The 57,092-nt window shown below is 44.6% G+C and overlaps 1 pseudogene; it reads left to right on the forward strand.

Moving 5' to 3' along the window:
- The first annotated feature begins 6,869 nt into the window (after positions 1–6,869).
- On the forward strand, positions 6,870–11,804 carry LOC124966260 (vomeronasal type-1 receptor 1-like; annotated as a pseudogene).
- Positions 11,805–57,092: the final 45,288 nt, after the last annotated feature.

Here is a 57,092-nt window from a genome sequence, read left to right on the forward strand (position 1 = left end):
ATTTATTCACGTGTCTATTGACACATGTTCAGGATTGATTTTTGCTTCTCTCCATTCTGGGGAAAAATTTAAAGATGTTATCTCTCATTGCTTACAAGTTTTTTCAGCTATGGGCATTCCTAAAATGCTTAAGACAGACAATGGCCCTGCTTATACTTCTTCATCTTTTACTCAGTTTTGTCTTAAGTTTCAAATTACTCATAAAACTGAAATTCCTTATAATCCTCAAGGCCAAGGCATAGCGGAGCGTGCTAATCAAACGCTCAAGCTCATGCTTTTAAAACAAAAAGGGGGGATTGGGTTACCCCCAGAGATAGACTGGCTATAGTTCTTTTTACTTTATATTGTTTAACTATGGATTCAGAGGGTTATTCTGCTGGAGACAGACATTGGAATCCTCATCAGCAACACAAACCGCTAGCCTGCTGGAAAGATGTCCTTATGGGGACATGGAAGGGTCCGGACCCAGTGTTAATATGGGGGCGAGGATCTGTTTGTATCTTTCCACAGGATGCAAACTCTCTGGTGTGGGTGCCGGCAAGACTCATCAGACAAGTTACCAGTCGTTCAGCAGTTGATAAACATCATGAAAACAGTGAACATGAACATGATAATTCTCCTCCTGATGATTCCACTGATTGATGGAAACACTTTACAACTCTGGTCTGTAGTTACAGGATGGCCTTGGCCTCTCCCTTTAACTAACACCTCCTCTGTTTATCCCCCATTTTTTACTACTAATAGTACCCTGGGTTTACCTGCTATACATGTGGATTTGGATATTATGCCTTTTCTTAATTACTTTTTTCAACTATCTTGTAGTTTATGTTTCTCCATTTCTTATAATAATGATTCTACCCATCCCTGTGTCATTCTTGGCAACCAAACTCTTGGTACCCAAATGGGGCCCACGTTGCTGGGAGTCTTCCCCCACGTGGCCTTCTTTGTGGTCTGGATGTCAAGGTTCCTCTAGAGCTGTCTTTGTAGGTGGAGTCAAATCTTTTATCTTTGCTCCTAGGTTTAGTACCTACTCTAATAGTTCCTTTTCTGGATATAATTTTTGTTTTCAAAATCCTTTAATGGTAGATACAGCCAATTCTTTTGATTCCTGGTCATTTTACAGAGAAAGAGCCTGCACAGACATTAGTGCTCTGTGAATGCTTCGAGGAGGTCAATTTATCAATGGGTTATATGATTATAACACCTCTACAGTGTTTGAAACAGGTGCTAATATTTCTAGATCCTCCTCCCTGATTACATTTAAGCCTACCCTTATATGTGTCACATCACCGTTCATCCTTATAGTCTCTAATGCCTCCTCCATTAATCATGCTTTAGAGTGCACTCCCTCCTCATGATTTTTTAACTCAATGTTGGAATAGTATTAGTTTTCCTTTAATGATTGTTGCTCGAGTTCCTAGGTACCTCCCAATGCCAGTTTTAGCCAATGTGGAAGACCTGCCTGTGGTATTGTCTCGACATAAGAGGGATTTTGGAATATCTCTAGCTGTGACTGTGGCTGTCACTGCGTCGGAAGCTGCAGTTACTGCTGCTGGGGGTGCCCTAGCTACAAGTATTCCCACTGAACAGGCATTGAACAACCTCACTGGTAGTGTGGCCATGGCTCTTCAAACACAGGAAACCATAAATCAACATCTTCATTCTGGTATAGTCACATTCAGCCAACGTGTTGATCTTCTCCAAGAGCAAGTGGATATTTTGATGGACCTTGCTGCATCAGGATGTCTTGCACATTATTCAGGACTATGTCTTACAGGGGTTCAATACCATAATTATAGCAGGACTGCCAATTTATCAAGACAACTTAGTGCTATGCTTAATGGATCTTGGAACTATCAGTTTGGTAATCTCACCAGATCACTACAAGCCCAAACAATCTTAGTAACTTCTACTAAAGTCAAGGTGCCCTCTGTTGCTGATGTAATTACATTTTTTAAAGATATTGTACAATGGGGTCAAAAATGGGCAGGCATTATGGGGTTCTGTTTAATACTTCTGTTGTTCATTGTGTTAGCATTTCATTGCATGTGTAGTATGCGCCTAAGCCAACAAAGGGATAAGATCATTGTAAAAAATGCACTTGCCACCTTAGAAGCCGGAACTTCTTCTCAGGTTTTGCTGTCTCCAATGGATGACTGGTAGTCAAAGACGGGAAAGTCTCATGTGACTAACATATCAACTTAAGACAGGAGCCAAGACAATAATATCAAGCTTCTTGGTTATCCGATGACAGGTAAGAATGTCACTGAGACATGTGGATGCCTAACACAGGCACAGTCGATCCAGATGTTGTGATAGGTATCAGGCATCCATTAAAGTTTTCTTCACCTTTTAAATAAAAAATGGGGAGATGTAGAGACATGCTTACAGCTGTTTGCGGAAGAGATTGTGGCGTGGGAGGACACGCCCACCTGCTGGTTCTGGATGCTTCCTCCCCCGGCCTTACGCATGCACATGGTCTCCAGGCTGCACTTATGCCACAACCCCAGCAATCTCGTGCATGAGGTGTCTGATGGAGCACACCGGAACGAAAGGCATCTGGGGGCGCCACTGTATGTGTGCCGCTCTCACCTTGCTTCCACTCCTAACAGTGGTGGCTTGCTGTTTTTCTCTATTTTCACGGTGTCAGGCAGAGCTGGTGTTGGCACCAAGGCATCTACTTGGGGAGAGAGGTAAGCAAGGAAGCAAGCAAGGAAGCACCCCTGAGAAAAATAAAGAAGTTGTTCATTCCCAGTCCGCCTCCGATTCTGTCCTGCAGTCTCATTGCTGCAGGCGGCAACAACATGGCAGAATGCTTCTCCCTGTGATGCACCTGGCAGAATTCTTCTGCCTGTGATGCACTGGCAGAATGCTTCTCCATGATCCAGCACATGGCAGAATGTTCCTCCCTGTGTCCATACTTGGCAGAATGCTCCTCTCTCTGCCCACTCCTGGGCAAATGTTCCTTTATATGCTCACTCCTGGCAGAAGGTTTTCCTGTGCTCACACCTGGGAGAATGCTCCTCCGTATGCCTACACCTGGCAAAATGCTCCTTTCTGTGCCCGCATGTGGCAGAAACCTCCCCCCTCTTCTACACCAGTCAGAATGCTCCTCCCTGGGCTGCACCTGGCAAAATGCTCCTCCCTGTTCCTGGACCTAGCATAAAGACCCGTTCTGTGACCACACCTGGAAGAATGCTCCTCTCTCTACTGCACATGACAGAATAGTCCTCCATGTGCTGCACTTGGAAGATGCCCCTCCTTCTACTGCACATTTCAAGACGCTCATCCCTGTGAACTTAGATGGCAGAATGACACTCCCTTTGCTCCACCTGGCCAATGCTCCTCCCTATACCTGCACAGGGTAGAGGTCTCCTCCCTGTGTTGCACCTGAGTGAATGCTCCTAACTGTGCTGCACCTGGAAGCATGCTCCTCCCTGTGCCCACATCTGCCAGAATGCTCCTCCCTGTGCCCACACCTGCCAGAATGCACCTCCCTGTGCCCGAACATGGCAGAATGCTCTTCCCTGTGCCTGAACATGGCTGAGTGCTCTTCCTTCTGTGACATCTTGCAGAATGATTCTCCTTCATCTGAAACTGCCACAATGTTCCTCCATGTGCCCACATATGGCAGAATACTACTCCCCATGCAGCATCTGGCAAAATTCTCCCTGTACTTACACCTGGAAGAAAGCCCTTCCCCATGCGGGACCTGGCAGAATGCTTCTCCATGTTCCTGAACCTGGCAGAATGCTCCTGCCTGTGCCCACACCTGGCACAATGCTTCCATCTGTTCTGCAACAGGCAGAATGCTCCTCTGTCCCCACTCCTGGCAGAATACTCTTCCCTGTGCTACACCTGGTAGAATGATCCTCCCAGTCCAGCACATTGCAAAATCCTCTTCCCTGTGCCCACACCTGGCAGAATGTTCCTGCCTTGCTCACACCTGGCAGAATGCTCTTCCATGTGCTGCACCTGGCAGAATGCTCCTCCCTATGCTGCACCTAGATGAATGCTCCACCCTGTGCCCCAACATTGCAGAATGGTCCACCGTGGGACCACACCTGTCAGAATGTTTCTCCCTCTCCTGAATCAGGCAGAATTCTCCTCCCTGTGCTGTACCTAATAGAATGCTCCTCCCTGTGCCTCACCTGGCAGAATGCTCCTCCCTTTGCCCACACTTGGAGAATGTTCCTCCTTATGCTACACAAGACAGGATTCTCCTTTCTCTTCTGCACATGTATGCACATTCCTCCCTGTGCTGCACCTGGCAGAATGCTCCTGCCTGTGTTTCACCAGGGTGCATGCTCCTCTCTGTCCCGACACCTGGAGAATGGTGCTCTCTGTGATGCACCTGGTAGAATGTTCTTCCCTATACCTGCTCCTGGCAGAATGCTCCTTCCTGTGCCCCAACCTGGCAGAATGCTCCTCCTTGTGACCACACCTGACAGAATATTGCTCCTCTGCTGAATCTGGTAGAACAATCCTCCCTGCACTGCACAAGGCAAATTGCTCCTTTCTATGCTGCACATGTCACTAAGCTTTTCCCTGTGCCCACACCTGACTGAAAGCTCTTCCCTAAGCTCCGCACCTGGCAGAATGCTTCTCACTGTGCTGCAAATGGCAGAATGCTCCCTGTTCTGCACCTGACAGAATACTCCCCTGGGAGTCCGCACCTGGAAGGATGTTCCTCCCTGTGCTGCACCTGGCAGACTGCTCCTCCCTCTGCTGCACATGGCCAAATTATCCTCCGTGTACCCACACATGGCACAATGCTCCTCCGTGTGCCAGGACCTCACAGAATGCTCCTCCCTGTGCAGCACATGTATGCATGCTCCTCTCTGTCCCCACACCTGGCACAATGATCCTCCCTGCACTGCACCTGGCAGAATGTTCCTGTGCCCAAAACTGGCAAGATGCTCCTCCTGTGTCTGAAACTGGTAGAATGCTCGTCCCTATGCCGCAAATGCCAAAATGCTTCTCCCTGAGACCGCAACTGGCAGAATGCTCCTCCCTCTTCTGCACATGGCAGAATGCTCCTCCCTGTTCCCACACCTGTATGCATGCTCCTCCCTCTGCGCAGATCTGGAAGAATACATCCCGGTTTGTGCACCTGGCTGCATGCTCCTCTGTGTGATGCACGTGGGAGAAAACTTTTCCTTGTGCCTGCTTCTGGCAGAATGCTCCTCCCTGTGCTGCACCTGGCAAAACGCTCCTCCCTGTGCTAAACATGAGAGAATACTCCTCCCTGTGGTGCTACTGCCTTCATGCTCCTCCTTGTCCTGCACCTGGCATAACGCTTCTCCCAGTGACCACAACTGGCAGACAGCTCCTCCCTGTGACTGCACATGGCCAAATGTTCTTCTATGTGTCCATATGTGGGAGAATTCTCCTCCCTGTGCCGCACCTGGCAGAAAGCTGCTCCCTGTGCTGCACCTGGCAGAATGCTCTTCACTTTGCTCTACATGACAGAATGACCCAGCCTGTGGCCACACCAGGCAGAATGCTGCTTTCTGTGTGAACATGGGAGAATGCTCCTCCCTGTGCCTCACTTAGCATAAGGCTCCTCCCTGTGAACACAGCTGGCAGAATGCTGCTTTCTGTGCTGAACATGGCAGAAATCTTCCTCCTGTGCTCCACATGGCAGAATACTACTCCATGTGCCCTCACATTGCCGAATGCTCCTCCCTTTGCCACACCAGGCAGCATGCTCCTCCCTTTGCCCACAACTGGCAGAATGCTGCTCCCTGTGCCTGCACCTAGCAGAATATTCCTCCCTGTGCCCACACCTGGCAGAATGGCTCTGCTTGTGCTTCGACTGGGAGAATTCTCATCCCTGTACCTACACCTGGCATGATGTTCCTCCCTGTACCCACAACTTGCAGAATTTTCCTCCCTGTGCTCCACCTGACAGAATGCTCATCCCTTTGCCCAAACCTGGCAGAATTCTTTCCCTGTGTTGCACCTGGCAGAATGTTCCTCCTTTCACCCGCATCTTTTAGAATGCTCTTTCCTTTCCCTGCACCTGGCAGAATTCCCCTCTCTGTTCTGCACCTAGCTGCATGCTCCTCAATGTGCTGCAACTTGCAGAATTCTCCTCTGTACTCGAACTGGCAAAAGCTCCACACTGTGCTGCACCGGGATGCATGCTCCTCCCTATGCTGCACGTGGCAGAATTCTCCTCCCTGTGCCCTCACATGCAAGAATGCTCCTCCCTGTCGTGCAAATGAGAATGCTCCCCCCTGGCCCACACCTGGCAGAATGCTCGTTCTTAAAACCGCACCTTGCAGAATGCCCCTTCTTCTGTCTTCACCTGACTGTGTGCATGTCCTGCTTGAACAAGATGTGTACCATTTGGTACCTTACTTTTGTATATTTGGTCTGTTTTACTCAACAGGAATCACTTTCCATGGGAAACATTATTGTTATGTCTCCTGAATCCCAGCTGCACAGAAGAGTGCCTCACCTGCTGGGAGAGGGAGGGGACCTTGAAGCACTCTTGGAGCAGTAAAAGGATATGTCCTTGTGTCACTCTGCCCACTTGAACCACTCTGGTTTCTCTTTCCACTAAATTCACATGCTGTCCACTGTTCATTTGGGCATCCTAGAAGTCCCCAGGGATTTCAGCAATCATACTTTGAAGCCCAAGTTTTCCACGAGGCTGAAATCCAGCCAGAGCCTTGTGCTCCATGTCCCCTCTCAGTAGGTAGGTCCCTGTGTGCTCTGATCAGCCTCCCCTGGGACCTCTGCTTATGCCAATGTGAAGCCTGTCCCACCTGCTTCTGCCCTTGAGGGGCTTCTCATGGGGAAGGGCTTGCAGAGACATGCAGAATCCTCGCCTCGTGTTCCTCAGGTGACCTCCAGTCCCGATGCAGGTGCTGTCACTGCACCTGCAGGTGAAAGGACAGACACTTCCCAGCAAAGTGGTGAGGTCATGGAGTCCCTGACCTTTATCACCTTCCCTGGCCACACCTGCACAATGCTGCCTGAGAACACTGACAGACATCATCATTCAGCTAAGTGTCCATGCATTCATATCACTCCCAGATTCTGAGAAGGAGTCTTCCCCAAATGCAGTATCAGACACAGAAGCATGAATCCAGAGGGGATTGGACATGAAACTATGACAGTGCTCTCTCCCTCTCCCTCTCCCTCTCCCCCTTCCTTCTACCGTCCCTCTCACCCTTCCTCTCCCTCTCTCTCTCCTCTCCCAATCTCACTCTCCACCTCACACACACATTCACAGCAGCTCTTTCAGGAAACACTTCTTCTCTCCTTCTTGCTCTGACCTCCCTCTGAGATGTCCTCACTGGTCCATGACTAACACTCTCTGCTCATTCTGCAGCTTTGCTCTGCAGACCCAGGTGAGCTTAAGGAAGGTGAGTCCCCAGTGGGTACTGGTGTCCAGGTGAAGGTGTGGGTATGGGCATGGGCTCTTGCTTTCCTTCCTTCTGATCCCAGGGAGAGGAGGCAGAGCCCAGGGAGATCATAATGCTAAATCTAAAACTACTCTCCTCTCTAGAGGGACAACAAACATTTGGTTAGAGAAAAGTTAAAACAGTTGTTTCCTGTGTCGAGGATGAAAAGGCGATTGGGGAAATGTGTGTGATCTGTGATGGGGACAGAGGAAGGGAGAGACCAGCCAGGGACCCTGAGTGTCTGGGTCTGACTGTAATACCACTTGGCATCCCAGCCTGTAGACAGATTGTGAAGTGCTATGCTGCTTTTCCATCCCAGAATCAATCTTTTATTCTGAATATCCCCACAAACATTTTCTTATGAAACAGGAAAGAACACCCATTTTCACCATGGATGTTTTGGATGGGCAGTTGGGTGTCCTTCCCTGAGGACTCAGGGCACCTATTCTGATCCCGTGTATCCACTTTCCTTTCCCTGTGAATTTCAGCACCTATTTATCAGTCAGAATTTGAAAACACACCACAGCCTCACGGGCCCAGGCTCCTGATAGGGACCTGACTTCATGCCAGCCTGAAGACTCCTGCTGCAGCCTGACCCCCTGCTCCCTCGGATGCACTGCAGGCCTGGTCTCTCAGCCATCCCTATGTTCTCCCTTCTGCTGTGCTTACTCTGCCTCACAGTTTCAGCACTATCATGGGGCTGTAGTTCACTGATGAGTTTAAACTGCCTTCTGTCTTGCAGATGCTGGAAAGAGATCAGTTGTGACACTCTGCACAAACCCCCAAGCCTACGGTGGATGTGAGTGTGCGCTGCGACTGCACCTCCCACCCCAAGGCTCCCAAGGCCAGCGTCTCTAGTGAGGCTCCTTCCAGATAACTTTTCCTCCATCTGGAACCTGGAGAAAGGTGTCTCCTAACTCACCCCTGCCTGACCAAGTAAGCAACATAATTTATTCCCCTCTGCCCTTTTGAAATCAACCAGCTGCCCTTCGAGGAATAGGGCCAGACACAAGGTGGGTCTCCTCTGCCCACCTCCAACTTCTATTCCATACTGAGCAGCCCCTACCCAAGACTCCAATGCATTTGTTCAGTGTTCACATGTGAGTATGAAGAGAAAAACGTTTTCTCAAATATTGTACATTAAATATTCATCAAAGTTTACCATTACACTTAAATGACTACCAAGATAAAAATGGATAAAGCAAGCGTGTTGGATTAGTGGGTTACAATGTCTAGATGTCTCACTGAAGAGAAATAGGAAATACAGATGTGTTCAAAACTTATGCACTGCCTGCATTAACTCCTCCAATGCTATGTGGTTTTGAGTTACTTAAATTTTTATTCACATATTCTTGAATTATACTCAAAGGGTTGGTTGTCAGTTCTGTAAATAGACTTTTATATATTTCAAATGAATAATGATAACACATTTGTAAACATGATTGTGGACCACAGCCTAATCTTCCTCTTCCAGGGCTGTAATTTTCATATATGTTTCTGTGTTTTATTTATCTGAAGCCTGGCATGGTGGTACCAGCCCTTAATTCTGGCTTCTTGAGAAACTGAGGTAGGAGGATCACAAGTTTGAGGCCAACCTGGGAAACTTACCCAGACACTGTCTCGAGTAAAATATTAAATTGGTGATGGATGGGTTCCTGCAGTCACCATGGAACCTGCTGTCCCCAGAAAAAGGAAAAAAATTACTATTTGCACTATTTCAGGTAAGTACAAATAGAACAACGTAGTGATAATCAAGTGATTTCTTCATTTAAACTTGAAAATTGATTTTGACATGGTTGTGTATACTATTTTTAAAGAATCATGGGAAAATACATATGTTTGTACTATTAAATACAGATATGATCACTTTACAAAGTCAACGTTTCTACTCTTCCATCGTGCCCAGTCTCTGCCCTAATATTTCTGTCCTTATATATTTTGAAAAATATATGCTGCACGTGTCTGGGTCTTATCTCTACCTACAGAATATATGCTTGAGAACAACCCACTAAAGCCCACAAGGCTGTGTCTACTCTCCCTGTACACACACCTGCTGGGCACCCTTGAACCTGAAGACACTCATGTCCATGCACAGGGCTCCCCCTCCTCTCCCTGCAGAGACACCTGCTGGACACCCTCCACCCTGAAGGCATCCATGTCCATGCACAGGGCTCCCCCTCCTCTCCCTGCAGAGACACCTGCTGGACACCCTCTACGCTGAAGGCATCCATGTCCCTGCACAGGTATCCCCCTCCTCTCCCTGCAGAGACACCTGCTGGGCACCCTCCACCATGAAGGCACCCATGTCCCTGCACAGGTCTGCCCTCCTCTCCCTACAGAGACACCTGCTGGGCACCCTCCAACCTGAAGGCACACATGTCCCTGCACAGGTCTCACCGTCCTCTCCCTGAGGAGACCCCTGCTGTGCACCATCCACCCTGAAGGTACCCATGTACCTGCATAGGCCTCACCCTCCTCTCCCTACAGAGACACCTGCTGGGCACCCTCCACCCTGAAGGCACCCATGTCCCTGCACAGGTCTCCCCCTACTCTCACTATAGAGACACCTGCTGGGCACCCTCCACACTGAAGGCACCCATGTCCCTGCACAGGTCTCCCTCTCCTCTCCCTGCAGAGACACGTGCTGGGCACCCTCCACCATGAAGGCACCCATGTCCCTGCAGAGTTCTCCTCTCCTCTCCGTGTAGAGACACCTGCTGGGCACCCTCCACCCTGAAGGCACCCATGTCCCTGCACAGGTCTCCCCATACTCTCCCTATAGAGACACCTGCTGGGGACCCTCCACCCTGAAGGCACCCATGTCCCTGCACAGGTCTCCCCCTACTCTCCCTATAGAGACACCTGCTGGGCACCCTCCACACTGAAGGCACCCATGTCCCTGCACAGGTCTCCCCTCCTCTCCCTGCAGAGACACCTGCTGGGCACCCTCCACCCTGAAGGTACCAATGTCCCTGCACAGGTCTCCCCCTACTCTCCCTATAGAGACACCTGCTGGGCACCCTCCACCCTGAAGGCACCCACGTCCCTGCACAGGTCTCCCCTCCTCTCCCTGTAGAGACACCTGCTGGGCACCCTCCACCCTGACGGCATCCATGTCCCTGCACAGGGCTCTCCCTCCTCTCCCTGCAGAGACTCCTGCTGGGCACCCTCCACCCTGAAGGCACCCATGTCTCTACACAGGTCTCCCCCTCCTCTCCCTACAGAGACACCTGCTGGGTACCCTCCACCCTGAGGAGGGACCCATGTCAATGCACAGATTTCTCCATCACTCTCACCATCACCTGGGAGTTGGAGACTGAGTTTTGTGAAGCTCAGGTTTTTATTATGTTTTGCTTGAGCAGGTGGGCAGAAAGTCATCGTCTCTTTCACGTGAGAGTATTTAGTTTAGGTAAGTATTACGTTGTGGCTTGTCCTGATGGTGACACATTTACTCTCATTTGTTTATCTCCTAACTTTAGGAACTACCCACACTCCAGTTGCTGATGTGATCCATTCAGCATGGATATGGGATTTATTTTTCTCACTCACACAGGAGAAGGAATCCTTGGAAATTTCTCCCTCCTTTGCTTCTATAACTTCACCTTGTTCACCAGACATCACTTCAGACCCACAGATTTGATTCTCAATCAGCTGGTGCTGGCCAATTCCATTGTTCTTCTCTCTTAAGGAGTACCTCAGACTCTGGCAAGTTTGGGACGGAAACATTTCCTGGATGATAGGAGATGTAAGCTTGTCTTCTATTCTTACAGAGTAAGCACTGGTGTTTCCTTCAGCACCTTGTGCCTTTTCAATGGCTTCGAGGCCATTAAGCTCAACCCCAGAATCTGTAGATGGATCTCGCTAAAGATCAGATCCCTACAGTGCATCGGCTCCTGCTGTCTCCTCTGTTGGACCCTGCATCTCCTCATAAATTCATTTCTGCCTTTATTAGTGAATGGCCCACAGAATAAGGAAAATCTCAGTGCAGATGGGAGTCATGGCTACTGTTCATGGTCAGCAGAATATAGTCACAGCACCTTACATTTAATCTTATACTTTTCCCCTGACTTGATGAGTCTGGTCCTCATGGCCTGGGCCAGTGGCTCCATGGTCTTCCTCCTGCACAGGCACAAGCAGCGAGTCCAGCACATTCACAGCCATGTACACAGTCCCAGACCTTCCCATGAGGTCAGGGCCACACGCACCATCCTGATCCTGACGAGCTCCTTTGTTTCCTTTTACTCCGTCTACACTGTACTGACCATGTGGATGACCCTAGCTGCAAACAGAGGCCAGTGGGTCGTGAGCAGCTCCGTGCTGGTGGCCTCATGTTTCCCAGCACTCAGCCCCTTTGTGCTCCTCATCAATGACACCCGGGTCTCTTAGTTCCTCTCTCACTGTCGAGTGAGGACAAATTGTGTCTCCTAATCCACTCGCCTGGCAAGGGGTCTGTTCTCCTTGAGGTACTTGAATGTTCATGTCAGAATCTGCTCATATTGAAGATCCCTCAGTTCAGACTGTCTGACCCTATGGCACAGGAGGTGGCAATATCTCCTCTAGCCTCAGCCCTAGGCCAGACTAAGCACAGACATCATGCACATAATTAAACAGGGATCTGACCCTGTTTCCAATTGGGGAAGTTTAGGATATTTTAAAGTGTGTATTAGAAGAAATTGTTGAGATTACAGATAAGGAAATTCTTTCTTTAAAGTCTTATGAAAACTCACTGAAGACTTTTTGCCATTTTGTTGCTAGTGTTTCAGTATCATTTCTTTTTAAATTAATTATTTTCTTTGGCAAATAATTATGTGTATTTCAGAGATACAATGTGATGTTCTGATCTCTGTACACTTTATATAAAGAGTCAGTCACCTACATGCCCAACATCTCAATAGCATCATTCGTTTCTTGTGAGGATATTAAAAATCTTTTGTTTCAAAAATCTTGAAATTTACATTCCATTTTTATTAACTATGGTGATAAATAGTTTTCCAAAGGAGTTTTGAGCAAACATTTTTGGCAGAGGGAAATGAATTGCATGACTGGTGTTAGGAAGTCAAGTGCAGCTCACTGAGTGGGCTGATTCTCATGGGATTGGAATGCAGACAGATGTAGTGAGCAGGGAGTAGGGCCAGCGAAGGTTCTGGGCCTTCACCTAGGATAGCCAAGAAAATCTGAGTGGCTGTTTAAGTGACAGACAGTGCAGGAATCCAATCAGGGTGATGGAAATCCCAGACCTCCTCACTGAGCAGTGCTCACTATGCTGTGTGTGTTGGGGAGGTCTGCAATCCTGGCATCCTGACCAGTCGCCTGAGTGCCAGGTTCAATCCAGGCTGGGCAACTCAGCCACACCCTGTATCCAAATGAAAATTTAAAGAGCTGGGGGAGCAGCTCAGTGGTAGAGCACTCTGGTCATATATATATAATTAAAGTAGTTTCACTTGTTTCACTTGTTTCTGCTAATAACACCGAAAATCTTGAAGGCTGGTTTTATTCAAGTGCATCATGTGTTACTTTGTCCTTAAAAGCATGATCAGTTTCTAATGGATAACATTGAGTCTCTAAACTCTTACAAAATGTCTCTTGCCTATTTTCACCCACATGAGAATTCTCATGCACAAAATTACATAGAATAAAAGCTGCTGTTTAAAGGTCTATCTGAGGAAGAGCAATCTCCTCTCTGCTAAAAAAAAAGAAAAAAGAAGAAAAAAAATCCCCATATTTAATATTTTACATCTTTAAATATATGAACAAGCATCTGTAAATATAGTTATTGAAGTGCCAAGAGTTTTTATTTAGTTAATATCAGAATTATGAACTTTTGTATCTTACATCATTAAACCCATTTTTATGCATCGCTTGTTTTTTATATAAAAACACATATTCTATGACTATCTCTTGTTTACTTTAAAGTAACAGTGTACGAGGGAAATTGTCATTCTTGCTGCCCTATTTTACCAGATTTGAACTCGGTATACAGTTTATTGCTTTGCATCTCACATTTCTGAAGTGCAGACAAGGATCTGCATTGAACAAGGACACACCAGCAAACCTCGCCTGAGAACCTCCAACCCAGGGCCCAAAAACTCCCTTCCATGCTGCCCCCTTGCTGGTATCACTTCCCAGTGTAAACAGCAAGCACCTATGAAACAGTTCTGACACCCCATGTCTGACCAGGGAAACTAAGGGAAAAACCCTGCCTAAGACACCACACCTATCATGGGTATCTAAAACCCTGGAAGGAGCTTTGCCATGCACAATCAGCACTATGGGCAAGTCCAGGGACTTCCATCACCCCTCACTCTGTCTAAGCCCCTCTGCACCAAGCTCACCCACGTGGGGCTCAGGAGCGTCTGGGGAACACCCTGGTCTGCCCACTGCACCCTGCAGCACGTATGCCCAGTACCCTGCTTTCCTGCTTCTCCTCACCTGGTGTCCCTGTCCTGGCACAATGGGACATTGCCCTGTCACCCAGTACCCACAACACTGAGTGTTCATCTGAGGGGAGACTCCTATTGCCTGGTCTGTTTGTGTTGGTCATTTCCTTTCTAATCCAGCATTCCTGAACACTGTGTTGATCCTTCAGAAGGGATTCTATCTGAACTTACAACTAAACCCTTTTCCACCTTCAGTTCTGTGCATACTTCTTGAAAAGCATTTTATAAACTGCTTCAGGAATCCCGCAACCCTCAGGACACTGTTCTTTCCTCTGGGTGGGTTTATGTCCTCCCCGAAAAGCTTCAGGCTTCATGCCCTTCCTTACACAGGTGCCACTACCAACAGGGGGCCAGTGAGCCTGGTAGCCCCATTCGCTCCTCAGCACTTGGTTTTTCCTGTTCCTGCAATATTTTGTTGGCACTCCAAGGGGAGCATTGCAGCCTCACTGTAGTCCCTGACCTCCTGCACCTTCCACACCCTCCACATCTGATGCACCAGGTGGTCAGAGTGGGAAGGGGAAGCCCAGGCCACACCCTTTAGTGGGGATTCCTCAGGAGAGGCAGAGTAAGGGTTGGGATCCAATGGTGTGGTTTCCTCGGCTCTGGGGTTGGAGGCTGTCTCTGGTTATCTGACTCGTGTTCATTCAGAGCAGAACCATATTGGATGTATGGAGTCATGACATGGATCTCCAGTTGGCATCTGAAAGGCAGCTCCTTGGGAACTCACCTGCAGGAGATGAGGAAATCATCAACTGTGATTGTTCCCCATGGTTAATGGGCACTGACAGCAAAATCTAAAAACACCACACAGGAAACTACTGGTGTCATGGTTATTTGGCATCATTTGGGGGAATTTTTGAGGTGATGACTGTGAATATTTTAAACAGCAGGATGTAATTTCCCAAGCAGGAGAGAGAATAGTTTGCTTCTCAGGGGAAGGTAGAAGCACAAAAGAAATAGAAGGAGACCGTGGTATCCATCCTTCAAATAACTTTTGAAATTCTAGAGCATTAGCCAGGAAAATAGAGATGAAAAGCGGGGACCTGCAACAGTGGAGCTTGGCAGAACTACAAAGGTCTAAAGTATGGGTTGAGGTGGCCACGCTGTGATCCCAGCCACTCAGGAGGCTGAGTAGGAGGACCCTTTTCAAGATGTTCATTACACCTTACCATTTAGATTCTGGCTCAAAACTAAAAAATAAAAGTGCTGGGGATGCTGGGAATGTAGCTCATTGGTAGAGCATCCCTAAGTTCTATCCCCAGTACCAAAAAAAAAAAAAAAATAAGAAGAAGAAAAAGAAGAAAGAAAGAGTCTGTAGACAGTTAATATCTACAGATCGAAATAGAAGGGTTGATGAGTTGACCAATGATGGAGACAGAAGTCAATTTTGCAGTGATTGCTGGATTCTTGGGTCAAGGCACAGGTCCACACATGTGTTCTGGAGGTGCACGACCTGCTGATTGGGTCAAGGCTCTACAATGATTCCTGGTATTTATTTGTAACCAAGAGGATGCAGAGGTCCTGGTTAGAGATGCAAGTGAAGAGTTTGTGATGGACACCTGAAAACCACCAGGGAGTGAGTGGTCACTCCCTGGGGACTGAGAGGCTGACACCATGAGCAGGCATCTCTGGAAGCACCGAGTTGTACTACTAATGCACTTGCCTTTCGTCCTGGGAGAGTGGGAGTAAGCCTCGGGCAGGGAGTCCATAAGGATCCTGGGATAAGCAGATGAGACCTAAAACCAATATCTCCTCAGTCTCAAAGGAAGAATGTCAGAGCCTCATTCAGTACATCAGGGACACAGAGGGGTGGGGTGGATTTTACCTGGAGTAGGGTGATCTGCTGTGGGAAAATCCTGCATTGGGGAGCTCTCTTCTGGGTACTGGACTGGGAGCATATCTCCAACATGGACGTACATCCACGTGGTGGACCTGGGGCACTGGGTATGTGGGTCTCAGGACTCATCTGGAAGATGGCTTACCCAGAGGTTTGGACCTCTATTAGAAGCCAATAAAAACTCCCCAGTCAACATGGCAGGACTACTGAAACCAGAATGTGTGCAGCTGAACTTGACCTGTGTGGTGTTTTTAACTTTCTTCTGGAAGTTTAGGCTCAAACCAGTCTTGTGTCAGATGAGTAGATATTTGGTCCACAGGATGTCCACCTTAGTTGATCCCAGGACTCCAGAGTTCCTCCTTCTCCAGTCCTTAGGAGGTAGGGGCATGATATAAAATGTATTAGGTTGAAACCTGTGGAAAGAAGAGACTCATTTAGAGAGGAATTGTCAGGTTAGATATTTGGGGACGAGGTATTGGGGATTGAAACCAGGGGCATCTTACCACTGTGCCACATCCCCTGTCCCATTTTATTTTTTACTTTAGACAGCATTTTGCTGAGTTGCTGAGGCTGAATTTGAATACTGCAATCCTCCTGCCTCAGGCTCCCAAGCCAATGGGACTACAGTTGTGGACCCCCACACCTGGGTCAGATTGGAATTTTGAAAAGACTTGTTCAAGGAGACCATGATATACCTTGGATGCGCAGGCTGTTTGGGACCTTTTGGAAAGTTGAGATGTGTGCTCAATTATCAGAATTGTTGTCCACAACTGTCAAGGATGACAGTCCTGGGGAGTTCTGGTCGTGTACTCTCTGCAGATGTACACACTTCTGTTTCCATGTGTATGTTTGTGTCTGTGAAGAAGAGACTTCCACAGTCGTTTTTCTTTTGGGGGTATTTCAGATGTTGTCCCATCAGTTTATAATAAAGAATATAGGTCTACTTTTTGGCTGGATGCATCCAAACCTAGAATCCCTGCCTGTAATTTGGCAAGTCTGTTGTTGCTTGCGTCCCTTTTGACTAGTGACCTGCTGGCTGGGGGTGGGAAGTAGCACTCTTCTACCAAGCTCTGTCACATATGAGGTTAGCAACCCCAAGTTCTCATTGCTGTTCACCCAGCTAATCTCAGGGGACTTCATAGCTAGACAAGGTGTCTTGGGACAGGTTTGACCTCCCACAAACCATGGCAATGGGCAAGAAACTGAGACCGGGAGGCCAGCCACTCCAGAGGTGTGGGTCTAAAGGTGCTGCTGGAGATGCTGTACTTGTGGGCATCTTGACATGACTTAAAGCCCTGCAGGGAGCTTGGATTCAGGGTCACAGGCTCAGGTTTCATGGGACACTCTGTTCTCCAGAGTTCGGTGTTGTGGCCAGGGATGGCTATTTCCATGGTGTGTAACATGAGGCTAACTGATAAAGAAGAGCACTTCACATTGGTTAAAGGAATCATCCAAAAACAAGACTTAATGATTTTAAATATTTATGCCTCAATCTTTGGTGTAACTATCTACATAAATGAAGATGTTTCCCTCAACAGTGCCCATCACCAGTGGCCAGAGCCTTCAGAAGGAGGGAGGGGATGTTGTCAGAGTCTACAGAGAAGAAGGCTCAGGGGTCACTGACAGGTGCCTCTTGAACTTAGTTAAGGCAGATTTTAGAGTCACATTGGAGGGAACCCTGTGAAACTCGGTTGCTTTGTAGGTAGTGACATCATTGAAGTCATATCTAAACACTTAATGAGGAATATGTTGCCACCAGAACCCAAAAGGAATGGGAAGATGCTGTACCTGTGTGCCTTGAGGAGCATGTGGACACACCTCCTTGGAGGATGGCATGTGGCACTCTTGATGTTCCTCGGTGGAGTCCTAAGGGAGTTGGGCTGCAGGACAGAAACTGTCCAAACAAACCCTGGACAGAGCCCGGGGATCACAGAGCTGGAACATACCTACTGGTGTAAATTGGGCATATCAGTGACCAGGATCAATCCCGAGCTCAGGAAAGCAGTCATCACTGTTCTCTTATGGAATAAGGAGGGCTCCATGGCGCACCTCCACCTGTCCTGCCTTTTTCTCCCTATTTTTCTGGCCTTGAAACCACTTGAAGTAACAGTCTTTCTCTGTTCTTTGAACTTGGTCACCTGCAGTCATGTTTTCCAGTGTCTGCCTACGAGAGGGAGGAAGCCGGGTCAGTAGTTTGTCCCTGGGATGCTCCTTGGGAGAAGCTCCATGGGACAGCACATTTTCTCCTCTGGATATTTTTAGAAGAGATTTATCTCTAGGGAGGTAGGGTTCTGAGACTTCCCCCACCCTGGTCTTTTCAGATAAGCTCCTGGTTGCTCAGTTAACCTCTGCCCCTGGCAGGACCTCCCTTCCTAGGGCTTCTCAACCTTCCTGTTGTGGTTAATTGGCTTACAAGTAAAAACCTTTACTGTCTTGAATTAGGGAGTAGTTTAAGAATACACAAGTGGAGGGGCTGGGGCTGTAGCTCAGTGGCAGAGTGCTTACCTAGCATGTGTGAGTCACTGGGTTTAATCTTCAGCACCACACAAAAATGAGCAACTAGAGAAAAATATTTTAAAAAAAAAGAATAGAGATGTGGAAAGCTTCATCCAGAATCTTTTCCCAGCCATGGCTCTGCATCCTCTTCTGAACAGGTTATGGCTTGACCAGAATGGAGAGAACCCGATGGCCTCACTCTTCATCGCCAATGCAGGCCTGCATTCTCTCTTCCTCCCTTCTTCCCATTTCTGCCATATTTTATGGGCCTATGCTCGGCTGAGCTCTGAGATCTCAACATTGCCCTGGGACATACACCTAGTACACAACTCCCTACTTGCCTCTGTGGCTTTGCACCTACAGGTTCAGCTGCTAAGCAGGGTCCTGTGAGTCTACCCTGCTTCTGTAATGCTGCTTCTTAGAGAGTCCCTGCTTGATCAAGCAGGCCAAGCTCCCCACCCTCCTCTATATTGCATTTTTCCTTGTAAAATCTAATTTTAGTGGAGAAAGAAAGCCTATGAAGTTCATAAGATGACGTTCTGAAATATGTGATCATTCTTGATATCAAAAGGGAACCCTTATCCCAAACCACACCAAGTGTTGTCTGATCACCCTGCAGTGTTGTCCATAAAGAGAAGGGTGCAACAGCTCTGCTTCCTGGTGCCATGTCCTGAGCTGCTTCCCTCTGCCACACCCTTCTACCATGATGCCCTGCCTCACTCGGGCCCAGAACTATGGAGTCAACTGACCATGAACTGAACCTCTGACTCCTAAGAGAGTCTTCCAGGAGCCCCACAGTGGAGTGAACATGGGCATATACAGACCAGTGAGTGCCTGCCAGAGCACACAGGAGACCCAAACACGCGTGTGCATGAACACAAGGAGAAATGCCCTCAGGAAGTCAGAAGGAAACTGTTTCTGTAGGGAGGCAGAAGGGAGGAGCTGGGGCACAGACTTCATGGATCAAAGGCAGATGACCAGAAGAGCAAGGACTGTAAAAATGAGCAAAATGGAAGTAACACAGCTCAAGGCTTCTGGGGCCCATGGTTCTGGCAGTTCATTAGCAGGTGGTTTCCTCTGAAGTTTAGGGAAGAGCAGATGCAGGAGGTTCTCTCCAGGCACTGAGTTGGGGTTGAAAAGCCAGTGCTGCACCTGCCCTGGACCCACAAATTCTCCCGTTTACCAATGAAGAGTTTAACTGGCAGTGGTAGCCAAAGTATTTTAACTGTGGTTGTGGTTTGATTTCATCTGTTTGATGACTTGATGGAGTTGGCCACCTTTGCCTTGGAGTACTGAGGATCTCATGCAGGATCCACCTTAGGAGGTATATCTCACTTCCAGCATGGCCACACACTGCACACTGATGATCTGGCTAACCATGGACCACAGAGGACAGTGGTCTACAATCTATGTCACCTACTGACACCACAGCCCTTATGACCAAATTGTCTGAGGGCACATGTGTTGGACCAAGCTGGTTTTCACGTGAGGCGTGACTGCACACTAACTGAAATATTGATCATGCCACTGAGGATCTCTAAGGTCAGCCTTGGGATGAGTTTGCTTATTTTTTTTATATAGCTGGGAAGGGATGGGGACAGTCCAGGTTGACAGCAGAGAACAAGCATGCTCATTCTGGTACAAGTTCATTTAGAACTCATCAAATTGGATCAGAGGCATGAGGTCACACAGGCGGTGTGTCAAACACTGTCAGAGTGAGCAAGGAGCTCTTCAAACCTGCCACCTCCTGACCTGAATCATGCAGTAGGGGCACCGAAGTTGGTGGCATGTGGTGTCACATACTGACCTGCATCTCAATTCAGCACCTGGTGAGCCTGTCAGGCCAACTACAGGCTCCTGACCCTGTCCCAGGATTAGTTCCACAGGAGCTCGCTGCCTGCTCTGTGCTGGAGAGGAGCAGAGCACCTGCCTTGCAACTGGAGGTCTCGGGCTCAATCCCACACCACACAGTCACCTGACTGCTGTCTCAGTGGTGGACAAGTCCGCTGACCTCATCTGACCCCTGCAGTGCTGCTCGTGCCTCTGAACCTACTCCCATCTTTGCTTCCAGCTCTGCCTTTTGAAACCCTGCAGCCTGGTGGACTCATCCCAGGCCTCCGGTAACCCCCACGTCCCTGTGTGCACATGTGTGTTCATAATCCTCTGCTCACCTTCTGTGAGAGCCTTTCTAAACGTCCCCCACATCCCTGGGCCTTGGCTTCCCCACCTGTCTTCTTACATCTGCTGGCAGCCTTTGCTCTTTGATTTTGACAGAGCTCAGGACTGCACTCCATTCCTCTGCTTTAACAGATGAGCTCTGTCCTCGTGCAGAGTGACACTGCAGTTACAGGTGAAGTGACAGTCACTTCCAGCAAGGGGGATGGCCACAGATCCCATGCTTTATCCTGAGGCTCGCTTCCTGGGAAGACACTGCTGGCCAGCCTCTGCCCGCTGTCCTGCCAGCAAGTGCCCACTGGGTGAGCCGCTCTGCTTTCAAGTTAGTGACCTTCTCACCAGTGAGTTGCACCCAGAAAATCCAGAAGGAACTCTTCTCTGCAAAGCATTCCTGCTTTGGGGGCTGGAGCAACACACACTGTTCATTGGCTGGAGAACCCCTGTCCCCTCCTGCCACTCAGCATCTCCCTCTGTCCTCCAGGTTGCCCTCTGTGTCATCTACCCCTCCTCCCTGACTCCTGCTGAACCAAACACCAGTCACCTCTCCAGGTTAAAGCCACAGCTCATGAATGCACCAGTGAAACTCCACATCAAGTACGACCCATGAATGGGATCCTGATTAGAGCAAGTCATACTCCATGTATGAATTCGTCCAAGTACACGCTACTATCATGTAGGTCTGAAAGAACAAAGGCATCAGTATTCAGTTAAGAAATTCATAAAAAATTCACAATGTTTAATTTTAATTTTCTTACAATGGCAGAATTGATCCTAAAAGAGGAATTATTTTCTATTTTATTGGTACTGGGGACTGAACTGTGGGGTGCTCTCCCACTGAGCTCCCTCCCTAGACATTTTTATTTTTTATTTGAGACAGGGTCTCACTAAGTTGCAGAGGCTGGACTCTAAGTGGTAATCCTCCTTCCTCAGCCTACAGAGTGGGGATCTCAGATGGGCACCACTACTCCCAGCTCCCAGTCTGTTTCTAGGACGCTAGTGCTAGTTTTGTTCCATGGATCTGTATTGTGACATTGGGTATTGCAGTTCCTCCATCATTGCCCTTTTAGTTCAAGAGTGTTTTAGCTATTTAAGTCTTTATGCTTCATTTGACTGTTAGGATTTTCTTTTCAGTTCTCTGAAGAATTTCCTTGGTATTTTGATGGAGATTGCATTGAATCCGTGTACTGTTTTGGGCGCATGATCATTTTAACCATACTGATTCTGTCTATGACCATGCATGGTCTTTCTGTCCTTTACTAAAGAATGGCAGAAACTTTTATTCAGCTCTTCCTCCAACACAGGATAATATACTGAATACATAAAGAACTAAAAACACATCACCAATAAAATTTAAATCAACCAATGGGCAAACAACATGAAAGCATTTCTCAAAAGACATATCAAAGGCAATAATCACATGGGAAATATTCAATATATTTAGCCAACAGGAAAATGGAAATTAAAACTATATTGAGATTCCATCCCACCCCAGTCGGAATGGCAGGTATCAAGATTACAGAGAACAATGATTGTTGTTGAGATGAGGAGTTTGTGGAAATGTAAATGAATGCACCCATATTGAAATCAGTGTGGAGGTTCCTCAAATACTAAGCAAAACATCCATATGATCAGCTAAGCACTGCTGGGCATGTACCCAAAGGACTAGAGTCAGCATGCCATGGAGACACGGGCACACCTGTGCCCAGTGTGTCAGAATTCACAGTAGCTGAGTCATGGACTCAGTCAAAGGTCCCATCAGCACATGAGTGGATTAAGACATTTTGGAACAAATTCACAATGGAGTATTATTCTGTCATAAAGAATAACAAAATCATGTTATTTTCAGCACAATGGTGGAATTGAAGATCATCACATTAAGTAAAACAAGTGAGACTCACAAAGACATGTTTCCCAACTTTTCCCTCATGGGGAGTCTAGAAAGGGGGAAACGTAACAGGGAGAATATTAGAGAAGGGGAAGGGGATCCGATGCTGGGAAGGGAAAATTCATGGAGGGTAAGGGGGGTGGATATGGTCCACATATGCACCAGTGTGTGGCATGAAACCTGTTATTCTCTGTGATTAAAGTGTATTAATAAGAAACAAATGTGTGCTTTTCATCACAGACATTTAAAAACTGCCACTACTCAGCAAAAGGCACAGTAAGTTCCAACCCTCATCCTGGGGTCATTTTGTAACTCAATATTTTTGTGGATAGCTGAGGACCCGGAGGGCAGTAGAACCAGGTGCAAAGTCCTGACCATGGGAAAGGAGGGGACATGAGACTGACTCAGCAAGGAAGGAGAGCAGGGCTCTTGCACAGATCCAGGTGCTCCAAACGGGTCATGTCTCTCTGAAACCAGTGTCTGGGCACCATGGACTGGCACAGCATGGTGGCCAACTACCTGAACACCTTTGTTCATCCAAGGGAGTCTGGGATGTGCCAGGTCACCTGGTAGGCAGGCTAGGTGGCAGTGGTGACCAGGTGATCAGTAGGGCAAGAGGGCCCCAGCGCTAGGGCAGTTAGTGCTGCTTCTCATAAGTGGTGACCACATGACTCCTCAGCTGGGCGGCCTTGAGAAGAGCTGGTACTGGTCTCTCTGTGTGTCTGGAAGAACCCAGGGTGGCAGTGCCAATCCTGGGCTCGCATTCTTCTTCCCTGCAGATCCAATCCCTTTCCTGGCACAGATATCCAGATCCACTGCATCTGTTCGAGTCAATCTCCAAGGTTCTGCTGCTTCAGGCCTTTGAGTCTCTCACCTGGGCTGCCCGATCTCTATCCTGTGACCGTCAGGATTGTGTTTGCATTTCTCTGCATCCTTAGTGACCTTCCTGCTCCCATCTGATCTTAGTAACTCGAGTCTTGTTTTTCCATTGATGAGTTTAGAGTTTTGTGCATTTTCTGGATCCTTCCAAACATCTGACATTCCCTTCTGCTGATGATCTCTGTTGATTTTCCTTCCACATTTCCTGTGTCTTTTCAGTTTACTTCCTAAGTCAGCCTTGGGTTCAGTTAGCTCTTCTTTTTCTAGCTCCCTAAGGTGGACTGACAGCAGGTTAACTTGACTTCTGTACTCATTTTTACTTGGGCTGCTGCAGACTCAAACTTCCTTCTGATCACTACCTTCAAGTTGCCCCCACACTTGAATGTGTTGCATTTCTGTCTTTGTCTCAAAAGACAATCATCTCACGCTGCTGCCAACTATCGCATCCTAATTGGAAAAACACTCATGAGAGCAGCTGACAGGGTCACAGCTCTGAGCCTGCCAAAGGTCATCAGATGCGGTGTGGGTTCTATGACACCAGAGTGCTGTGTCCTTTCCAGGGATATGGCTGCAGGGTAACTGGTGACTGCAGAGCTACCGTCTGCATGTGAAATTGAGGACATCACAAAAAGCACATTGTGCAGAGGACTGACAGATGCCAATCAAGGATTTATTATAAATCAGGAACTGAGGGGGGGAAGCATTTACTCAGGGTGTACAGTGTAAATGTGCAGGTTTTAGGGAAGTTTGAGAGAGATGCATAGGTTTGAATATGAGGATGAATCCCTGGACATGCCTGTGCTGGAAACTCAGTCACATTGGGAGTCATTTGTCTTTAAAATCTGCTTCCTTTTCTTTATGAGATACCTGAAGCAGGCCCTACTTACAGAAAGAGAGATTTAGATAGATGGCATGGTGTGGACTTGCCCAGCAGGTCACTGGTAGGCTCCCAGACCAGGGAGGGTGTGAAGCAAGGTGGGTAGGAATCGCCACACTCTCCCTAGCTCTGGTTCAGCAGTGACTCACCAGGTCCCTTCTCATCTGCCAAGCTGTCAGGCTGAGGCTCAGACCCTGGGAAACAGATTTGGGTTCCTGGCAGTTGGAGGAAGATGTGAGGAAAAGTCAGGAGAGAAGACATGCTTTATTTTGAGGCAACACCAGCCCCAGCCCCAAGCAGCCCAGGCCCAGAACCACCACCAATCCCAACACCAGCTCTATCCACAGCCCAGCCCTGGTGCCAGCCCAACCACAGCCCAGCCCAGACCCAGCCCCAATGCTGCCCCAGATCAAGTCCAGCACCAGTCCTGGTCCAGCCGCAGCCCAGCCCCAGCCCCAGCTTCAGCCCCAGCCCTGCCCCATCCAAAATTTCTGGCCACCAGTTACTACCTTCACTGGAGGCCACAATTTGATTCATGTCTGACCTCATGCTGGCCCCTGTCGCGAGCCCACAACACTCTACTGATGCTCCACTCCACACCCAGCCTTACCTGAACCCGTCTTCCCTACAACTAGGTCTGAAGTCCCCCAGCACTACCTGTCTGACCACTTTCTCCCCTTCAATTCTGACCATTGTTAGCTCACAGTTGTACTAAATATGACTCAGCAAGGTCACTCCATCCTGACATGGTGTCCTTCTGATTGAGGTCTGCCTGACCTCTGGGATGGAGGAATGCAGTCTCTCATCTGACACTAAATCCCCTGCAGTATCCAATGCTGGCATGGCTTCAGGCTTCCTAGGCCACTCTGTTCCTTCCACATCATCTCCAGTCCCACTTCTTCCTGTTTCCTGTGGGGCCTGGCAGTCTGTCCCACCTCTAGGACACTGATCTAGTTGCAGGCCCATTGTGGTTAACCTGTGACTACAGAGGAGACCTTTGGTGGACACCCCAGCCCATGGAATCTCACCACAACTGCTACCATCTGTGTAGCCCCAGAGCTTGGATCTCTAGCACTGTGATGTTCATTCTCCAAGGAGACCATGGAGAGCAATTGCCAGCGTCTGCATTATGACTCAGGCACTGCCAGGATCCCAGACTCCTTCACAACCAGTGATGGATGGGGCCTTCTGCAATGGGCACATGTCCTGAGGAGCTCTTGCTGGGAATATGACACCATCCAGCAACCAGAAGAAACAGGAAATGGAAGGTGGTCAGGAAGCATAACCCTTAGAGCTCTCTGAATGTGCCTGGACAGCTTGTCAACTGACAGCAGCAACAAGAACAGAGCCTGGAAACTGAGGTGTAGTGAGTAAGGAGCAGAAAGGGACAGAAGGCTGGGAAACACATGGCCATTGCCACATTGGTGTGGACCAACCACCTCGTGGCTTCATCCAGGAGAGCCATGTATGTGCTCAAGATGGCGGAGGTTGAGTATGAGAGCACAAAGCTGCTCACGAGGACGAGGATGCTGTGGGTGGCCCTGCTCTCAGGAACAGACCTGGAAGGCAAGGACCTGTGGATGTGCTGGACCCTCTTCTTGTGCCTGGACAGGACAACTACCATGGAGCCACTGGCCCACATCATGAGTCCCAAACACAGGACATCAATAGAGACCAACAGGGCTGAATATAATGTAGCAAATTGTCTCCTGGAACTTCTGATAGCACAATAACCAAAATCCCACATCCCAGTAAGATTTCTCCCACCTTTATGTCCATCACATTGATGGGAATCTGGGCATTCACCAGCATGTGCAGGACCCAGCACAGGCACAGGGAGGGCCAGATGACCTTGGGGGCTCTGACCTTGAGCTGTGCCCACTTGGAGTTACTGGGGCTGATGGTGATGGCTTGAAAGATACTCAAGAAGCATGTGGAGCCAAGCAATACCCCCCTGGCCACTCTGTGGAAATAGAAGACAAGTTTACAAGCGACATCATCTAGGGAATGATCCAGGCCGAAGGCCACCATTGTCTGAGGGACTCCTTTATAGAGGAGAGCCATGAAGTTGGCCCAGACCAGGTTCCTGAGAATCAGATCTGTGGGCTTCACCCTGTTCCCAGCGAGGTCACTGAGCACAGCACAGCAGAGGAAGGTAGAGTTGCCCAGGATGCCCACTGCAGTCTGGAACATGAAGACGAGTCCAATAGCCAAGTCTCTAGAAGCCATCTGTCAAGTTCCTGGGGAGTGTCCCTCACTTCCAGGGTCAGAGGTCCCTTTACACACTCACAGGGTGGTTTTCTTGGCAGTGTGTGCACCACTGTTCTCCCCAACATCCACAGCCTCTCAGTCACCATGAGGCCTGTCTTTCACAGGAGCTGCCTGGTCCAGTGTGCCCTGCGGTGTGGATACAGCTGGCTTAGTGGGCACCGTGGCAAAAGCACCATCTGCAACTCTTTCCAGGGGCTGACACTTCCCCCATTGCTGCTGGTACAGGCCCTGATTTGAATCTCATGGCAGCCCTGAATGAGAGTCCCATCTGGCGAGACCTCCTTCAGGTGAACGTCCCTGTGTCCCCAGATGCTAAAGATTTCCCAGTCCTAGCACTGCACTGTCCAGAGGCCAGGACTTTGAAGAGCCCAAGCTGTCCAACTCAAGGAGCACAGTTACCGCTGCGCACATGAGGGCAGGTGACATTCCCCTCTGCACACCCTTGTCGCAGCCGGCATGTGGCAAACATGTCCCTCTTCCATTTTCCTATGCAGTCTATCTTCTGTTCTGCTCTCCTGCTGATTAATTTCCCATCAATCCAATTTAAAGTTATATAGGCCTATATTATGAGTGCATAAATAAAATCTAAAAATGCAAGAAAAGAGCAAACTTACCTTAATATTGAAATACTGGATGATCTAGTTGCTCCGTGTTAGGATGATATTACAAGACCCTTAAACAATTCGTCATGAAATAAAGTATAATTATTAATATCTAGAAAATAGTCAACAATATTGCCTCTGTCTGAATATGCCAGGCACGGAGTGGAGCTCACGTGAATCCTTGTAAGTAGCATGCTTCATATGGAGGTAATGTAATCTCTGCTGTACTACTGTTTGCTAACTGAGAGGTCAACAATGGAAGGGACAATTCTGTGAGAAACCCAGTCTCCAGGTGAGCCCAGAGGGACCTGGGAGAAATGGGATTTCTCTTCTGTGCAAATGCAGCAGTAGGGATGTGGGTGAAGTCTGGGAGATATTAGAGAGACCTCATTAGGGCCTTCTTAATTGGAACTACAGGTATCTGATCCTTCTGTGCTTGATGCACATAATTATGAGAAACACCTCCTATTGCTCCTGACTTCTATGAAAGAAAAACAGCCTCTCACTAGCCACTGGTGCATCAAGTAGAGACAGAAACTATCACCTCTCTCTGAACCCAGAGTCACAGATGTGAATATGCACATCATGAGAATGTCCCTGAGCTCTGTAGATATTGCCCTCAAGATTCCCTACATTCTGGGATAAGTGACAGCTTCCCACTGAGCAGCCTGAATTTGCCGTGGGAGGGGGGAATGGAGAGCTGGCCAATTCCGAGATGGTCAGGGCCTTGCTGGGCGGGAACCAAGTCAGCTGTGGGCAAGAGCCCAGGAAGGGGACTCAGGGAGCCTCTCACCACAGGTGCCCTCAAGCCTGCCCAGCCTCTGGGAGGGTCCCCCCCCTGTGGGCACTCAGCCCCTGCTGCTCCTGGGCCCTGGAAGGGAGGAGACCCCTGCAGATAGCAGCCTGACCCAGACTGCAGGACACAATCCTGCCCTCTGCATTCTGTGGACCAGCAAGAAAAGAACTCACCTGTACAGACAACTTGCCTGTGTGGTGCTGGCTCCCTGGCAGTGCATGGTCAAGGACAGAGGACAGGCCCACAGGTCAGAAGGAGGCACAACCTGAGGGGAAGTCTTGATATCCTCCCACCTCACCCCCCAAGAGAGCAGAGTGAGCCTGCTCAGGATCTGGGCTGACAGGGTCTGCTCAGGGAGTTGAGGTCATCCCTGAAAAGCACTTGCTCCTGTCAGCAAGCAGGACAGACTTGTAGCTGAGTCTGAGCCTCCCCAGAGGGCCAGGCTGGAAGTGTGGAGTGCTCCCCTCTCCTGGGAAGTGTGGCTGAGTGGAGCCCAGGGACAGGTATGGGAGCCCTGGGGTTCCGAGGAGAGGGGTTGAGAGCAGAAGGCAGCTGCTGCACTGCCTTCCTGAGAATCCCCAAGGTTCAGCTGAGGATCTTTCCACACTTCCTGATAGATGCCCATGCTGGGAAGGAAGGGGAGGGGAGGGAGACAGCCATTCCGTGGTATCCTGCAGAACCCACCCCTGCCTTGAGCAGAGGGTCTGAAAGTGACCACGGCCACCTTGTCCAGGGCACGTGAGATGGGGTGGACTGGCACTGCAGAGTGGGAAGAGGAGTGAGGGAGCCAGCCAGTCAGATCTACAGCAGGGCTGGGGTGGTCAGCCTGCTCACTCAGGGTCCTCCCTCCCTCTGCCTTTGAGCAATGCTGAGTGGTGGATCTGTGCACAGGCTGACTCCCTCTGAGGCCCCTACGGAAGAGAGACTGTCTGGCCTCAGGTCTCCTGTGTCCTAACAGACCTGCCTTTAGTGCCTCAAGTGACTTCACCTTTGTGTGACTCAGTCTCCCCTGCAGCAGTACTGGGGAGTGATCCAGGTGTTGGGAGCCCAGGGTCCACTTCTTGCACAGAGCAAGTTCTCTGAACATGCAGCAGCTTTCAGCTGGGAGGAGTGTGCAGGTCCAGAGCTTGCTGAGCTGGACTGTGTGAACAAGTCCCAAACCTTCCATGGTGCAGTGAGCTGGAGCTCATTACTTACCCTTGTGTGTCCCAGGCATCCTCTGCAAAACAGGAAACAGTACAAGTGGCAGAGAGAGACACTCAGACCCAGTACCCAGAGCACTTAGGTTGAGCCTGCCCATGGTAGGTGCCTGCCCCGGAGGGACCACCATCTCTGAGGACATAAAACAGAAAATCTTAAATCTGTATAGACTGGGGATTTAACTCTATACTGGGGATTTATATACTGTAAAGAAAACTATTAGGAAAACCCAGTAAATGCTTAACTAGAAAGAGAGATCAGAGGGGTCTCTCTTGTGCTTCTTGGGGCCACTGGAGATGCAGATGGTGCTGAGCACCATCTCTCTAGCCACCATGAGAAATAGAAAAATGCTTCCTTTATTTTCTAGGAAGTATTTGAGTCCAAAAGCTGCCAGTCTGTGGGATGATTCCTGCTGTGTATGAGTAAACCCTCTACCTAGAGAGGATCCCTGTACATCCATAAACCCACCTTACTTTGCATTCCTTTCAATGTAAATCAAGTCAGTACACTCTCTGAAATAATTTGACATATCATAGAATTTGTCTTTTCTTTACAGTTCATTTTATATGAAACTCAGACACGTTAAGTGCACAGGATTCAAGTGAGCCTGGAAATGAGACAAGCATGCCCACCTGTGTGTCCCCACCAGGAAGAACAGAGCACTGGCATTGCTTAGACCCCCTCTTTCCTTGGTCATCAGTCTCCTCCCAGTTCCAGAAGACATGATGGATTTTTCCAAAATAGTCTAGTTTATCCATCAAGGAACTTTACATCAAAGGATGGAGTGTACTCTCTTAGGTGAGGATCCTTTCTTTCAGCAGAGAGCGCTGGAGATCGACCACACTGATGGACGTTCTTTTGCTGTAGAGTAACGACTCTGAAGATGTGGTGACTTCTTTGCATCAAACTGGTGCTCAGGTCCTGTGGGCACCACCCTCATGAGTGAGATCATTTCCTCAAAAATTTTTGCTCCTCTTTAACCTACGGACACAAGGAACTCTCTTCTTTGAAACAGAGAACATGTCAACCACACACTGAATTGCTGAGGCCTTGTTCTTGGACCTCCTGGTCTGCACACCTGAGAGCAATGTCCGTGGTTTATAAATTACTCAAGCTAAAGTATTTTATAGCACCTGAATGGACTCAGATGGGGGTCTACAGTCACATTATTTCCCGTGATGTTCTTACTGACCTAGAAGAGTACTTTGAAAATTCGGCCCCACCCTCTGTCTCTGAAGGACCCGTTTTGTCACATCAGGTGTCCCAACAGGTGTGATCTCCTGACCTCCAACACTGGGTTCTCTGGCTCATCCTCCTGAGTTTGGGCTCTTGTGCCCTGTCATCTGCAGGTTATAAGGTGCATCTAATTGCTTACAAAACAATACCTCCTATTTTTCTTCATTTAGAAGTGTCTTATTCTCTCTCTGGTATTTCTTAATGAATTCTAGAAAGCAAGTTGTCAACTTGGAATTGACAATATTAAAAGAAAACTTAAGACAAGGTAAACTAATGTAATTTCATTGAGTAAAGAAAACATTCACATTGCATAGTGCTCCGGACCAGAACAGATTCAGGAAGATGCCTGCTTGCCAGTTCATCTGGAAAGCCTTAGTGGACAGAAAAGGGGAAACCATGCACAAAAATCGAGGTGAGGCAGAGGCAGCCAGGAGGCTGCAGCTTACTGAAGCCTCATTCCAACTCCATGACTTACTGGGACTCTGTTATGTTACGAGGACAAATCCTTAAGCTGACTTTCAGTTTGCTAAGCATAATTTAGGGGGCAATTCTTTATGCAAAAACCCCACTGTGTGAGAATGGAGGGACTCTTTGGCAACTTCAGTTTTGCTTAATAATTTCTATATAAACCAACAATGAAACATGCTTTTGACTTCTTCTTTGAATTCCTTTGTCTTCCCAAATTCCCAATCATGCTAGAATATCTAGTTCTATCCTATGTGGTCAGTGATGGGAGGGTAGGAGCATCTATGTAGGAACCTCCAGACTCTGCCCTCTAGGGGAGGGGCCTCAGAGGAAGGGACCTCAGAGTAAGGACCTCTAGGGGAGGTGCCTCGTGGGCAGGGTAATCTAGGTAGGGACCTCTGGGTTCTGCCCCACAGGGGAGGAGATTCTAGGGGAGAGTGTTCTAGGGAAGAAACTTTAGAATGAGGACCTCTAAGGGAGGGTCTTCCCTAGCAATTTTGGGTGACCATAGGAGAGTGGCCTGTACGTGAGGGGACACATGGAGCTGCACCCTGAATGGAGCACATTTTGCACCTTGCCCTCCTGATGATCCTGGGAAATCACTCAGGAGGCCTATTTTGGAAGATACCCTGAGCCAGAAAGCAAGTGATTGCTGCCACATCCTGGGAGGAGCTCCATCCACAAGCAGTAGTATGTGAGGTGCTGTCCAGCAAGAAGCCAGCTATGATCCAACACTTGTGTTAGTAAGCCTTTGGGTCTGTGTGCCCCTGCATGGGTCTTTAGGGGTTTCATCCTCAATGAGCAAGGAGGCCACACCCAGACTAAAGTTGGGAATATTCACCTCCTAGGGTATGGACCTGTCAGATGCCCCAATGTCCGGTGATGACCACTCTATCCCCAGGGTATCATGTTCAGAGGTGGGACTTGGGGAAATGCTGGCTCAGGAGGACTCTGACTGCAACCTGGGTGAACCATCTGCCAACTGCAAGGACTCCTAGTGGGGATAAAACTAGGTGGTAGGCATGACTGGAAGAGGAAAGTCACAATGGGGGGGGCAATCCCTGGAAAGGTACACCTTGTCCCCAGCCCCCTTGCTTCTCCTCTCTGCTTTCCCGGCTGCCCTGAACTGAGAAGAGTTCCTCCACCGCACCCTTGTGCCATGGTCTTCTGCCTCACCTTTAAAGTAATGGAGCCCACTGACCATGCACTGAGACCACTGCAGACAAGGGGCAAAATAAGAATTCCCTCCTTTCAGTTGTTTTTCTCAGGTACTTGTCACAGCAAAAAAAAAAAAAAAAAATCTCACCAATCTATCCATTTAGAATGTGGGAAAACAGAGGCTATTTTACCAAAGGAAAACAAGCAGAGGCTATTTCTACAGAGCTTGTCAGGTGTTATGGTTTGTATGTGAGGTGTCGCCCAAAAGTTCCCATGAGAGACAGTGCAAGAAGGTTTAGGGGAGAAATGATTGGGTTTGAGAGCCTTAACCTAATCAGTGAGCTAATGGTTAGGGCAGTGTGAGGAGGTTGGATGGGGGTGGGGCATCAGGTAGCCCATGTGCCAAAGAATGACCAATCAGACACTGACAGATAAACCCTCGTGGCATCTCGCAACCACCCAATCAATCAACAGAGTCCCAAGGTAACCCCAGGGGGACACTTAACCCTCAAGCCTTCCCCACGTATCCTAGATGACAAAATGCAGCGTCATCAGTGCTGGGTCGCAACTTCCCCAGCCCTTCTCTCTGGCAGGCTGGTGAATCTCACCTGAGAGTCAATCTCAATAAAGCTTTGTTCAACTGCTTTTGGTCTGATTCCTTCTGTGGCTACCCACATCTGATCTTATATTTAGTGCTGAAATTTGGGAAGGGTCTTTTGACATTCCCCTTTGGGAGATCAGCCCTCTCCCTCAGGTGGACCAGGAAACTCCTGTATCATCATTTTCTCTTCATTGGGGTGGACAGAAGTGGGATAAGCTCCTTTCCTATGTTTCCCTTGTCCTTCTGGTTGCCCCCCACAGAACCTCACTGGTTCTGTTTGGGCACTGTTAGATTGTGAAGATGTTCCAGTCTCTGCCAAGCCCCTCATTTCTTTCCGAGCCCCAAAAGGCTAATAATAAGTTATTACCTTTGGTGTGCCCTCTCTGTTTCTTGGGTGATCATGATCAGAACTTGGGACACCATTTCCTGCTCCTGTTCACTCCCAGGTAATACTGAAAGGCCATGGGAAATTCCAGGTCCTCCCTAGACTGCAAGACTCCTTTGGACTGTCTGTACCTTAATTTTACTAAATTAGCACTCGCCCATGACTTACACAGTCAGCAGCTTGTCTTTACTTGTCTGTGTCCTGGTCGCAGTACATTTTGGATAATGGCTCAAGATGGCTTCTGAAGGGAAGCCATCTTTGGTTCAAATCCTTTGATTTTCAAATTCTCACTGATTTGGGCAATTACTGTCACCAGATAGAGAAGGGGACACCAGTGCCTTATTGTCAAATTTTTTGGAAATTGTGTGCTCATCCCTCCCTTTGTTCTACCTGTTCTACTGTCCAAGTTTTCCTCCCCAGAGATGGTCCCGAACCTCTCCCCCACTGTTCTCTCACTTCTTTGTCCATGTTTTCAGGTTTGCTGGAGTTGCTTTCAGCTCCACCCTCTCAATCTCCCCCTCCTTACTCTGACCAGAGGTTGTCCTCCTCATCCTCTTCTCCTCTTGCAGTTGTAAGTCTACCCCTTCCTCTATACCTACAGCTCCTCCTCCTCTTCCGAGTCCTCCACACTCACCTCCTTTTCCTCCCCCAGGATGTCCCTACACTCACTCAACTCTATCCTCCCCTGTTAGCACCCATACCCAATCTCATCAGGATTCCACTGTCTAACCCAGAACTCCTCTGTCCTCTCCAAAAGGTAGCCAGTGCAGAGGGCATTGTGTGACTCCATGTCCTGTTCTCACTTCAGAATCTTTCCCAGATCAAAAAGTGCCTAGGGTCTTTCTCTGCTGACTCCTGTACTTATAATAAGGAATTTACATATCTTTATCAGGCTTATGATCTCACATGACATGACTTTTATATCATTCTTTCTTCCACTCTCACTCCAGATGAATGAGCCCGCACCCAGCATGCAGCACAAGATCATGCTGACCAAGTCAGCCTAATGGACATAACTCTTCCCACAGGTGAAAAAAGAGTCTTTTATTGAACTCTAGCAAAAGTACATTGTATGGTTCTTTAATAAAATATTTAACAGCCATTTCATTTTCCCAGGACTCTTGCTTTATCCTTAAATTCTCTAATTTTTGAACTCATAAAATTATGTTTTTGGATCAGTTGTATATTTATTCAACTCAACATTTTGAACATATGTTACATTGCAAAGGAGAATCACCTATAAAAAGACCTTGGGTTTTGTGTCAAGAGTATATCGTGTTGTCTGTCTACTGTGTGTCCAAAAGTCATGTTCATATCATAATTGACATAAATAGGGAGCACTCAAGAAATTAAAATTGAAAAATAGATTAAGATACCCTTACTTCACAAGATTGAAAAAGGTTCAATTTAAATTAGGTAAACAAATGAAAGTAAAATGTCTTTAAATTTACCTCACAGTCTCCAGTGCATCAAATTAATAAAATGTTAATTGATATTAATCAATTGTTTCTAGGACTTTTCTTTGACAGAAAAGAGATGGCAGATACTGTTAAATAGACTTATCTGTTATGTTGGATTTCTAGTAAAATGAGTAAGTTGGATTTGACCTATGTGGGATTACTCAAGTGTGTTTCTTGGAGACATCTGATTAATTTGCAGAGTTAAAATGGAGGCTGTTGGAGAATATCGAGTACTCTTGGCTTCTATGGGGTAACATACTTAAACATCTTTGGTGTTTTCATACGTTGGTAAATGAAAAGGGTTTAAAATTGCTTTGTGGTATAACTAAAGACAAGGTTGCTAAAAATTGGGTCCTAATAAGTGCAATTCTACATACAGAGGGATCCAAAAATTTCAGATGTGTTTCATTTGGAGTACTGCAAAAAACATAAGATATTTCATCTTATTAAAATGGAGTAATTTATCTAAATAAGAAAATTTCATAAGAGTTGTTTCAGAATGTAAACAAAAAGTATCATCAGATAGGAAAGAGAAAATAAAATGTTCTAGGCCTGGAAATATATTCAATAGAAGGATGTGTTTCTGGTTAAGAAAGTGCTCAAATGCATGAGAGTCTAAGTAAGTGTTAAGAAAGTCTGTGTGGGAGTTAAGAACAAATTTCCACAAGTTTGTATGTAATTAGGTTGGTTATATATGTATAGAACAGTGATTAAAATCTCTTTAAAAATTTTCCTTAAGGTCAAATATTAATGTGGTGATATAAACCAGAGTTTAATCTATATGTTAAAATGACAAGAATTTTGAAAATCGGGGTGTATACAGTTATGGCTAAACAACTGTTAAGTATTGTACTACATTATGGAGTCTAAATATTTCTTTGAATGTTAAAATTGGTTAAGGTAGAAACATCAAGATAATTATGCTATTACTTTTCTTGTATATTAAATGTGTTCATATTTTCAGGGTATATTTGAAAATTGTTTTTTTTTTGTTGTAAAATTACTGTGATCTCAAACAGGAGATATAATGAATAGCCCAGTGAAAATTCCAGATAGCTATTACACATGTTTTACTGTTGTTGATTCCATTATTTCCTTGTAAACTCTAAATGTTGCCTGTTATTTTGCATAAGTACTACTTTAAGAACAAACAACCTAAATTAGACATAGTAAGTCATCATGTATAGGACATATATCATGCACCCCAATAAATAAAAGGGGATCAATAACTGTAAAGTCATAAACATTAAAATTAAAGCCCTGTACTCTTACTTTATGAGTGGCGAGACTGTCTTCCTGGATGTTTAAGTTCAAACTTAGAAATTTTAGAGATTAAAACAAAGGGGCCATGAAAAAAAGAGTATTTGGCTCTTGCACTCAGAGTCAGCCTGAATCCAGGGAACAAGAGAGTTTCTCTAAGGAGCTTTACAACTCTGGGCCACATGACCTCCTGATCAGGGAGGCTGTTGAGACCATTAGAGGATGAGAAGCCAATCAGTGCACCTAGTGCAGAGGAGGGTCATTGAAAAAGGGAGACATCCCTGATGCTTCCAAGGGAAGCCACCTCATCAAGGAGACGCTACATAGCGAATGGCACTAGAGAAGCTAGGAAGCTGCTCTCAAGTTTCCCACAAGTGAAACCTGTGGGAACTCAACTGACTCTCAAGAGACATGAACAGGTTAACTTGACCAGCTTGATCTTAAACACCTAGCCAAACAGTTAAAACCAAAACATAACCATTCTTGGGTATTTAAAAAAAGAAACAGTAGTTAAATGTACCTTAAGATGTACACTTGTGTTTACATTCCTGATAACTCTGACAGTGTTAAAGTCTCTAAATAAAGGCCTTGTCCTCTCCAGCCTTTGTTAGGCCTTGTTATGGGAAAAACTTCTCAGTTCTTCCACCTCCTGGTGAGACATTGACTTGTGTCATCTTCATGATATTCATTGCTATGTTCAAGATGCTGCAACATTTATTCTGTATTAATCTCATATCAGTACCCATGTCTTTTTGTTTCTCTATCATAAGAAGCAACCACCCCCAGATGATTTTACAATGGGCTATTTTCCTACAGTGGTGGTCGGACACTCCCTAATCTCCTCACTCATGGCCTCCAGGTTTGGGGCAGGAGGGCTTGGTTATGTAGTCACTGCCACCCAAAGGCTAGAACAGCAACTCCAAGAGGCAGTGGAGGCATCTGCTGCCTCCTGGCATCCCTACAAAGACAAATAACATTTATTGCCAAAGTCTCCTGACAGAATTGCCAAACACTAGATCTCCTGACAGCAGACAGAGGGGGAACATATCTGTTCCTAAAAGAAGAATGCTTCTACTACATCAGTGAAACTGGGCTTGTCAAGAAAAATGTCAAAACTCTCAGACACCTGAGTGAAAGACTGAAGCATCAACAATCAAATGACCCTTGGCCAGGATGGTTAAACTGCACCCTTGTCACCTGACTGACCCATATCCTTAATTCCATATTAGTGATAGCATTGCTACTAAGCATTGCTCCCTGTCTTTTCAGGTTCATCTGGCTCCACATGAGTGAGGTTGCCAGAGTAACATACAACCAAATGCTCTTGCACCCTTATCGCTGCCTCCCAACCAAATTTACATTGGAGTCATCTCCACATGATGATCCCTAATGAGCAGGAAGCAGCCATTTGGATTTCAGCTCACATGTCATCAAAAAGTCCGGAATGTTAGAGTGGTCTAAGGTAGCTGAATGGGGGCAGGGTATAAGGCATCCCATGGGCAAAGAACAACCAATCAGAAGCTGATAGATAAACCCTAGTTGTATCTCACAACCACCCATCAATCAACAGAGTCCCCAGCCAACCCAAGGGGGACACAAAATCCTCAAATCGTCCCCCACCTATCCCAGACTACAAAATGCTGCCCCATTGTAGGCTACAATGTGACTTCTCCAGTCGTTCACTCTGGTGACCTGGCAAATCTCACCCGAGAGCAGATCCCAATCAAGTTTTGTTCAGCAGCTTTTGCTCTGACTGCTTTTGTGGCTACCAGCACCCGACCTCACACTGATCCCTGATAGGGATTAACTGAGTGGTAACTGAGGTGGGGAAGGTGGCTGGAGGAGGTGAGCATCAGGGTTGTACCTTTGGGTAGATACTCACATCTTGCAAGTGAAGTCTCTCCTTGCTGTTTGATCACTATGTGAATTGTTTCCTTCTGTCACACTCTTCCTCCATGATGCTCAGCCTCACCTCAAGCCCCAAGGAATGGAGCTGCCCTTGGGTGGACTAAGGCCCCTGAAACCATGAATCCTCCTCTGCAATTGTGCTGGTTGTGTCCTATATTCATATATATAGAACTGTCTGTTTCATGCTGTTTTTCTATTCTGACCCCCTCCCACCCCTTTTTCCTCTACACCATCCAAAGTTCCTTCATTCCTCTCTTCCCCCCACTACCCCCCATCATTATATGTTTTCATGCACTTATTAGAGAAAACATTTGGCCTTTGGTTTTTGGGGTTTGGCCTATTTCAGTTAGCATAATATTTTCCAACTTCATGCACTTACCAGCAAACGCCATAATTTTACTCTTCTTTTTGACTAAGTAATATTCCTTTGTGTATATATACTACGGTTGCTTTATCCTTTCTACAATTGAAGGGCATCTAGGTTGGTTCCACAATTTACCTATTGTGAATTGAGCTTCTATGAACATTCATGTGGCTGCATCACTGTAGTATGCAGATTTTAAGTCCTTTGGGTATAATCCAAGGAGTGGGATAGCTCGGTCAAATGGTGGGTCCATTCCTACCTTTCAGAGAAACCTCCATACTGCTTTCCAGAGTAGCTGTACCAATTTGTAACTCAACCAGCAATGTATGAGTGTGCCCTTTTCCCCACATCCATGCCAATAATTATTATTGCTTGTGTTCTTGTTAACAGTCATTCTACCTGGAGTTAGATGAAATCTTATGGCGGTTTTAATTTACATTTCTCTAATTACCATTGATGCTGAGCACTTTTTTATATATTTGTTGATCACCTGTATATCTTCTTCTGTGAAGTGTCTGTCCAGTTCATTAGCCATTTATTGATTGGGCTCTTTGTATTTGTGGTGTAAAGTTTTTTAAGTTCTTTATAAACTTTGGAGATGAGTACTCTCTCTGAAGTGTGTGTGTGGAAAAGATATTCTCCCACTCTATAGGCTCTCTTTTCACATTACTGTTTCCTGTGCTGAGAAAAAACTTTTTCATTTGACTCTATCCCATTTATTGATCCTTGCTTTTATTCCTTGTGCTCTGGGGGCCTTGTTAAGGAAGTCTGGTCCTAAGACAACATGATGGAGATTCTGGTCTACTTCTTATATTTGGTGAAGGATCACCAATCTAATTCCCAGATCCATGATTCATTTTGAGATGAAGTTTTGTACAGGGTGAGAGATAGGGGTTTAATTTCACTTTGCTGCATATGTATTTCCAGTTTTCCTAGTACCATTTGTTAAACATGCTATCTTTTCTCCATTGTAACTTTTTGCCACCTTTGTCTAGTATGAGGTTATTGTACTTGTGTGAGTATGTCTCTTTGTCTTCTATCCTGTACCAGTGGAGTATCTGTCTATTTTGGTGTCAATACCATGCCATTTTTGTTACTAATGCCCTAGAGTAGAGTTTAAGGTCTGGTATTGTGATACCTTCAGCATCACTCTTCCTGCCCAGGATTGCTTTGGCTATTCTGGGTCTTTTGTTCATCGAGATGAATTTCATGATTGTTTTTTCTGTCTAGTATGAGAAAATTGTATTTTTTGAGTTTGTGTCCATGTCCTCTATTCTGTACCATTTATCTACCTGTCTATTTTGGTACCAATACCATGCCATTTTTGTTAGTATTGCTTTGTAATAGAGTTGAAGATCTGGTATTGCGATAACTCCTGCTTCACTCTTTCTACTGAGGATTGCTTTAGCTATTCTGGGTTTTTTATTCTTCCAGATGAATTTCATAATTGCTTGTTCTATTTCTGTAAGGTACATCAATGGGATTTTAATTGGAATTGCATTGAATCTGTATAGCACTTTTGGTAGTATGGCCATTTTGACAATATTAATTCTTCCTATCCAGAACATGGGAGATCTTTCCATCTTCTAAGGTTTTCTTTAATTTCTTCCTTTAGTGTTCTGTAGTTCTCATTGTAGAGGTCTTTCACCTCTTTTGTGAGATTGATTCCCAAATACTTTATTTTTTTTGAAGCTATTGTGAATGGGGTAGTTTTCCTAATTTCTCTTTCTGAAGATTCATCACTTATGTATAAAAATGCCTTAGATTTATGTGCATTGATCTTATATCCCGCTACTTTACTGAATTCACTTATGAGATCTAAAAGTTTTCTGGTGGAATTTCCTGGTTCCTCTAAGTATATAATCCTATCATCAGCAAATAGGGATAGTTTGAGTTCTTCTTTTCCAATTCGTATCCCTTTAATTTCTTTGGTTTGTCTAATTGCTCTGGCTAGAGTCTCGAGGACGATGTTGAATAGAAGTGGTGGAAGAGGGCATCCCTGCCTTGTTCCAGATTTTAGGGGGACTGCTTTCAGGTTTTCACCATTTAGAATGATATTGGCCAAGGACTTAGCGTAGATGGCCTTTACAATGTTAAGGAATGTTCCCACTACCCAAATTTTTTCTAGTGTTTTGAGCATGAAGGGATGCTGTATTTTATCGAATGCTTTTTCTGCATCTATTGAAATAATCATGTGATTCTTAACTTTAAGTCTATTGATATGGTGAATGACATTTATTGATTTCCAAATGTTGAACCAACCTTGCATCCCTGGGATAAAACCCAGTTGATCGTGGTGCACTATCTTTTTAATATGTTTTTGTATGCAATTTGCTAAAATTTTGTTGAGAATTTTTGCATTGATGTTCATTAAGGATATTGGTCTGAAATTTTCTTTCCTCGATATGTCTCTGTCTGGTTTAGGTATCAGGGTGATATTGGCTTCATAGAATGAGTTTGGGAGGGTTCTCTCCTCTTCTATTTCATTGAATACTTTGAGAAGTATTGGAATGAGCTCTCTTTAAAGGTTTTGAAGAACTTGGCTGAGAACCCATCTGGTCCCGGACTTTTCTTTGTTGGTAGGCTTTTGATGACCTGTTCTATTTTATTGCTTGGAATTGATTTATTTAAGTTGCGTATGTCCTCCTCATTCAGTTTAGGTAATTCATATGTCTCTAGAAACTTGTTGATGTCTTTGAGGTTTTCAATAGCTTCTAATTATGTTTTGTATTTCACTTGTGTATGTTGTGATATTTCCTTGTTCATTTCAAATTTTAGTAATTTGAATTTTCTCCCCTTTTCTCTTTGTTCGTGTGGCTAAAGGTTTATCAATTTTGTTTATTTTTTCAAAGAACCAACTATTTATTTTTTTAATTTTTCTGATTGTTTCTTTTGTTTCAATTTTGTTGATTTCGGCTCTGATTTTAAGTATTTCCTGTCTTCTCCTACTTTGGGTGTTGGTCTGCTCTTCTTTTTCTTGAGCTTTTAGAGTTAAGTCATATATTTGTTGATTTCTACTTCTTTTGTTGAATGCACCCCTTGAAATAAATCTTCCTCTAAGTACTGCTTTCATAGTGTCCCAGAGATTTTGATATGATGGGTCTTTGTTCTCGTTTACTTCTAAGAATTTTTTTATTTCCCTCCTGATATCTTCTATTATCCATTCACCATATAATAGCATATTATTTAATCTCCAGGTATTGGAGAAGTTTCTGTTTTTTATTCTGTCATTTATTTCTAATTTCAATCCATTATGATCTGATAGAGTTCAAGGTAGTATCTCTATCTTCTTGTATTTGCTAACAGTAGCTTTGTGGCATAAAATATGGTCTATTTTAGAGAAGGATCCATGTGCTGCTGAGAAGAAAGTGTATTCATTCTTTGTTGGATGGTATATTCTATATATGTCCATTAAGTCTAAATTGTTGATTGTGTTATTGAGATCTATGTCTTCTTTATTCAATTTTTGTTTGGAAGATGTATCCAGAGGTGTGAGAGGTGTGTTAAAATCACCTATATTATTGTGTTGTGGTCTATTTGATTTCTGGAATTGAGAAGGATTTGTTTGACGTACATGGATGAGCTAATGTTTGGGGCACAGATATTTATGATTGTTATGTCTTGCTGATTTATGCTTCCCTTAAGCAGCGTGTAATGTCCTTCTTTATCCCTTCTGACTAGTTTTGGCTTGAAGTCCACATTATCTGAAATGACGATGGATACTCCAGCTTTTTTAGTGTGTCCGTGTGCATGGTATGCTTTTTCCCATCCTTTCACCTTTAGTCTATGGGAATCTCTTTGTATGAGATGAGTCTCTTGCAGGCAGCATATTGTTGGATTATTCTTTTTAATCCAATCTGCCAGTCTGTGTCTTTCAATTGATGAGTTCACGCCATTAACATTCAGGGTTATTATTGTGATATGATTTGTATTCCCAGTCATTTGACTCATTTTTGTATTTTGGCATGATTTGGTTTCTCCTTTATTTGGCTATTTCTTTAGGCTAGTTCCTCCCGTTGCTGATTTGCATCGTTGTTTTTCATTTCTGCCTCATGGAATATTTTGCTGAGAATGTTCTGTAATGCCGGCTTTCTTTTTGTAAATTCCTTTAGCTTTTGTTTATCATGGAAGGATCTTATTTCATCGTCAAATCTGAAAGCAAGTTTTGCTGGGTATAAGATTATTGGTTGGCATCCATTTTCTTTCAGGGCTTGGTAAATGTTGTTCCAGACCCTTCTAGCTTTTAGGGTCTGGATTGAAAAATCTGCTGATATTCTTATTGGTTTCCCCCTGAATGTAATTTGATTCTTTTCTCTCGCGGCCTTTAAAATTCTGTCTTTATTTTGTATGTTAGGTGTTTTCATAATAATGTGCCTCGGTGTGGTTCTGTTGTAATTTTGTGTATTTGGAGTCCTATAAGCCTCTTGAACTTGGTTTTCCATTTCATTCTTCATATTTGGGAAATTTTCTGATATTATTTCATTGAATAGATTGTTCATTCCTTTGGTTTGTTTCTCTAAGCCTTCCTCAATCCCAATAATTCTTAAATTTGGCCTTTTCATGATATCCCATAATTCTTGTAGATTCTGTTCATGATTTCTTACCATCTTCTCTGTTTGGTCAACTTTGTTTTCAAGATTAAATATTTTTTATTCAATGTCTGAGGTTCTGTCTTCCAGGTGTTCTATCCTATTGGTTATGCTTTCTATGGAGTTTTTAACTTGGTTTATTGTTTCCTTCATTTCAAGGATTTCTGGTTTTTTTTGCAGTATCTCTAACTCTTTATTGAAATGATCTCTTGCTTCTCATATTTGCTCTTTTAACTGTTGATTGGTGTGATTATTTAATGCCTGCATTTGCTCTTTCATCTCTTCACTTGCTTCCCTGATTGTTTTAGTTATGTACATTCTGAACTCCCTTTCTGACATTTCTTCTGCTGTGCTGTCATTGGATTTTATTGATATAGTATCTAGATTTGTTTGGGACATTTTCTTCCCTTGTTTTCTCATATTGATCAGATGTCAGTGGGACTCTGGGTTATTGCAGATTTCCTCTATTGGCTTATAGTGCCCCTGTAGATTTCCAGTATATCACCTCCCAGCCTTCAGTAGCCTGATGTCTTGGAGGAATTTGATAATGCAGTGCTTCTGAAGAAATCTGCCCCTAGCCCGCTACTGGTTCCGGGGCTTGGAGCTGGTTCTGTGCCGAAAGGCTCTCACTGGTGGGCCTGCTTCAAGAAGCTGGTTGTGAGGGAGGAATCCACTGCTGGAGTGTGCAGTGCTACCTGGGGAAGACTCTAGCTGCCCTGCCCTGCTCTGATAAGCCACCCCTGTCCATGCCTGCTGCCCAGGCCATGCTACACCTGGTGGGTAGACTCACCCCGTGGCTCTATTTTAGTCCGAGTCTCTCAATGCCTCCCCTTCTTGAATCCTGAGTTCTGGAGCAACTGGAGGTGCAGTCACTCTCTAGTCCACCATCTTGGATCACCCCATGGAAAGAGTCTGCGGCCGGATGGGGCAGGTCCGCCTGGAGAAGTCTCTGCCTGCCCTGCCCTGATCCCAGAGGCTGCCTGTGGGTCGGAGCTCTCCATTAACTTGGGGACTTGTGGCTGGCTCTGTGTAGAAAGGCTCTCACTGGGCGGTCTGCTCCAAGAAGCTAGCCTTGAAAGGTGCCTCCCACTGGAGGGGGCTGGGCTGCTTGGGGAAGTCCCTGGCTACCCTGTCCTGGTCCCTGAAGCTGCTTACAGGCTGGAGCTCACCACGCTGGCTCTGGGAATTGGAGCTGGTTCTGCTCAGAAAGGCTCTCACTGAGGGGTCTGCTCCAAGAAACTGGAGAAGCTGACCATGTGGGAGGAGCCCACTGCCGGAGAGCACAGGGCTGCTTGGGGAAGACTCTAGCTGCCCTGTCCTACTCTGATAAGCCACCTCTATCTGGGCCTGCCGCCCAGGTCAATCTTCACCCAGTGGGGGAGACTCACCCATGGCTCTATTTTAGTCTGAGTCTCTCAATGCCTCCCCTTCTTGAATCCTGGGTTCTGGAGTGACTGGAGATGCAGTCATCCTCTAGTCTGCCATCTTGAATCGCCTGGATGGTAGGTTTTTAATGGCTTCTTCTATTTCATTGCTTGATATTGATCTGTTTAAATTGTGTATGTCCTCCTGGTTCAGTTTGGGAGGAACACATGTTTCTAGAAATTTGTCAATGTCTTGGTATTTTCTATTTTGTTCGCATATACATTTTCAAAGTAGCTTCTCATCATGTTATGTATTTCAGTGGTGTCTGTTATGATATTTCTTTTTTAATCACAAATTTTGGTAATTTGGGTTTTCTTTCTCCTTCTCTTTGTTAGTGTCTAAGGGTTTGTTTATTTTGTTTACTGAGAAATCGGCCAATATACATATTGTTTTCCCTCTATACATAATCTGATGCTTTACTCTTGCAGTCTTCAAAATCCTATATTTATTTTGTATGTTAGCCATATTCATTAAAATATGTCTTGGTGTGAATCTGTTGTGATTTAGTGCATTTGGTGTTCTGTAAGAATCTTGCATTTGATTTTCCATTTCATTCTTCAGGCTTGGGAAATTTTCTGTAATTATTTCATTGAATAGATTGTTTATTCCTTTGGTTATTCCTGTGCCTTCCTCAATCCCAATACTTCTTAAATTTGGTCTTTTCATGATGTCCCATAGTTCTTGGAGATTCTGTTCATGATTTCTTACCATCTACTCTGGGCAACTGTATTTTCAAGATTAAATATATTGTCTTCATTGTCTGAGGTTCTGTCTTCCAAGTGGTCTAGTTTTTGCTGATGCATTTCATTGAGTTTTTTATTTAGTTTATTCTTTCCTTCATTTCAAGATTTCCATTTGGTTTTTCTGAGAATCTCTAACTCTTTGTTGAAATGATCTTTTGCTTCCTGCAGTTGCTCTTTCAACTGCTTATTAGTATTATCATTCATTACCTGCATTTGCTCTCTTATCTCATCCTTTGCTTCACAAATCATCGTAATCATGTATAATCTGAAGCCCCTTTCTGACATTTCTTCTACCATACTGTCATTGGATTCTATTAATATAGAATCTAGAACTTTTTTGATCATTTTCTTCCCTTGTTTTTTTTCATGTTATTCATGTATCTTCCCCTCTAGCAATGCAGATCTGGGGTATTGCAGTTTCCCCCATATAGGCTTATACTGACCCTATAGGTTTCCAAAATCTTTTCTTTCAGGGGGAGACCAATAATAGCAGTGCCCAGATCAGAAAGTATGCAACCCTAAACCAAATAACCCCTATGAGGATGTTAACAATATTGTCATAATAGACAGAATGAGTTCAATTATTATCTTCAGTATAACAAAGATATTTGCACTACGGTCTGTAGTTTCTAATGGAGGACAAAGAGCATGCAGAAGGGTGTAGAAAATAGCTGTTAATAGGATAAGAAAAGAATATATAGAAGTTCTAGATCATAGAAAGAGTGAGAGTGTAATCAAAAGAAGTTGGTTGTTAGCATGGGAAAAGGGAGAAAGAGACTCTGAGGGAACAGGTAAACAAAAGGAAAAGAGAGTGAGAAAAGCAAAGAAATAAAACCAAAAATTTTCAATAAGGAGAAAAAAGAAAATCTACACTATAACAGTCATATAGTGTTCAAACCTACCAGTCTTAAGTAGCCTGATGTATGAGAGGTAGCTGACAATGAGCTTCAAGTCTCCAGCAGGCATATCAGGATGGCATTTGCCCCACCTAAAGACAGGAGCTACAGCATCCAGGATTATCCAAGATGACCACTCTGGCTTCCAAATGTGTTGGCAAATGGGGAGCTGCAGCTTGGGGGGTGGACATGGCTGGCTGGAGGTCCTGGAGGAGGGGTGTGGTTGGTGTGTTTGTGGGATCCTGGAGGCAGGGTGAAATCAGTCGGTCTGGGGGTCCTGGTGATAGGGTGCAGTCAGTTGGTCTGGGGGTCCAGGTGGCAGGGAGCAGTCAGTTGATGTGAGGGCCCTGGAGGCTGGGAGTGATTGGTAGGTGAGGTATCCTGGACACGGGGCTCAGTCAGTCCAGCCAGGGGTCCGATGGGGCCTGGATGTTGTCTCAAAATGGTGGCAGTCACATGTAACCAAACCTGTGGGTACTGTGACAGTGAACTTCCAGGTAACAGTAGGCAGCTGGTGCTCAACTGGCAGTCTCTGGTTAGTTTGCTGACTGTTGTCCAATGATCAGGAGGTGAATCTCAGGTGGTGCCTGATAGGTAGGTGAAAGGCAGGTGATGAACAGGAAAGAGGCAGGCAATTGGTAGATGACAGTGAGCAATTCACACTCAAAAAGGTGTCATTATGCTGGAAGACTGCAGGTGATCACAGTAGACAAATGGGGTAAACAGCAGGAGATCGATAAACAGCAAGAACTGCCTTACCAAGAAACAGACCCTCTGCTTCAAACCCGAGTTATGGAGTGACAAGGAATGCAGCCTCCCTGTAGTCCACCATCTTGGATATCCTGACTCAGATTCTTAACCACACACATGACTCCACTGGGCTATGTTGGCTTTGCCACGGATGTAGAAATGAAAGAAAAAGACCCATCTGACTGCAGTCCCTCCCCACCACTGTGTGACTGCCTGGGGTGAATACCCACCATTTGATGTGCACCTTTGGGTGGCAGGTGGTGTTATCACTTACCGTTGACCCATGGTGACCCTGGCATGGATCTTCAATGAGGATCATGTGCACCCAGAAGAAAGAGCCCCCAGCAGATCAACAGTCTGATGCCATTTTATTGGCACCACCAAGATATCTGAGAACACATTTCTTCAACCTCAGAGATGGTCCCTGGGACATTCCTAATGTGCTCAGCATGATGTTCCTATGGATGGAGACATGGTCAAAAACCAAGGTACCTGCTACATGGACCAAGGAGAGAAAGAGAAGCCACTGTTCCCAGGTCAAGCTGCAGGCCACCTAGACGGGTGTATGGTTTCAGGGAGTCCACAGACAGGAAAAAGGCAATGTTCCTCTGGGGACATTTCTTACTAATGGGTAAGCAAAGATTAAAACACTGAAAAATTGGGTGAGAAACAGAGAAGATACCCATTCAAGAGCCCTGTCATTTTCTGTGACAGGAAAAGAACTGTAGAAGCTAAGAGGACCTTGACCCCAGCTGAGACTATGCCACCAAGACTGCCTGTCCCAGCCCTTTCAGCTCTACCTCTCTGTTTCCAGAGAAGAACACAAGGAGATTGAGGTCCCTTTCCTCAGAGGACACCAGGGTCACTGTACAATATTTAACTTGTCAAGATGGAATTGACAGCAAACATGTTGTAAACTTTTAGGCCTTGTGGACAGAAAAGTAAATTTGATAGTAGGAAGAGCCTATGAGTGTGGTGTAAAGATTAGGATTACTGTACCTAAAACACCCCTCCAGTTGTCAAATAGATGGATGTCACCTTGAGGGAGAACTTTGGGGGCCAACCCACACACAAGAGGTCATAACTAATATTGCTTAATAGCTGTGGAGATATGTGTTCAGGATGCATCCCAGTCTTGCTGCCTGTAAGGGATGCTCTGTATGGGTAGATACACAGCATGTATTGTGCAAAATCTCTAGGAGTGTAGCTGTTAAATGTTCTCACCACAAACAAATAGGACAGTTATGTGAGGTGACGGGTATGCTCATTAGTTTGAATTGATTTATTTCACAATAGCTCTGGGTGGCAATTTTATGTCACTGTAGCAAACACCTGACCTGATCACCTTCAGAGAGAAAAGGTTTAGTTTGGCTCATGGTTGTAGAGGTTTAAGTCCCTAGCTACTTGGTCCCTTTGATTTTGGGCCTGTGAATAGATGAAGCTGCAAGTCCATGAGAGCTTGCTGCCCAGAAGAAATGAGAGAGGAAGAGTTCTGGGGTCCCCATCCCTTTCAAGTGCAGACCCTGAACTCAGACTTCCTGCTTACAGATTCAAACCCCCTAACAGCACCCTGCTGGACAACAGGTCTTACCACGTGTCCTGGGGGGACATTCCAGTTCCAAACTATAGCTGCATACACGTATCAAAATCCCATTGTGTACCACAGATATGTACAATCTGTCAATTAAAATAGTAAATACTTCAGTCTATGTAGATTTCAAACAGGGAATTTAGAAATGAGGGGAGAAGGAGTAGAAGAATGCTCTTTTCCTTATAAACCTTATACTGCCGGTTGACTTTTTAGTGTTTGCATAACTATTCTTGGGTTAAAAATAAAGATGAAAAAGTTGAGACTCACTCAATACTAAAAGGGATGAATTCTTGAAATTCACATATTTGGGAGTTAATCTCTAAGAATAAGAACAGCCAGGCACAAACCTTTCCTGAGTAATGTACAAGTCACTTTCTTGTCTATGACTTGACCTTTTAAAAAGTCTTCTGACCAGCTAATGCCCATGAGTTGGTTCACTGTGCCTGGAACCCAGCTTTCACATGCAGGCAGGTGATCCATGGGACCTGTCACCTGACAGACTGCTCTCCTGTTCTCACTCATGGAGGAAATAGGCCCCATCCCTTCAGCATGAAACCTCAAGGAGTAGCCAAACTAGGCAGTCATCAATGGTTTATCTCCCTGTGCCACTTCCCAGGGAAACTCTGATTAAAACCTTCCCCTGAGGCCTTTTTCCTCTTCTTCTTCTGACTCCTGAACAAATCTGATGCTTCCCCCATCACCTTTTGTATGTGGCTTGTCCCATTCACTCAGGGAACAGAAGTAAAAACTCCCTTCAATAGCATAATTTCCCTATTTCATCACTCAGTCACCTTTGTGAGTGTAAATGAGACAAATCATTATTTTATATGAATTTCTAGAACTACCAAAATCTAACCTGTGTTTTTTTAAAAAAAAAAAAATCAGAACGGTTGTTGTTTCTGAGGGGGAAACCTACTGCAGATGCACAAGAAGATTTCCCTGACCTGTGGAATTCTCCTTTGCCCTACGCAGGCTATTAGGGTAACTGTTGCAAATATCCATGAAAGACAAATCTATGAGTTCAAGAAAGGTTTATTGACAGAGAGAGTCTACCATGCTGCCCATCTGCAACTACCTTCTAAACTCCATAATCATGTACAATAGAGTAGTTTAAAAATAACAACTCTGGCCCTGTGACTGTTACTTGACATCTTTTCTGTGGTTCTGGTTTTGGGACTCTGGGTGAGTGGGCCTACAGGGAAGTTTATGCCTGGGTGGGCAGGTGGTGATTTTCAAAATGGAGTTATTTTGGTCTAAAGTCCTAACAATCTGACCTTTTGTCTTATAATGCTAAGGGGTGTCGTTTGTTCTGATTTCTTGGAGCTGAACAGGGAGGAAGAAGGTTTTAGGCCTAAACTTTGGGGAGGGGGCTGTATTAGCTCACAAAGAGATGGATTACAGTCTCATTAGTGAGGGCCTTTATTCAATCTTGAAAAAAATATTTTGGGTAATTTACCAGACAAGGTCATATTAAAATATGTATGCAGAAGGCCCATCAATGGGAGCAGCCAGGGTAGGGTCTGGCCCAAAAGGTTCCTGAGGGGTGACTGTTGTCATTCCCAGTGGTGTTTCTCAATGTACTCCCAGAGTTCAGTTACTTTTCCTTGGACTATTCTGGATTAGTTGGTGAAGTAACAGCATTCCTCTACTAAAAAGACACAAGCACCTCTCTTCTCTGCTGTTAATCAGCAGTGGTTCCCCTATTTTGGAGAACTACACTGGCTAAGGAGGTGACTTGAATATGAAGAGATTCTAGGGAATATGTCATAGGGGCAAAGGGGGTATGTGAAGTAGACCATCAGGGGCTAGTTGTCCTGTTAAATCTTTAACTTAGAAGAGTGGTTGTCAAAATGTTGAAACTCATTGTTCTTATTGTGGGATCCACTGTTTCCCAGAGTTTCAGTATTTACTGTGCCCCCATTTAGGGCTAATTTATGATGGGGGAAGTTCTATAATTAGGGCCCATTGCTATTAGGGAAGGGTGCGCTGGGAGAGGTTTAATGTTTGACTGATTTCCCCTCCCGCCTCCTGAGTCACACTGTCTCTCCATGTTTCTTGGGGAGCTGTATTTTAGGAATATTATTTTTTTATATAATCCTTCATTCCAGACTCTGAAAGGGGAGGGAGAATTGGGGTGCTGAGTCAGGCCTGGCTGCTTTGAGTTCATAATGGTTGTAGTAGAGGGACCCTCCCTTCAGAGTTCTAGAATAGGGCATGGAGTTCCCAGTGAGGAATGGTGTATGGGGTAGAGCTTTGAGGTCATCATAAGTGGAGCTCCCCTTTGTGATCTCAGTGGGTTAGGAGGTGAGCAGGATAATAGCATCTGTGTGTTCCAGGAGGCAGCTGGGACCGAGCAGGTGAGCTTTTAAAGATATTGTTCCTATACAGGATTGAAAATAGGCAGGGTAAAAGTTATAAGTACAGTGAAATCAGGTGATTATAAGAAAGGTGAAGATTAATTCATTTGCTAATACTAAGTGAAAAATTTCAGCAGGGAATGCAGTTGGGATCCTATTGTTCTTAGTCATGGGCCTCACTCAGATATAGGGAATACTCTCCATGATTCCAGGTGGGTGGGTACTTTGGAGCATAGCAAGCATGATTAACCTTGGAATCATATTTTCCTGGTGTTTTAATCATTTCCATCCTGCTTGACAAGTTATGCAAAATAAGAACTGAAAAATTTAATTGGGGTCCAGCTATAAGCATTAAGCAGAGAGTAATAAGGAGGCAAGCACGCAGGATGGCAAAGAGTAAGAGTGGTTGCTCATAGAAAAGGCAGTTCAGTTTATTATCTATTATCATATCAAGTTACCTAGGTTACATAGTACAGTTAACTTTGAGCATGTACAGATCATGTAAGTTGATTGCTTCTCAAAGTCCAATAGCACCAAAGGCTCTTTTAATAAGACAATGTCTCCAGGCCTCAAGGACAGAGGAGTCGCAGACCATCTCTATGCCATTCAAACCGAGCACCTATTGTCCTGAGGAGTTTGCTCGAGTCAAAGGAATTTTGTTTCTTTGTACATTGACTGACCTGAAATCCCTACTAAGAAAAGAAATAAAATTAACAGTAGAGTTATAACTAGTAACCCAGCTACATGTGTAGAAAAGTATTTAAAACGGTTAAGAGAAGAAATTCCTTCAGCTAAACTGCCCCAAACTTCTTCATCATTAAGAGTAGGCTCTTTTTCATAGGCCATGGCCAGAACCTGAGATTGTAATTTTAATATATTATACATTTTTACTCAGACAATAAAACATAGATACTTAATACACATGCTGTGAGATAAAATTTCTTATGAAATGAAATGTTAAGATGGGTAACATTTTGAAACTTATATTGAGAATCACTGTTTGAGATTTGAAGAGACTTCCAAGTCAGATCTATTTCCATATTCCAGGTCTTCCTAGATATGTTTAACCTTGTCTTTCATCACTCCCGATTAGTTTACAAAGAAAGAAGTTTCTACCCTGATTTGTGGTAGGAAAACAGATGGCAGGGAGTCTAATTGAGTTTGTAAAGTCAGGACCAAATCAGTGACCTTTTGGATATCTGCAATAACCTATGTTGACTAATTATATAGTAAATAGAGGTTACTAAACCTGCTGCTTCTGTGTTAAACTGGTGGATGTTTTTAGCCCTATGAGTAAGGGAATAATTTTTTGGGGGGTCTTCCTACATCTGGTGTGTGTTGTTATTGGAATGGGTAGGCTTTGGTTATCTGGTAAAGTGTCAGTTTGAGGAGTAATTTTGGTAGGCAGGGATAAATGTGAGTCTCCCAAAGAAAAAAATTCTCAGAATTTGGGGACCTTCAGGGCTGTAGGACTACTACAAGTGTCGGTCTTAAGTTCCAATATAGGAACTGTTGTATTTCTTTTTTTTTTTTTATTGTAAACAAATGGGATACATGTTGTTTCTCTGTCTGTACATGGCGTAAAGGCATACCATTTGTGTAATCATAAATTTACATAGGGTAATGTTGTTTGATTCATTCTGCCATTTTTTCCCCTCCCCCCCACCGCTCCCAACCCTCCCCTCCATCTATACAGTCCTTCCTTCCTCCATTCCTGCCCCACTCCCTAAACCCAACTCCAACCCCAACACTAACACTTCCCACCCCCCATTATGTGTCATCATCCACTTATTAGAGATATCATTCTTCCTTTGGTTTTTTGAGGTTGGCTTATCTCACTTAGCATGATATTCTCCAGTTTCATCCATTTGCCTGCAAATGCCATAATTTTATCATTCTTTATGGCTGAGTAATATTCCATTGTATATATATACCACAGTTTCTTTATCCATTCATCAATTGAAGGACATCTAGGTTGGTTCCACAATCTGGCTACTGTGAACTGAGCAGCTATGAACATTGATGTGGCTGTATCTCTGTAATATGCTGATTTTAAGTCCTTTGGGTATAGGCCAAGAAGTGGGACAGCTGGGTCAAATGGTGGTTCCATTCCAAGTTTTCTAAGGAATCTCCACACTGCTTTCCAGAGTGGCTGCACTAATTTGCAGCCCCACCAGCAATGTAAGAGTGTACCTTTCTCCCCACATCCTCGCCAACACCTGTTGTTGCTTGTATTCTTGATAATCGCCATTCTAATTGGGGTGAGATGGAATCTTAGGGTGGTTTTGATTTGCATTTCTCTTATTACTAGAGATGTTGAACATTTTTCCATATGTTTGTTGATTGCTTGTAGATCTTCTTCTGTGAAGTGTCTATTCATTTCCTTAGCCCATTTGTCAATTGGATTACTTGCATTCTTGGTGTAGAGTTTTTTGAGTTCTTTATAGATTCTGGAGATTAGTGCTCTATCTGAAGTATGATTGGCAAAGATTTTCTCCCACTCTGTAGGTTCTTTCTTCGCATTGCTGATAGTTCCCTTTGCTGAGAGAAAGCTTTTAGTTTGAATCTATCCCAGTTGTTGATTCTTGCTTTTATTTCTTGTGCTATGGGAGTCCTGTTGAGGAAGTCTGGTCCTAAGCTGACATGTTGAAGCTCTAGACCTACTTTTTCTTCTATAAGATGCAAGGTCTCTGGTCTGATTCCGAGATCCTTAATCCATTTTGAGTTTGATTCGTGCATGGTGAGAGATATGGGTTTAGTTTCATTCTGTTGCATATGGATTTCCAATTCTCCCAGCACCATTTGTTGAAGAGGCTATCTTTTCTCCATTGCATATTTTTGGTCCCTTTGTCTAGTATGAGAAAATTGTATTTATTTGGGTTTTTGTCCGTGTCCTCTATTCTGTACCATTGATCCAACTTTCTATTTTGGTACCAATACCATGCCGTTTTTGTTACTATTGCTTTGTAGTAGAGTTGAAGATCTGGTATTGCGATACCCCCTGCTTCACTCTTTCTGCCAAGAATTGCTTTAGCTATTCTGGGTTTTTTATTCTTCCAGATTAATTTCATGATTGCTTGCTCTATTTCTGTAAGGTACATCATTGGGATTTTAATTGGAATTGCATTGAATCTGTATAGGACTTTTGGTAGTATGGCCATTTTGACAATATTAATTCTTCCTATCCAAGAACATGGGCAATCTTTCCATCTTCTAAGGTTTTCTTTAATTTCTTTCTTTAGTGTTCTGTAGTTCTCATTGTAGAGGTCTTTCACCTCTTTTGTGAGATTGATTCCCAAATACTTTATTTTTTTCAAAGCTATTGTGAATGGGGTAGTTTTCCTAATTTCTCTTTCTGAAGATTCATCACTTATGTATAAAAATGCCTTAATTTTATGTGCATTGATCTTATATCCCACTACTTTACTGAATTCACTTATGAGATCTAAAAGTTTTCTGGTGGAATTTCCTGGTTCCTCTAAGTATACCATCATATCATCAGCAAATAGGGATAATTTGAATTCTTCTTTTCCTATTCGTATCCCTTTAATTTCTTTGGTCTGTCTAATTGCTCTGGCTAGAGTTTCAAGGACAACATTGAATAGAAGTGGTGAAAGAGGGCATCCCTGCCTTGTTCCAGTTGTTATAGGGAATGCTTTCAGTTTTTCACCATTTAGAATGATATTAGCCATGGGTTTAGCGTAGATGGCCTTTACAATGTTAAGGAATGTTCCCACTATCCCTATTTTTTCTAGTGTTTTGAGCATGAAGGGGTGCTGTATTTTATCAAATGCTTTTTCTGCATCTATCAAAATAATCATGTGATTCTTGACTTTAAGTCTATTGATATGGTGAATGACATTTATTGATTTCCTGATGTTGAACCAACCTTGCATCCCTGAGATGAAACCCACTTGATCATGGTGCACTATCTTTTTAATATGTTTTTGTATGCGATTTGCTAAAATTTTGTTGAGAATTTTTGCGTCGATGTTCATTAAAGATATTGGTCTGAAATTTTCTTTTTTTGATGTGTCTCTGTCTGGTTTAGGAATCAGGGTAATATTGACTTCATAGAATGAGTTTGGGAGAATTCCCTCCTCTTCTATTTTCTGGAATACTTTGAGAAGTATTGGAATGAGCTCTTCTTTAAAAGTTTTGTAGAACTCGGCTGAGAAACCATCTGGTCCTGGACTTTTCTTTGTTGGAAGGCTTTTGATGACTTCTTCTATTTCATTACTTGAAATTGGTCTATTTAAATTGTGTATGTCCTCCTTGTTCAGTTTAGGCAATTCATATATCTCTAGAAACCTGTTGATGTCTTCGAAATTTTCTATTTTGTTGGAGTATAGATTTTCAAAATAGCTTCTAATTATGTTTTGTATTTCAGTCGTGTCTGTTGTGATATTTCCTTGTTCATTCCGAATTTTGGTGATTTGGGTTTTCTCTCGTCTTCTCTTTGTTAGTGTGGCTAAAGGTTTATCAATTTTGTTTATTTTTTCGAAGAACCAACTATTTATTTTGTCAATTTTTTGTATTGTTTCTTTCATTTCATTTTCATTGATTTCAGCTCTCCATTTAACTATTTCCTGTCTTCTACTACTTTTGGTGTTGGTCTGTTCTTCTTTTTCTAGGGCTTTGAGCTGTAGTGTTAGGTCATTTATTTGTTGAGTTTTACTTCTTTTATTAAATGCGCTCCATGAAATAAATCTTCCTCTAAGTACTGCTTTCATAGTGTCCCGGAGATTTTGATATGATGTTTCTTTGTTGTCGTTTACCTCTAAGAATTTTTTAATTTCCTTCCTAATATCTTCTGTTATCCATTCATCATATAGTAGCATATTGTTTAATCTCCAGGTGTTGGAGTAGTTTCTGTTTTTTACTCTTTCATTAATTTGTAACTTCAATCCATTATGATCTGATAGAATACAAGGTAGTGTCTCTATCTTCTTGTATTTGCTGACATTAGCTTTGTGGCATAATATATGGTCTATTTTAGAGAAGGATCCATGTGCTGCTGAGAAGAAAGTGTATTCGCTCTTGGTTGGATGGTATATTCTGTAAATGTCTGTTAAGTCTAAATTATTGATTGTGTTATTGAGAGCTATGGTTTCTTTGTTCAATTTTTGTTTGGAAGATCTGTCCAGTGGTGAAAGAGGCGTGTTAAAATCACCTAGTATTATTGTGTTATGGTCTATTTGGTTTCTAAAATTGAGAAGGATTTGTTTAACATACATGGATGAGCCACTGTTTGGGGCATAGATGTTTATGATTGTTATATCTTGCTGATTTATGCTTCCCTTAAGCAGTATGAAATGTCCTTCTTTATCCCTTCTGACTAACATTGGCTTGAAGTCCACATTATCTGAAATGAGGATGGATACTCCAGCTTTTTTGCTGAGTCCATGTGCATGATATGTTTTTCCCCATCCTTTCACCTTTAGTCTATGGGTATCTGTTTCTATGAGGTGAGTCTCTTGCAGGCAACAAATGGTTGGATCTTTCTTTTTAATCCAATCTGCCAGTCTATATCTTTTGATTGATGAATTCAGGCCATTAACATTCAGGGTTATTATTGAGATATGATTTGTATTCCCAGTCATTTGGTTCATATTTAAAATTTTTGACACATCTTGGTTCCTCCTTTATTTCACAGTTCCTTTAGGATAATTCCTCCCTTTGCTGATTTGCTTCTTTGTTTTTTATCTCTTCCTCATGAAATATTTTGCTGAGAATGTTCTGTAATGCTGGCTTTCTTTTTGTAAATTCTTTTAGCTTTTGTTTATCATGGAACGATTTTATTTCATCGTCAAATTTGAAGGTAAGTTTTGCTGGGTATAAGATTCTTGGTTGGCATCCATTTTCTTTCAGAGCTTGAAAAATGTTGTTCCAGGCCCTTCTAGCTTTTAGGGTCTGGATTGAAAAATCTGCTGATATCCGTATTGGCTTCCCCCTGATTGTAATTTGGTTCTTTTCTCTCACAGCCTTTAAAATTCTGTCTTTATTTTGTATGTTTGGTATTTTCATTATAATGTGCCTTGGTGTGGGTCTGTTGTAATTTTGTGTATTTGGAGTCCTATAAGCCTCTTGGACTTGATTTTCCATTTCATTCTTCAGATTTGGGAAATTTTCTGATATTATTTCTTCAAATAGATTGTTCATTCCTTTGGTTTGTTTCTCTAAGCCTTCCTCAATCCCAATAATTCTCAAATTTGGCCTTTTCATGATATCCCATAGTTCTTGGAGATTCTGTTCATGATTTCTCACCATCTTCTGTGTTTGTTCAACTTTGTTTTCGAGGTTAAATATTTTGCCTTCAATATCTGAAGTTCTATCTTCCAGCTGTTCTATCCTATTAGTTATGCTTTCTATGGAGTTCTTAATTTGGTTTATTGTTTCCTTCACTTCAAGGATTTCTGTTTGGTTTTTTTTCAATATCTCTAACTCTTTATTGAAATGATCTTTTGCTTCCTGAATTTGCTCTGTTAACTGTCGATTGGTGCGATCGTTCAATGCCTGCATTTGCTCTTTCATCTCATCGTTTGCTTCCCTAATCATTTTAATTATGTACATTCTGAACTCCCTTTCTGTCATTTCTTCTGCCATGCTGTTGTTGGATTTTATTGATGTAACATCTAGATTTGTTTGGGGCATTTTCTTCCCTTGTTTTCTCATATTGTTCAGGAATCAGTGGGTCATTAAAGCATTGCAGATTTCCTCTATCAACTTATAGTGTCCCTGAAGATTGCTAGTATATCCCCTCTTATCCTTAAGTAGCCTGAAATCTTGGAGGAGGTTGATAATGCAGAGCTCCACGAAGAAGCTGCCTCTCTAGGGGTCGTGACCCTCAGGTGGCGTATATTCCCTGCTAGTGGGCAGAGGTGCCTCCACTTGTTGACCAATGGTCATCCAATGGGGAACTAGACTGCAGGCTGAGGCAAGTCCTGTTTGTGCCTGTGTCTCTGGTTTTACCGCCCCTGTGGGAAAACCTCCCCCGGCCGGGAAGACTCACTCGGTGAGGACGTCTCGCT

The sequence above is a fragment of the Sciurus carolinensis genome, chromosome 16 (genome assembly GCF_902686445.1).
Source record: "Sciurus carolinensis chromosome 16, mSciCar1.2, whole genome shotgun sequence".
NCBI lineage: Eukaryota > Metazoa > Chordata > Mammalia > Rodentia > Sciuridae > Sciurus > Sciurus carolinensis.